This window comes from Aegilops tauschii, chromosome 2 (assembly GCF_002575655.3).
Source record: "Aegilops tauschii subsp. strangulata cultivar AL8/78 chromosome 2, Aet v6.0, whole genome shotgun sequence".
In the NCBI taxonomy this organism is placed as follows: Eukaryota; Viridiplantae; Streptophyta; class Magnoliopsida; order Poales; family Poaceae; genus Aegilops; species Aegilops tauschii.
In genome coordinates, this window is record NC_053036.3 from 495,577,606 (window position 1) to 495,640,182 (window position 62,577).

At 48.3% G+C, this 62,577-nt stretch overlaps 1 protein-coding gene and 1 non-coding gene across 2 annotated transcripts; both read right to left on the reverse strand.

The window, feature by feature from the left end:
* Positions 1–1,181: 1,181 nt before the first annotated feature.
* On the reverse strand, positions 1,182–7,023 carry LOC109786220 (uncharacterized). The gene is made up of 3 exons (XR_012203164.1): positions 6,217–7,023; positions 5,833–6,141; positions 1,182–5,038 (listed from the first exon to the last, which is right to left on the reverse strand). It is a non-coding gene; the product is annotated as an uncharacterized protein (transcript).
* A 39,935-nt stretch (positions 7,024–46,958) lies between these two features.
* On the reverse strand, positions 46,959–49,105 carry LOC109786225 (uncharacterized membrane protein At1g16860). The gene is made up of 4 exons (XM_020344809.4): positions 48,660–49,105; positions 47,916–48,071; positions 47,319–47,530; positions 46,959–47,223 (listed from the first exon to the last, which is right to left on the reverse strand). The coding sequence occupies exons 1-4, from the start codon at positions 49,041–49,043 to the stop codon at positions 47,025–47,027; spliced, it is 951 nt and encodes a 316-aa protein (XP_020200398.1). The 5' UTR covers positions 49,044–49,105; the 3' UTR covers positions 46,959–47,024.
* Positions 49,106–62,577: the final 13,472 nt, after the last annotated feature.

Consider the following 62,577-nt stretch of genomic DNA (forward strand, 5'->3'; position numbering starts at 1 on the left):
AAGCTTCATTAATTTCACAAGATTCAGCATCGGTAATAGGAGAAATCAGAGTGCTAATATAATCATTGTTGTTGGTATTGGAAAAGTCACACAATTTAGTATTATCTTGAGCCATCGTGACAAACAATCAATCCATTACACAAGCACACAAGAAGCAAGCGAAAAGAGGTGAACGGAAGAGAGGCAAAGAAAAAGGCAAAGGTTTTTGAAAATCGTTTAGAAGTGGAGGAGAGGAAAACGAGAGGCGAATGGCAAATAATGTAATGCGAGGGAGAAGAGTTTGTGATGGGTACTTGGTATGTCTTGACTTGAGCATAGATCTCCCCGGCAACGGCGCCAGAAATCCTTCTTGCTACCCCTTGAGCATGTGTTGGTTTTCCCTTGAAGAGGAAAGGGTGATGCAGCAAAGTAGCGTAAGTATTTCCCTCAGTTTTTGAGAACCAAGGTATCAATCCAGTAGGAGATAACACGCAAGTCACCTAGTACCTGCAAAAACAATCAAGAACCTTGCAACCAACGCGATAAAGGGGTTGTCAATCCCTTCACGGTCACTCGCAAAAGTGAGATCTAATAAAGATAGTAAGATAAATATTTTTGGTATTTTGTTGTATAGATTGGAAAGTAAAGATTGCAAAATAAAATAAATAGGAAACTAGAATTATAGATCGGAAACTTATATGATGTAAAGTAGACCCGGGGGCCATAGGTTTCACTAGTGGCTTCTCTCAAGATAGCATGTATTACGGTGGGTGAACAAATTACTGCCGAGCAATTGATAGAAAAGCGCATAATTATGAGAATATCTAGGCAATGATCATGAATATAGGCATCACGTCAGTGTCAAGTAGACCGAAACAATTCTGCATCTACTACTATTACTCGACCGCTATCCAGCATGCATCTAGAGTGTTAAGTTCATAAGAACAGAGTAACGCATTAAGCAATATGACATGATGTAGAGGGATAAACTCAAGCAATATGATATAAACCCCATCTTTTTATCCTCGATGGCAACAATACAATACATGCCTTGCTGCCCCTACTGTCACTGGAAAAGGACACCGCAAGATTGAACCCAAAGCTAAGCACTTCTCCCATTGCAAGAAAGATCAATCTAGTAGGCTAAACTAAACCGATAATTCGAAGAGACTTGCAAAGATATCAAATCATGCATATAAGAATTCAGAGAAGAACCAAATATTATTCATAGATAATCTTGATAATAAATCCACAATTCATCGGATCTCGGCAAACACACCGCAAAAGAGTATTACATCGAATAGATCTCCAAGAACATCGAGGAGAACTTTGTATTGAGAACCAAAGAGAGAGAAAGCCATCTAGCTAATAACTATGGACCCGAAGGTCTGTGGTAAACTACTCACACTTCATCGGAGAGGCTATGGTGTTGATGTAGAAGCCCTCCATGATCGATTCCCCCTCCAACAGAGTGCCGGAAAAGGCCCCAAGATGGGATCTCACAGGTACTGAAGGTTGCGGCAGTGGAAAAGTGGTTTCGTGGCTCCCTCTGATGTTTCTAGGTTATAAGAGTATATATAGGCAAAAGAAATATGTTGGTGGAGCTCCGAGGGGCCCACGAGGGTGGGGGCGCGCCCTCCTGCCTCGTGGCCGCCTCGCGGAGTTCCAGACTTCAACTCCAACTCTTCTGGATTGCTTTCATTCCAAGAAAGATCATCGCGAAGGTTTCATTCCATTTGGATTCCGTTTGGTATTCCTTTTTTGCAAAACACTGAAATAGGCAAAAAATATAAACTAGCACTCGGCCTTCGGTTAATAGGTTAGTCCCAAAAATAATATAAAAGAGCATATTAAAGCCCATTAAACATCCAAAACAGATAATATAATAGCATGGAACAATAAAAATTGTAGATACGTTGGAGACGTATCATACGTCACCCACGGCAGGCAGCGGGTGAGGCAGCGAGCGAGATGGTGCAGGAGACTCTCTGGCGGCGCTGACGAGCTCGGCGATGCGGTCCAGCCAGTCCTCGTAGAGGTCGTCGGTGGGCGGTAGGGCAGGAGCTCGCGCGCCATGAGCAACGCAGCATGCACGTTCGCCAGACCTCGACGAGCATGGGAAGATGAAGCGGCCGGAGTCAGCGACGGGGTGGCGGTGCGGCCGTCCCGCCGCACAGAAGGATGCAGCAACGAAGCCTGCTGCTCATGGCCCGCAGAGCCGATGGTGGCGTTCGCCACTGGTGATGGGGGACGGCGAGGGCAGTCGTCGCCCGCCGGTGCCGTCTGAGCAACGCGGGCGCCAAGGGCGGCCCGGCGCTCAGCACGAGCTCGATGAGCGTCAGCCATGGGGACGGCGAAACGGTGGCGAATCGACTAGAGGAAGAAAGGCTCCGATGCACCCCTACCTAGCATGCCAAATGTTAGATTTCGGGTTCCGTAGACCCTTGAGAGGTTCGAACTCTGGGGTGTGTGCGAAGAACTCAACCTCCCCAGTCTGCCTACTTCCCAATCTCACGGCCTAGCTCGACGAACTCAAAGGAAAGGGGACACAGCAGTTTACCCAGGTTCGGGCCACCTTGCGGTGTAAAACCCTACTCTTGCTTTGTGGTGGATTGGCCTCGACAGGCTGAGGATGAACTAGTACAATGGGAGAACAACCTCAGGAGGAGGCGTGTTCTTGTGATCCGGTGAGTTGGTGAGTGTGAGGATGGAATGGATTCGATCCGCCCCTCTCTACGGTGGTGGCTAAGCCCTATTTATAGCGGCCTTTTTCCTCTTCCCAAATGAAGGCGGGAAGGGATCCACAACGGCCAAATTTGAAGGGAGACAACTAGTACAAGTTATCTTGACAAAAGTAGTCTTCGCCTACAAAAGCCTCTGGTCGTGACGCCGTGGTGGGCTCGGCGATGACCTCTGTCCTGCCATCCTGGCAGTCTTGGTCTTGTTGCACCGGAATGGAAACCTTTGGCTGATGCCTCGGGACTCCGTGCCTGCGCTTGCCTCTTTAGCACCAAAGAGGAAACTGCTGCACTACGCCCGCCGGCGCCCGTCTGGCCTTGGTCGTCATGGCTCACGTCATCCAAAGCCTCGCGAGGTGAGGCTTGCATAGAAATCTCTGCTCCTCGGGAGCCAGCCTGAGGAGGCCGCTCCTCGTGGAGGTCTTGGTGTTGTCCGCCTCGCGAGGGTCTTGAGTTGTTGATGCTGAAGCTGGGCCGTACCAGGCCGTCGATGAAGCCACGCCGTGGACCGCAGGCAGGCAAGTCTGGGTACCCGTGTTCCTAGAACACAGGCATCATCGTCTTCCTATGGGTTGATGTCGACGCCATCCTCTTCTCCAGGGAGCCTCCTCCTATAACGCCCACGATGCGGCTATATCTCCCACGTGTCGAGGCACGACTTAGAGGCATAACCGCATTGTGGTTTTGTCGCAAGAAGGGTCATCTTCACACAATCCCATGTAATGAACAAGAATGGGATAAAGAGTTGGCTTACAATCGCCACTTCACACAATACATAAATAAATCATACATCAATCAGAGAACACACATAGGTCCGACTACGTAACCAAAATAAAAGAAGACAACCCCAAATGCTAGATCCCTGATCGTCCCAACTGGGCTCCAGTACTGATCATCAGGAAACGAAACATAGTAATGACCAAGTTCCTCGTCGAACTCCCGTTAGAGCTCGGTTGCATCGCCTGCACTGGTATCATCGGCACCTGCAACTGGTTGGAAGTATCTGGTGAGTCACGAGGACTCAGCAATCTCACACCCGCGAGATCAAGACTATTTAAGCTTAAGGGTAGGAAAGGGGTAGTGAGGTGGAGCTGCAGCAAGCACTAAGCATATATGGTGGCTAACATACGCAAATAAGAGCGAGAAGAGGAGCAACGGAATGGTCGTCAACTAGTAATGATCAAGAAGTGATCATGAACTCCTACTTACGTCAAACATAACCCAAAACCGTGTTCACTTCGCGGACTGCGCCGAAAAGAGACCATCACGGCTACACATGCGGTTGATGCGTTTTAATTAAGTCAAGTGTCAAGTTCTCTACAACCGGATATTAACAAATTCCCATCTGCCACATAACCGCGGGCACGGCTCTCGAAAGTTTATACCCTGCAGGGGTGTCCCAACTTAGCCCATTATAAGCTCTCACGGTCAACGAAGGATATTCCTTCTCCCGGGAAGACCCGATCAGTCTCGGAATCCCGGTTTACAAGACATTTTGACAATGGTAAAACAAGACCAGCAAAGCCGCCCGATGTGCCGACAAATCCTGATAGGAGCTGCACATATCTCGTTCTCAGGGCAACACTGGATGAGACATCCTCCGAGTAAAACCAGACCTCGAGTTTCCACGAGGGGGCCCCGCAGTCTACTCAGTTCGGACCAGCACTTAGAGAAGCACTGGCCCGGGGGGGTTAAAATAAAGATGACCCTTGAGTCTGCAGAACCCAAGGGAAAAGGGGATAGGTGGTAGCAAATGGTAAAACCAAGGTTGGGCCTTGCTGGAGGAGTTTTATTCAAAGCGAACTGTCAAGGGGGTCCCATAAATCACCCAACCGCATAAGGAACGCAAAATCAAGGAACATAACACCGGTATGACGGAAACTAGGGCGGCAAGAGTGGAACAAAACACCAGGCATAAGGCCGAGCCTTCCACCCTTTACCAAGTATATAGATGCATTAATTAAATAAGAGATATTGTGATATCCCAACAATATCCATGTCCCAACATGGAACAAACTTCATCTTCACCTGCAACTAGCAATGCTATAAGAAGGGCTGAGCAAAAGCGGTAACTTAGCCAAACAACGGTTTGCTAGGAAAGGATGGTTAGAGGCTTGACATGGCAACATGGGAGGCATGATATAGCAAGTGGTAGGTAGCGCAGCATAGCAATAGAGCGAACAACTAACAAGCAAAGATAGAAGTGATTTCGAGGGTATGGTCATCTTGCCTGAGATCCCGCAAGGAAGAAGAACGAGTCCATGAAGAAGACAAACGGATGTAGTCGAACGAATCCTCACAACTCCGGAAGGAAACCGAAGCTAACGAGAGAAGCAACCCGGAAAGAAACAATCAACATGGTAAACAACCAAGCATAATCATGGCATGATGCACAATCAAGTATGATGCATGTCCGATTTAATGAGGCATGGCATGGCAAAATGCAACAAACAATACTACAAATTAAGTGGAGCTCAATATGCAACGAGTTGAATATTGACGAAACACCACATCAAATATTTAGTTCTCTCTCGTTTGTGTACCCAACAATATTAAATGTTGATTAACATGGCAAGAGGGTGAAGCATAAATAAACTAACTATTTAGGCAAGTTTAAATGAGGCCGGAACAACAAACAACAATTCCGGAAAATCCTCATGTCCAGATTTTAGATTAGGTACTGTTCTGCCCTAAACACAATTTTAATGTTGTTAAACAGAAAAATAAAGTACACCATGTTAAACTAGGCATTTTTCTACCCCATTTACATATAAAGTTTATTCAATTTGGAGCTACGGTTAATTAGTTAGGAAATAAATCATTTTGGCATGGCATTTGAGAAAATTTAACCAAACAGCAATTTAAACATTTTAAACATGGATGAAAGCAGCATATTATGAAACTAGATGAAATTCTAGACATTTTACATATATACTTTGTTTAATTCTGATGCATGGTTCTTGAGTTATTAAATGCATGAACAAGAGGGTTTTTCTGTAAAACAGCGTTCTCTGGATAATTAGGAAATTCACTGATAGGAAAAAAAAATAGCAGCGGGCTGAATCTGGAGCACTGCTGGGCTGAACAAAGAGAAGGGGCTGGGGGTGCTGCTCACCATGGGCCTCAGCCCAGAACTGTGGAGAGGTAGCAGCAGGCCGACAGGATGCAGCTGCTGGGTCGGCTCGCGGGACGCGGCCCAGGTGCTGGCGTGGCGCGGTCAACGCGCGGGACAAGCGAACTGCTGCTGCTCTCGTTACTGAAGAACAGAGGAGGGAGCAGGTTCAAGCGCCGGCGGCTGGGCATGATGGACTTTGGCGTTGTGGGCGCAAGGAACGAATGGAGGAGCATGCTCCCGTCCAGATCCAGCCGGATCGACGGCGAGGCGGGACGCAACGATGGCGGCCATGGCGCCGTGGAGAAGTTCCTGGAGAGGGAGAGAGAGGTTACGGTGAGGAGAGAATAGAGCAGAAGGGAGAGGTGAAGGGCAGGGCGTTGTGACCTGGTCCTGCTGCAGGGGTCGACGGGGTACGGTCCAGGTGGCTGGGCTCGCCGGAGCTCGGACGAGTGACACGGCGGTGAGATACAGGCGCGGGGGCTCCTGTGCAGCACGGGTGCCCGCCTCCTGGTGGCTTGCACGGGCTGCAGAAGGGAGGCGCGGGGTCGCGAGGCCAAGGCAGGGGAACGGCAAGGTGGTGGCTGCCCCTGGGATCGAGCCGAGAAGGGAGAGGAGGCACGGCCTCGGGCGTCTGGAAAACTGCGAGGACGACCGGAGCAGAGGAGGAGGAGACGGGCTGGCGTGGGGAGGCTCGCGGTTGGGCTGTTGCTGCGGGCTCGAGGAGAAGCAGAGGAGGCCGCGAGACGAGGTGGCTCTGGTCGCCGGTGGAGCTGGGCGAGGGGACGAGGTGATGGCGACTCCGGCAGCGCAGCTGCTACGGGTTGGAGCTGGGGCCTCCACGGCGGCGCTACGAGGCCAACAGAGAGAGAGAGCAGCGTGAGAGAGAGAAAAAGAGAGAGCAGATGGGGAAGGAAGGGAGCAGGACACGGCGGGGATCTCATCTCTGGCGAGGTTGTTGCTGATGTTGCTAGGACGGCAGGGACACAAGGCCATGGGCGCTCGTGTTCGTGGAGGCAGGGAAGCTTGGAGCCTCGGGCAAGAGACAGAGGGAGCTGGTGATTGGAGCGACGGGGAATCGAGGGAAGAGGGTGGAGGCAGTTGCTGGTTGGATCGGGAGGAGATCCCGAGGAAGGTGGAGGCTGGTCGGGGAAGGATCCCGAGGGAGTGGGTGGCGGCGCAAATGAGGGGAATAGGGTTAGGCTAGGGTTGGACTGATATTTATATCAGATGAGTTTAGGTTAGGGGATATCACGACCCTACGATCGGAATCGGACGGCTGAGAAAAAATAGGTTAGTAAGTCCAATCAAGAAAACGGAGATGTTTTATAGATGTTAGGAGATGATCTGAACCCAACGGTAACGATAGTCATGTTCGGGTTCGAGAGTTTTCGGACGCGCGCGAGGGGTTGATGCACTGTGCAAAGAGGGGTTAGGCGGACGAGGTCAAGTGTGTGGTTGGACTGACATTGGTCAAAGAAGACAAACAAGCTGACGACATGCCACGGAGATAAGGAGAGAGGCGGCAACTACGAACGGTTACGAGTTTTATGAAAACATGCGGATGCAATGCGGATGATACGATGATGAATGCAACAAACAAATAAATCACACGATGAAACTCGAAAAACATGGAAGGCGTCTGGAGCGTCGGTCTCTGGGCGTTACACCTCCCCTCCTCCACCCGAGCACACTTGTCCACCAAAGTGTAAAGATCTTTCACAGTCTTGGGCAATCGGATGTTCGTCTTGGAATGAATCTGACGATTGCGCACGTTGGACTGGAATGCAGCTATCACAGCTGCCGGGTGAATGTCTGGAATATTTCTGCGGAATCGGTTGAACCTTTGCATGTACTTCCGCAGAGTCTCTCCTTCCTTCTGCAGGAGAAGCTGCAAATCGCTAGGCCGCCCTGGTTCTTGATGGCCGCCTGTGAAGGCGCGAATGAACTCATGGCACAGGTCAGCCCAGGTCGAAATGGAGTTCTCCGGCAAGTGCATCAGTGAAGACCTCACATTTGGCTTGAGCGCCAAAGGGAAGTAGTTGGCGAAAACCTTCTCATCTCTTCCCTTGGAAACTTGAACAACGATGGTGTAGATGCTCAAGAACTCTACCGGGTTTATCCTTCGATCATACTTCTCTTGTATCTCTGGCTTGAACGTATGAGCAGACGGCCAACGGACTTGCCGCAGCTCTCGGGTGAAGGCAGGGCACCTAGCCTCAAAAGGTAGTCACCCACCTTCACTGAGCGCAGGCTCATCGATGTTGTGGCTGTCGTGCCTGTCGGACTGGTGGTGGTTGTCGCGGCGCCGCTCGACAGCGATGCGCGCGCCTTCCCTCTGCCTGTCCTCCAGGGCTCGCCATTGGCCTTGGCGCGCGCGAGGGTCAGATGAGGCCATCGAGACGTCATCGAGCTCTTGGTTGCATGGCTCCCGCGCTGGATGCCGTGGAGGGGACTGCACCATAGGTGTGGCCCCTTCCGCACGGCCAGCACCATGGGCCATCGTCGTTGCCTGGGGAGGCCGTGGTAGGCTAGCTCGCTGTGATCCTCCCGCCTCAGCGAAACCAATCAGGCTCTGAATGGTGGCCCTCCACTCATCCATTTGATTGGCTGCCAGCGGAAATCTCAACAGCAGATGGGCCCGCACCATGGCCTCCGAAGCGGTGCTTGGCATGGATGTCGATGAAGATCGTAATGTCGTCAGGCTCTTGATGGTGCCGGTAATGGTCGCGTCGTGTTCTCGTTGCCGTGAGCCAGCTGCTTGGATGGTGTGGTGATGAGGTGGAGGCGCCTGAGGACCAGTGACTCTGTTCGGCGCATTGGCTGGGTCAGCTCGATCGATCTGGAAGTGGCGCGTGTCCTGCGGCCGTGCCCGCGATGGGGGCGGCTAGAGGATTGCGATTCGCCCCAGAGCGAGTGCCACCGCTGCGGTTGTGTCCTTCGGCGGGGCGGAGAGGTGAAGAAGGAATAATATCTCTACGTGTACCTCGCGGAGCGTGGTCGCCAGGATGTTATCGGTGTCCTGGGAACGGGGGTACCCAGACTTGCCTGCCTGCGGCCCGTGCCGTGGCTCCATCAACGGCCTGGTACGGCCCAACTTCAGTAGCAACAACTCAGGACCCTCGCGAGGGGCCAAGCCTCGCGAGGAGGACGACACCAAGACCTCCCTGGGGGCAGCCTCACTAGGCTGGCTCCCGAGGAGCACAGATATCAATGCAAGGTGAACCTCGCGAGGTTCACATGACGTGAGCCATGATGACCAAGGCTAGGCAGGCGCCAGCGGGCGCAGTGTACCAGTTTCCTCTTTGGTGCTAAGGAGGCAAGCGCAGGCGCGGAGTCCCAAGGAATCAAGCAAAGGTTTCCATTCCGGTGCAACGAGACCAAGACCGCCAAGACGGCAGGACGGAGGTCATCGCGGAGCCCACTGCAGCATCACCACCAGAGCCTTTTGCAGGCGAAGACTACTTTTGTCAGGATAGCTTGTACTAGTTGTCTCCCTTCAAATTTGGCCGTTGTGGGATCCCTTCCCGCCTACATTTGGGAAGAGGACCAAGGCCGCTATAAATAGGACTTAGCCACCACCATAGTGAGGCATCTTGCATTGGTGCCATTCTACCCTGACCTCCTCAACAGCTCATCGAGCCCAAGAACACCTCACCTCCTGAGGCTGTTCCACCACTGTACTAGTTCATCCTTAGCCCCTCGAGCCAATCCACCACAAAGCTGGAGTAGGGTATTACACCGCAAGGTGGCCCGAACCAGGATAAACCCACGTGTCTCTTGTTCTTTGGGTTCGTCAAGCTAGGCCGTGGGATCGTTTAGCGGGCATACTGGGAAGAGAGTGTTCTTCGTACGCACCCCAGAGTTCGAACCTCTCAAGGGTCTGCGGAACCCTGAATCCGACATTTGGCACGCCAGGTAGGGGTGCGCCGAAGCCTCTTTTCCGTCGGTCGACGCCCCGCCACTCCACCACTTCCATGGCTGATGCTCGTCGAGCCCGTGCTGAGCGCCGAGCCGCTCTCGCCGCTCGCATCACCCAGACGGCGCCCGTCGGCAGGCCTCCCCGTCATTCTCCGTCACCCGCCGCCAACGCCGGCACCGGCCCAATGGGAAACGAGCAGCAAGCTTCATCGCTGCACCCCTCTGTGCGGATGGACGGACGCACCGCCACCCCGTCGCTAACTCCGGCCGGCTTGTCGTCTCATGCTCGTCGCGGGCCCGTGGACGCGCAGGCTGTGCTGCTCATGGCGCGCGAGCTCCTACGCTATCGCCCCGTCGACGACCTCTACGAGGACTGACTGGACCGCATCACCGAGCTTGTCAGCGCCACTGGGGGCTCTCCTGCACCGTCCCTCTCGCTACCTCGCCCGCCTCCCGCCGCGGGCGACGTAGCCCATGGAGCGCCTCCACCACCTCCTCGTCAAGACGTCGTCCTCGGGCTGAGACGCGCAGCCCCGCAGCATGACCCACCGCGCAGGGCACGCGCGTGAAGAAGAGAGCTGCTAGGAGGTCCAGCGGCCACGAGAGGATGCTCCCGCACTCCCGGCGCCAACATGTCAAGACCGCGCGCCACCTGCGGCGGCGGCGGATGGGTACCAAGACTAGGCTCCACCTCCACGACGAGCTCCAGTGACCACCGCGGGCTGCTGCGCCTTCATCCCTGAGCTGCGCAGCGTCGTGTGGCCCGGCAAGTTCAAGCCTGACCTGCCTCTACGCTACGACGGCACCCCCGACCCTGCTGAGTTCCTGCAGCTCTATGAGCTAAGCATCAAGGCGGCCAACAGCGACGAAAAGGTCATGGCAAACTGGTTTCCCATGGCTCTCAAGGACGGCGCGCACTCGTGGCTCCTGAACTTGCCCGCAGGATCGATCTCCTCCTGGGGCGAGATGCGCGAACGTTTCGTCGCCAACTTCCAGGGTACTCGCGACCGCCCGCCTACCGCGGGTGACCTGCGGCGCATCAAGGAGCAGCCAGGGGAAACCTTACAGAAGTACATCCAGCGCTTCAACAGCGTCCGCCTCAAGATTCCCAAGGTGACGGACGAGGCCATCATCTCAGCATTCTCTGATAGCGTCCGCGATGTCAAGATGAAGGAGGAGCTCGCCATACATGAGGACCTGTGCACGGCCGTGGAGATGTTCAACATGGTGACCAAGTGCGCGAGAGCTGAGGAAGGACGCCTCTCCCTTCTCGAGCTTCTAGTTGCCGACCCAGAAGATAAGAAGGCCAAGACCAAGGACGTGAAGCGCAAGGGGGCGGCCGTGCTCGTGGCTGAGCCAGAGATGAAGCGCGGCTGCGACCACCCAGAGTCATCCAAGGGCAGCCGCCCGTTCTGCGCCTTCCACAATGTACACAGCCACAACACCAATGAGTGTCAAGAGCTCAGGGCCATCAGCGATGGGCTCTTCAGTCGACGCCCCGAGCGTAACGATTGAGGCTACGGCCGTGGAGGAGGCAGAAGTGGAGGGCGCTGGGACGACCGCGGCCCCCGCCAGGAGTGGCGCGGCCAGCCTTGTGAGGACCGCTGGCAGGGCCAACCTCGTGAGGGCGCCTGGAGGGACCAACCTCGCGAGGACCGTCCTTAGGGCAATGCTGGCCTTCCCCCGCTGCCTCCACCACCAAGAAGGAATGATGACCATCACCAGGACGAGGGGGCTGGGGGTTTCCATGAGCCTCGTGTCGTCGATTGCATCCTAGGCGGCGCTCAAGCCCCAGCCTCCCATCGTATCTTCAAGCAGTTCGCGCGTGAGGTGAACGCGGCCCTCCCCAGGCTTGAGGCGACGCATTCTCTCAGGTGGTCCAAGTACGCCATCACCTTCGACTCCTCCGACCAGCTCAAGTGCGCGGCCACAGCCAGCGCCCTCCCGCTGCTCTGCTCGCCCGTCATCAGCAACGTGCTCATCACCAAGACACTCATCGATGGCAGTGCGGGACTCAATGTCCTCTCCGTCGAGACGTTCGACCGACTCCAGGTGCCCTATGACTAGCTGCAGCCTACCAAGCCCTTCTCAGGAGTGATCGACGGCTCCACCACCCCGATAGGGCAGATCCGCCTCTCTGTCACCTTCGGCCAGCGCGACAACTACCGCACCGAGATCATCAACTTCGACGTCGCCCACATCCGCCTGCCGTACAATGCCATCCTTGGGTATCCGGCCCTAGCCAAGTTCATGGTGGTGACCCACCACGGCTACAACGTCCTCAAAATGCCAGGGAATCGCGACATCATCACGATCGCTTGCGAGGAGAAGGACGCGGTGTGCTCCCTCGAGCGCGCCTACCAGGCTACGGCGATTGAAGACCCAGACAACGAAGGCGCCATCTACCCTCCTGACCCAGTCTCCAAGAAGAAGAAGTTGTTGCTCCGCCAAGAGCCTCAGGAGAGCGGTGTCTCCAGCCACACCACCTCAGGACCTGCGCCCATGGATGGGGCGCTTCCCTCCCTTGCATAGGAAGGCGCGCCCGGTGCCCTCCTCAGGCTGGGCTCGGAGGCTCTCTTCTGGAGGGCCTCTGACTTAGCCAACGTCACGAGGGAGGCGCTCGGGCACCACATGGAGGCATGCTTCATCGCACGCTTCCCTCATGAGGGCACAAGGCATGGGGTGCCTAGTGCCTAGGAGTTCATCACCAAGACGACCGAGGAGCTTAAAGAGGCAAGAGCCATGCACGGAAACCACCGCCCACCACCTGGCGCAGCTCCTTGTCCTGGCGAGGACGACGAGCTGCACGTCTGCGTCAACATCCCAGGGCTCAACAGGGTCGCATCCCAGGAGCGCTTCTGGCCTTCGCGCGTTGGTTGGTGCGAGGGTCCACCTCACAGCTATGTTCGCATGCCATTCGGCTTGCCGAACGCGGCTGTTACCTTCCAGCGTCGCTTGCAGAGTGTTTTGACGGCTCAGGAGGCCAGGCACCAGACGGGCCTGGCGGAGATGGCGATGGTTCCTCGCGAGCCCCGAGACCTCCAGAGCCTCCCAAGGTTCAGGACCCAGGCGGCTCGTGAGGAGCAACTCCTCCAGCGTGCGTCTTCGGCTACTTCAACATTCCCTCAGCAACGGTGCCAGGTGACATTTTCCGGTTCATTCAGTTGGGGGCACCCCTCGGGCTGCATTATCCCCAAGTCGCATGGGCCTGTCCTTGCGACGTGTATCTTTTGCATCTTTAATTTACCCTGTTGGGGGCGCCCCACAGGCTGCATCATCCCCAGGCCGCATGGGTCCGTCCCTGCGGCATGTATCGTTCTTGCATTTACCTGAACTAGTGTTACCTCCTTCTCCAAGATGATTTATGATTATCGGCTACTTGCCTACTGCCCCTCGCGGCCTCCCGCGTTGCTGACCGGCCTCCTGCTCATCCCGCAACGGGAGCTACACATGTTGGCACGGCGCTTGTGCTCGGGTCCGTCCCTGCAACGGTGACAAATCTGAGAGGTCGAGCTCTGGCTCGCGGCCCGCCCCGCGTACGTCACCTCACCAGATCCTCAGTGCCTTCATCTTCTTGCGGATAGTTCAGTGTCAGGGCAGCAAACGCGATTATAATCTACAGTCTCCTCTCGAACTAACCCGCAGGCATCTCCGGAGCTTAGCTACGGGTGGCCCCACCGGCTGCCCCCTTTTCATGCGATTCGCTTGCGCGTTAAGGGGGGCTCCTGAGCATCGCACCTCAGGAGCTCCTATTGACTCTCCAGCCCTCACCCCCTAGCCTTGACCACGGCATCGCAACCTGGCATACCAGCGGCGGCTGAGCCTCGCTCGAGGGTCGACACCCGAGGATGCAGAGCATTTAGATGAGCGAGGAAGGGGGAAGCCAGCATGAGTCTTACCTAGTAACACCATTGCGGAAGCGCAAATCGGGCGCTGCACAGGGAATCACCTCGGGCTCGATAACATAAGTCACATATTCATGTTAGCGCGACGCCGCAGTTTGGAATTTTTGACTCTCGCAGCCTTGCTCCGGCAATGTCGCCTTCCTTTTCTGCCTTCGGGAAGCTGCTTGCACACCAAAGGGGACCTCTTGAGCATAGCACCTCGGGAGCTCTTACCGGACCTTGGGCTGCTCACCTCCTGGCCTTGACCACGGCATCGCGACCTGGCATACCAGCGACAGATGAAGCTTGCCTGGGGACTGGGACCTGCCGGCGTAGAGCGCTAAGCTACCGCGAGGATGAAAAGGGGGGACAATGCCTAAGCAAGATACGCAACCACAACCTTATAGTAGGAATAATAAGCATTGGAGCAAAAGCATTACAGGTTCTTTACACACCCCCACGGGGTTCGTCCCGATTCCTCGCAGGGAACAAAAGAAGAAAACCTCAAGAAGCCCTGACTACAGACGTCGCCGCCGACGCCATCATCAACAGAGGGCCACGAGGGGCTGACCCCAACCCCATCCAGGTCATCGACGCCGATGGGCGGATGCCGCTACCGCGCTCCGGGTGCGGCGAAAGCTCGGTGGCGCGTAGCTGTCATCGCTCATCTTCGGAGACTCGCTAGGCTCGGGAGAGTCGCTAGACTCCCAGGAGTCATCGCTGTTGCTGGAGGAGCTACCGGCAGGACCGGGGGGAAGGTTCGACGCCTGCTGCCGCGCCATCCCGGCGGCTTCCTCCAGGGCAGCACTCCAGGAGGCGACCTTCCTCATCGAAGACCTTGAAGAACAGCGTGGAGGCGTCGTCGTACTCGAAGTGGATGGCGAGGGCCCCCTCCGCACGGCAAGCACGGGTGACCTCGCCCCATCCTCGGGTCATGAAGATCTTGCCTTGGGGGACGACCTCGACTTCCGCCCCTGTGGCCAGGCTGCAGCACCAGGCATGCTGCAGTGCAACCTCTTGAGCACTGCGTTGGTTTTTCCCTTGAAGAGGAAAGGGTGATGCAGTAAAGTAGCGTAAGTATTTCCCTCAGTTTTTGAGAACCAAGGTATCAATCCAGTAGGAGACCACGCTCAAGTCCCTCGCACCTACACAAACAAATAAGAACCTCGCACCTAACGCAATAAAGGGGTTGTCAATCCCTTCACGGTCACTTACGAGAGTGAGATCTGATAGATATGATAAGATGATATTTTTGGTATTTTTATGATAAAGAGAAATAAAGATGCAAAGTAAAATAAAAGGCAATAGAAATAGCTAAGTGTTGGAAGATTAATATGATGGAGAATAGACCCGGGGGCCATAGATTTCACTAGTGGCTTCTCTCAAGAGCATAAGTATTACGGTGGGTGAACAAATTACTGTCGAGCAATTGATAGAATTGAGCATAGTTATGAGAATATCTAGGTATGATCATGTATATAGGCATCACGTCCGTGACAAGTAGACCGACTCCTGCCTGCATCTACTACTATTAATCCACACATCGACCGCTATCCATCATGCATCTAGAGTATTAAGTTCATAAGAACAGAGTAACGCTTTAAGCAAGATGACATGATGTAGAGGGATAAACTCATGCAATATGATATAAACCCCATCTTGTTATCCTCGATGGTAACAATACAATACGTGCCTTGCTGCCCCTGCTGTCACTGGGAAAGGACACCGCAAGATTGAACCCAAAGCTAAGCACTTCTCCCATTGCAAGAAAGATCAATCTAGTATGCCAAACTAAACTGATAGTTCGAAGAGACTTGCCAACATAACCAATCATACATAAAAGAATTCAGAGAAGATTCAAATATTGTTCATAGATAAACTTGATCATAAACCCACAATTCATCGGTCCCGACAAACACACCGCAAAAGAAGATTACATCGAATAGATCTCCACAAGAATCGTGGAGAACTTTGTATTGAGATCCAAAGAGAGAGAAGAAGCCATCTAGCTAATAACTATGGACCCAAAGGTCTGAGGTAAACTACTCACACATCATCAGAGAGGCTATGGTGTTGATGTAGAAGCCCTCCATGATCAATGCCCCCTCCGACAGGACGCCGGAAAAGGCCCCAAGATGGGATCTCACGGGTACAGAAGGTTGCGGCGGTGGAATTAGGTTTTCATGGATGCCTCTGATGGTTTGGGGGTGCGTAGGTATATATAGGAGGAAGAAGTACGTCGGTGGAGCAACGTGGGCCCCACGAGGGTGGAGGGCGCGCCTGGGGGGGTAGGCGCGCCCCCTGCCTCGTGCTCTCCTCGTTGCTTTCTTGACATGGACTCCAAGTCCTCTGGATCACGTTTGTTCTGAAAATCACGTTCCCGAAGGTTTCATTCCGTTTGGACTCCGTTTGATATTCTTTTTGTGTGAAACACTGAAATACGCAAAAAAAACAGCAATTTGGGCTGGGCCTCCGGTTAATAGGTTAGTCCCAAAAGTAATATAAATGTGTATAATAAAGCCCATTAAACATCCAAAACAGAATATAATATAGCATGGAACAATCAAAAATTATGGATATGTTGGAGACGTATCAAGCATCCCCAAGCTTAATTCCTGCTCGTCCTCGAGTAGGTAAATGATAAAAACAGAATTTTTGATGTGGAATGCTACTTGGCATAATTTTCAATGTAATTCTCTTAATTGTGGTATGAATGTTCAGATCCGAAAGATTCAAGACAAAAGTTTAATATTGACATAAAAATAATAATACTTCAAGCATACTAACTAAGCAATTATGTCTTCTCAAAATAACATGGCCAAAGAAAGTTATCCCTACAAAATCATATAGTCTGGCTATGGTCTATCTTCATCACACAAAATATTTAAATCATGCACAATCCCGATGACAAGCCAAGCAATTGTTTCATACTTTTGATGTTCTCAAACTTTTTCAATCTTCACGCAATACATGAGCGTGAGCCATGGACATAGCACTATATGTGTAATAGAATGGTGGTTATGGAGAAGACAAAAAGGGAGAAGATAGTCTCACATCAACTAGGCGTATCAACGGGCTATGGAGATGCCCATCAATAGATATCAATGTGAGTGAGTAGGGATTGCCATGCAATGGATGCACTAGAGCCATAAGTATATGAAAGCTCAACAAAAGAAACTAAGTGGGTGTGCATCCAACTCGCTTGCTCACGAAGACCTAGGGCATTTTGAGGAAGCCCATCATTGGAATATACAAGCCAAGTTCTATAATGAAAATTTCCCACTAGTATATGAAAGTGACAACATAAGAGACTCTCTATCATGAAGATCATGGTGCTACTTTGAAGCACAAGTGTGGTAAAAAGGATAGTAGCATTGTCCCTTCTCTCTTTTTCTCTCATTTTTTATGGCCTTTCTTTTTATTATGGCCTTTCTCTCTCTCTTTTTCTGTTTGGTCCAGAGTCTCATCCCGACTTATGGGGGAATCATAGTCTCGATCATCCTTTCCTCACTTGGGACAATGCTCTAATAATGATGATCATCACACTTTTATTTTCTTACAACTCAAGAATTACAACTCAATACTTAGAACAACAATATGACTCTATGTGAATGCCTCCGGCGGAATACCGGGATATGCAATGAATCAAGAGTGACATGTATGAAAGAATTATGAACGATGGCTTTGCCACAAATACGATGTCAACTACATGATCATGCAAATCAATATGACAATGATGGAGCGTGTCATAATAAACAGAACGGTGGTAGGTTGCACGGCAATATATCTCGGAATGGCCATGGAAATGCCATGATAGGTAGGTATGGTGGCTGTTTTGAGGAAGGTATATGGTGGGTTTATGATACCGGCGAAAGGTGCGCTGTATTAGAGAGGCTAGCAATGGTGGAAGGATGAGAGTGTGTATAATCCATGGACTCAACATTAGTCATAAAGAACTCATATACTTGTTGCAAAAATCTACAAGTTATCGAAACAAAGTATTACGCGCATGCTCCTAGGGCGATAGATTGGTAGGAAAAGACCATCGCTCGTCCCCGACCGCCACTCATAAGGAAGACGATCAATAAATAAATCATGCTCCGACTTCATCACATAACGGTTCACCATACGTGCATGCTACGGGAATCACAAACTTTAACACAAGTATTTCTCAAATTCACAACTACTCAACTAGCATGACTCTAATATTACCATCTCCATATCTCAAAACAATTATCAAGCATCAAACTTCTCATAGTATTCAACACACTCATAAGAAAAAAAAAATACTAATCTTGAATGCCTATCATAGTTAAAGCAAATTACCACGCTGTTTTGTAGGACTCTCAAAATAATCGAAGTGAAGCATGAGAGAACAATAGTTTATATAAAACAAATCCACCACCGTGCTCTAAAAGATATAAGTGAATCACTAGAGCAAAAACTATATAGCTCAAAAGATATAAGTGAAGCACATAGAGTATTCTATCAAATTCCGAATCAAGTGTGTCTCTCTCAAAATGTGTGTACAGAAAGGATGATTGTGGAAAACTAACAAATAAAGACTCAAATAATACAAGATGCTCCAAGCAAAACACATATCATGTGGTGAATAAAAATATAGCTCCAAGTAGATTTACCGATGGATGAGGACGAAAGAGGGGATGCCTTCCGGGGCATCCCCAAGCTTTGGCTTTTAGGTGTCCTTAGATTATCTTGGGGTGCCATGGGAATCCCCAAGCTTAGGCTCTTGCCACTCCTTGTTCCATACTCCATCAAATCTTTACCCAAAACTTGAAAACTTCACAACACAAAACTTAACAGAAAATCTTGTGAGCTCCGTTAGCGAAAGAAAACAAAACACCACTTCAAGGTACTGTAATGAACTCATTAATTATTTATATTTGTGTTAAACCTACTGTATTCCAACTTCTCTATGGTTTATAAACTATTTTACTAGCCATAGATTCATCAAAATAAGCAAACAACACACGAAAAACAGAATCTGTCAGAAACAGAACAGTCTGTAGTAATCTGTAACTAACGCAAACTTCTGGAACTCAAAAATTCAGCCAAAATAGGACGACCTAATTAATTTGTTTATTGATCTTCTGCAATTGGAATCAATATTTTATCACTTTCTGGTAATTTTTAACAATTTTTTTCGTGAACAGAAAGTTTCTGGAATTTTCAGCAAGATCAAATAACTATCATCCAAGAAGATCCTATAGGTTTAACTTGGCACAAACACTAATTAAAACATAAAAACAAATCAAACCAGAGGATGGATCAAATATTTATTCCTAAACAGAAGCAAAAAGCAAAAAACTAAAAATAAAATTGGGTTGCCTCCCAACAAGCGCTATCGTTTAACGCCCCTAGCTAGGCATAAAAGCAAGGATAGATCTAGGTATTGCCATCTTTGGTAGGCAATCCATAAGTGGCTCTCATAATAGATTCATAAGGTAATTTAATTTTTTTTCTAGGGAAATGTTCCATGCCTTTCCTTAACGGAAATTGGAATCTAATATTCTCTTCCTTTATATCAATGATTGCACCAATCGTTCTAAGGAAAGGTCTACCAAGAATAATAGGACATGAAGGATTGCAATCTATATCAAGAACAATAGAATCTACGGGCACATAATTCCTATTTGCAACAATAAGAACATCATTAATTCTTCCCATAGGTTTTTTAATAGTGGAATCCGCAAGGTGTAAGTTTAAAGAGCAATCATCAAATTCGCGGAAACCTAGCAAATCACACAAAGTTTTTGGAATCGTGGAAACACTAGCACCCAAATCACACAAAGCATAGCATTCATGATCTTTAATTTTAATTTTAATAGTAGGTTCCCACTCATCATAAAGTTTTCTAGGGATAGAAACTTCCAACTCAAGTTTTTCTTCATAAGATTGCATCAAAGCATCAACTATATGTTTGGTAAAAGCTTTATGTTGACTATAAGCATGCGGAGAATTTAGCATGGATTGCAACAAGGAAATACAATCTATCAAAGAGCAATTATCATAATTAAATTCCTTGAAATCCAAAATAGTGGGTTCATTGCTATCTAAAGTTTTAACTTCTTCAATCCCACATTTATCAATTTTTGCATCAAGATCTAAAAACTCTGAATTTTTGGAACGCCTTCTAGGTAAAGGTGGATCATATTCAGTCCCATCATTATCAAGATTCATATTGTGAAACAAAGATTTAATAGGGGACACATCAATAACTTTTAGATCTTCATCTTTATTCTCATAAAAACTAGAAGAACACGCTTTCACAAAGCAATCTTTCTTCTTTTGCATATCACACAAATCAACGAAGCTATTTAGATGGGTAGCGGCATCTTCACTAGGAAGGCCGGCGAATTGATCTTTCATGACAAGATTCAACAAAGCAGCATTAATTTCACAAGATTCAGTATCGGTAAGAGGAGCAACCGGAGTGCTAAGAAAATCATTGTTGTTGGTATTGGTAAAGTCACACAATTTAGTATTGTCTTGAGCCATAGTGACAAGCAAGCAATCCAACACACGAGCAAACAGGAAGCAAGCGAAAAAGAGGCGAACGGAAAAGAGAGGGCGAATAAAACAGCAAGGGTGAAGTGGGGGAGAGGAAAACGAGAGGCAAATGGCAAATAATGTAATGCGAGGGATAAGGGTTTGTGATGGGTACTTGGTATGTCCTGACTTGACTTGACTTGGCGTGAATCGCCCCGGCAACGGCGCCAGAAATCCTTCTTGCTACCTCTTGAGCACTGCGTTGGTTTTTCACTTGAAGAGGAAAGGGTGATGCAGTAAAGTAGCGTAAGTATTTCCCTCAGTTTTTGAGAACCAAGGTATCAATCCAGTAGGAGACCACGCTCAAGTCCCTCGCACCTACACAAACAAATAAGAACCTCGCAACCAACGCAATAAAGGGGTTGTCAATCCCTTCACGGTCACTTACGAGAGTGAGATCTGATAGATATGATAAGATGGTATTTTTGGTATTTTTATGATAAAGAGAAATAAATATGCAAAGTAAAATAAAAGGCAATAGAAATAGCTAAGTGTTGGAAGATTAATATGATGGAGAATAGACCCGGGGGCCATAGATTTCACTAGTGGCTTCTCTCAAGAGCATAAGTATTACGGTGGGTGAACAAATTACTGTCGAGCAATTGATAGAATTGAGCATAGTTATGAGAATATCTAGGTATGATCATGTATATAGGCATCACGTCCGTGACAAGTAGACCGACTCCTGCCTGCATCTACTACTATTACTCCACACATCGACCGCTATCCATCATGCATCTAGAGTATTAAGTTCATAAGAACAGAGTAACGCTTTAAGCAAGATGACATGATGTAGAGGGATAAACTCATGCAATATGATATAAACCCCATCTTGTTATCCTCGATGGCAACAATACAATACGTGCCTTGCTGCCCCTGCTGTCACTGGGAAAGGACACCGCAAGATTGAACCCAAAGCTAAGCACTTCTCCCATTGCAAGAAAGATCAATCTAGTAGGCCAAACCAAACTGATAGTTCGAAGAGACTTGCAAAGATAACCAATCATACATAAAAGAATTCAGAGAAGATTCAAATATTGTTCATAGATAAACTTGATCATAAACCCATAATTCATCGATCCCGACAAACACACCGCAAAAGAAGATTACATCAAATAGATCTCCACAAGAATCGTGGAGAACTTTGTATTGAGATCCAAAGAGAGAGAAGAAGCCATCTAGCTAATAATTATGGACCCGAAGGTCTGAGGTAAACTACTCACACATCATCGGAGAGGCTATGGTGTTGATGCAGAAGCCCTCCATGATCAATGCCCCCTTCGGCAGGACGCCGGAAAAGGCCCCAAGATGGGATCTCACGGGTACAGAAGGTTGCGGCGGTGGAATTAGGTTTTCGTGGATGCCTCTGATGGTTTGGGGGTACGTAGGTATATATAGGAGGAAGAAGTACGTCGGTGGAGCAACATGGGCCCCACGAGGGTGGAGGGCGTGCCTGGGGGGGTTGGCGCGCCCCCTGCCTCGTGCTCTCCTCGTTGCTTTCTTGACGTGGACTCCAAGTCCTCTGGATCACGTTTGTTCCAAAAATCACGTTCTCGAAGGTTTCATTCCGTTTGGACTCCGTTTGATATTCTTTTTCTGTGAAACTCTGAAATAGGCAAAAAACAGCAATTTGGGCTGGGCCTCCGGTTAATAGGTTAGTCCCAAAAATAATATAAAAGTGTATAATAAAGCCCATTAAACATCCAAAACAGAATATAATATAGCATGGAACAATCAAAAATTATAGATACGTTGGAGACGTATCATGCAGCCACAACTCGAGTGGCCCCCTCGGCGGCATCTCCTCGGCGAAGAACCACGGGAGCTGGATCCACGTGCGCGGCGGCATCGCCGCCCACACCACGAACTCCCTTGAGGAGCCCTCGGTGTGGGTTCGTGGGTCGGCGGCTCGTGCAGCCTCAGCCTGGCCATCACGGTCGTGGCTTGCGCGGCATGGGGAGCTCCAGCCTTCTCCAGAGCCTTGCGCTTGGACATACAAAGGGAGCGGAAAGCCAGGCGGAGGCCGCTCATACCAAGGCCGCGTCACCTCTAGCCTCACGCCAACGTCGCGGGAACGGCCGAACCTCTTCTTCGGCGGAAGTGGCCCCTGCTCCTCGCGAGGGGTTTTCCCTTTCTCTGCAGCGGGGAACCTCCTAATCGGCGCCATGAGTGTCGTGGCAAGACGACAAGGCGAGGAGGAAGAAGAATGAGCAAAGGGGGCTCCGCCCTCTCCTCAATTATAGCCGGAAGGAGGCCAACCGCCAACCTCCACGATCGCACCTAATGATGATTTTCCTCTGCATGCAGCAGAGTCTCGTCAAGTCAAACGGTTGCCAAGGCGGCGTGGGGAAGCAGAGGCACCCACATCCCATCAATCGCCATGCGTCGACCGAGGCCGCGGGCGGTTGGGGCCCGCGGCGCTCCGCACTTACCCTTTGGCTTCGCCTTGAAGCCAAGTTCGAGCGTGCCTTGGGCCCGGGGGCTACTGTCGATGTCCTTGGAATGGGGGTACCCAGACTTGCCTGCCTGCGGCCCGTGGCATGGCTCCATCAACAGCCCGGTACGGCCCAGATTTAGCAGCAACAACTCAAGACCCTCGCGAGGGGCCAAGCCTCGCGAGGCGGACGACACCAAGACCTCCCTGGGGGCAGCCTCACTAGGCTGGCTCCCGAGGAGCGGAGATATCAATGCAAGGTGCACCTCGCGAGGTTCACATGACGTGAGCCATGAAGACCAAGGCCAGGCGGGCGCCAGCAGGCGCAGTGTACCAGTTTCCTCTTTGGTGCTAAGGAGGCAAGCGCAGACGCGGAGTCCCGAGGAATCAAGCAAAGGTTTCCATTCTGGTGCAACGAGACCAAGACCACCAGGACGGCAGGACGGAGGTCATCGTGGAGCCCACTGCAGCGTCACCACCAGAGTCTTTTGCAGGCGAAGACTACTTTTGTCAGGATATCTTGTACTAGTTGTCTCCCTTCAAATTTGGCCGTTGTGGGATCCCTTCCCGCCTACATTTGGGAAGAGGACCAAGGCCGCTATAAATAGGACTTAGCCACCACCATAGCGAGGCATCTTGCATCGGTGCCATTCCACCCTGACCACCTCACCTCCTGAGGCTGTTCCAGCACTATACTAGTTCATCCTCAGCCCCTCGAGGCAATCCACCACAAAGCTGGAGTAGGGTATTACTCCACAAGGCGGCCTGAACCAGGATAAACCCCCGTGTCTCTTGTTCTTTGGGTTCGTCGAGCTAGGCCGTGGGATCGTTTAGCGGGAAGACCGGGAAGAGAGTGTTCTTCGTACGCACCCCAGAGTTCGAACCTCTCAAGGGTCTTCGAAACCCTGAATCCGACAGATGTTGTTGGTGTTGTCCTTCTCCGATGTCTCCTGCTCCTGTTTCGGCTGTAGGGGCGGTCGTAACAACGCCACCTGCGTCGACCATGTCCCCCGCAGCGATCACGTCCCCATGCATCCTCGGTGGTGACGGGCGGCGGGGCCTTTGAGGTGGAAGGGTGAGCTGCGGCACCGGGCTTCTTCTTGGGCGCCATGGTCGATGGAGCCGTTGACGAAGAAAGTGGCGATGAAGATGACGTGCTGCTTATGCTCTCGGGTTCGCGCAAGTGATCCCCCTACCTGGCGCGCCGAAGATGTCGTGGGAAACCACGGCCACCTATGGGGCCATGAGCCCCTTTTGGTTCGGCGGAGGAATGGGCACGTTGCAAAAGAGCGGAGAAGCGTAGCGTAGCACGGCAGAGATCACACGAGCAGTTTTACCGGTTCGGGCCGCCGCGAGGCGTAAAACCCTACTCCTCCTTTGGTGGATTGATGGTGGATAATAGTGGAAGACGCAGTGCCCTTGCCCGACAGGGTTGCCTCGGGGCGAGAGCGTCTACGCTCGTAAGAGTATGTGAGGGTCCGAATCCTTTCTATGGTTGCCATGGGCCTCCTTTTATAGATCAAGGGGTCACCACAGTGGCAAATCAGTCATTGTGTACTGATTAGATAGCAAACAGTGCTATCATACCTAACTCTGCAGGCGGGACAGAGCGCATTAAATGCGCTACTTAGTGTCACATCACGGAGCGCCCAGCAAGCCTTGCCGGGCTGTTTTGCCAGCTTCGCGCCTGCCTATTTGACACGTCTCTGGATGGGTATCATTTGGAGATGATTTCTGTAGGAAGTGGCTGCCATGTGGCAAAAACAGCCACTTAGTCACTCTGGGGCTTGACAGCGCACCGATCGGTGACTTGCGTCGCTGTGAGGTGGAGCGGTGAAGCCTTGGCTGGGTATTTTGCCTTCGATGTGCCCGGCGGGCCTGCTGGGGCAGTCTTCGGGGCGAACTCGACCTCGCCAGGCTCGCCTGCCTGGCAAGGGAGGTTTTCTCTTGGTGATATCTTACGATTTCTGGTTTAACTTGGTCTTCTTGATGCGTCACCTGGTTCTCCCAGCAGCTGATCTTCCTTGCTTGGTTTGTTCTTGGACATGGCCATCTCGTACTTAGGCTTGTGCACAGTCTGGGCAACGGACCTAGGGTTTGTTGCACCGACCGAGGTGGGTAGCATCGACCCATCACATGAGTGTGGGATTGAGGAGGTGGTGTGTGGAGGAACTGCCAGTGAGTCCTATTGGCTACACAGATGGTCAAGCCATGGATGCTCAGCGGAGCTTGTGGTGGAAGATGGTGAACATGGCAGTGCAGTGGAGGCTCATGTTGTAGACATACACTTGCGTTGGAGATGTGGAATCGCCGGAGTATCTCCAATATTAGGTTTTGACGTCATCATCCTCTCTCGCCAGTTTGATCTGTGATCTGCATCACACATGCACCAATGGATGTTCTTGTCTCCGCAGAAGACTCTTGGCGGCTAGGCTTTTTGCCTGGTGTGTCTACGCCCAGATCATCATGTTGGAAATATGCCCTAGAGGCAATAATAAATTGGTTATTATCATATTTCCTTGTGCATGATAAATGTTTATTCTTCATGCTAGAATTGTATTGACCGGAAACTTAAACACATGTGTGAATACATAGAAAACACAGTGTCCCTAGTGAGCCTCTACTAGACTAGCACGTTAATCAAAGATGGTTAAGGTTTCCTAACCATAGACATGAGTTGTCGTTTGATAACGGGATCACATCATTAGGAGAATGATGTGATAGACAAGACCCAACTGTAGGCTTGGCATAGGATCATTTAGTTTATTTGCTATAGCTTTGTTCATGTCAAGTATCTGTTCCTTAAACCATGAGATCATGTAACTCCCTGACACCGGAGGAATACTTAGTGTGTATCCAAACGTCACTTCGTAACTAGGTGATCATAAAGGTGCTCTACAAGTATCTCCGAAGATATATGTTGGGTTGGCATGGATCAAGACTGGGATTTGTCACTCCGTATGACGGAGAGATAGCTCTGGGCCCTCTCGGTGATACAACATCTTAAAGATCTTGCAAGAAATGTGACTAATGAGTTAGTCACGGATCTTGTATTACGAAACGAGTAAAGAGACTTGCTAGTAACGAGATTGAATTGGGATATTTGATGATTGGTAACCGAATGTTGTTCGGAGTCCCGGATGAGATCCCAGACATCACGAGGAGTCTCGTAATGGTCGAGAGGTAAAGATTTATATATGGGAAGTCATATTTTGGGTTCCGAAAAAAGGTGTAGCTTTTTCGGTATTGTACTGTGAAGCTTCTAGAAGGTTCCAGAGGATTCCGGAGGGGTCCGGAAGTCCACGAGTGGGTCTACAATGACCCAAGGGCTGGCATGGGCTGAGGGGAGGCGCCCTGGTCTTATTGGGCTAGGCGCACCAAGTCCTCAAAAGCCCATGTGGCTAGGGAAGAAAAAAAAGGGAGTCCTAGTAGGAATAGGATTGGACTTGGAGTCCAAGTCCTCTCCCCCTTGGTTGCGCCCTAGAGCTTGGGGGCTTTTCCCCACGCCCCTCCACCTATATATACAGGGGAGGGGCACCCCAAGAGGATAGACCAAGCCCTTGGCGCCCCTCTCTCTCTCGTTACTCCGTAGTTCCTCCGTCCTCGTTCTAGTAGCGCTTGGTGAAGCCCTGCTGAACTAGCTCCACCACCACCATCAACACCACGTCGTCATGCAGGTTGTGATCCCATCTACTTCTTTGCCTTCTCTTGCTGGATCAAGGAGGAGGAGACGTCATCGAGCCGCACGTGTGCTAAACTCAGAGGTGTCGTCCGTTCGGCACTAGATCGGTTGGATCGTGATCGGATGCAAAGAGTACAACTACATCAACCGTGTTATATACGCTTCCTCTTTCTGTCTACGAGGGTACGTATACACACTCTCCCTCTCGTTGTTATGCTTCTCCTAGATAGATCTTGGGTGTTCATAGGAATTTTTTTGATTTTCATGCTTCGTTCCCCATCACATGAGCGCTTGCATCAACGTGGATCATCGTTATTCTTCCTTTTTCTTTGTATTTCCACCCACCTAGGCATGAGTTTGGTTTTATATGAATTTGCTCTTTATCAGCATGATCTTTTGTTTGTGCGCGGTAGTGTTACCGGTGTGTCATAGTCGTGCGAGGTCGGGTACGTGCTCATTGTGCTTGTATCCCCCTTGTTATGAGCCAATAAAAAGAGCCGTTTATGAAAAAAAGGATGAAAATTAACTTCTAATTGCAAAAAAAACATGTTGCTTCGCGTAATATGACTGTTGGAAATATGCCCTAGAGGCAATAATAAATGGTTATTATTATATTTCTTTGTTCATGATAATTTTCTATTGTTCATGCTATAATTGTGTTATCCGGAAATCGTAATACATGTGTGAATATATAGACCACAACGTGTCCCTAGTAAGCCTCTAGTTGACTAGCTCGTTGATCAACAGATAGTCATGGTTTCCAGACTATGGACATTGGATGTCATTGATAACGGGATCACATCATTAGGAGAATGATGTGATGGACAAGACCCAATCCTAAGCATAGCATAAAAGATCGTGTAGTTCGTTTGCTAGAGCTTTTCCAATGTCAAGTATCTTTTCCTTAGACCATGAGATCGTGTAACTCCCGGATGCCGTAGGAGTGCTTTGGGTGTACCCAACGTCACAACGTAACTGGGTGACTATAAAGGTACACTACGGGTATCTCTGAAAGTGTCTGTTGGGTTGACACGGATCGAGACTGGGATTTGTCACTCCGTATGACGGAGAGGTATCTCTGGGCCCACTCGGTAATGCATCATCATAATGAGCTCAATGTGACTAAGGAGTTAGCCACGGGATCATGCATTACGGTACGAGTAAAGTGACTTGCCGGTAACGAGATTGAACAAGGTATTGGGATACCGACGATCGAATCTCGGGCAAGTAACGTACCGATTGACAAAGGGAATTGTATACGGGATTGATTGAATCCTCGACATCGTGGTTCATCCGATGAGATCATCATGGAACATGTGGGAGCCAACATGGGTATCCAGATCCCGCTGTTGGTTATTGACCGGAGAGGCGTCTCGGTCATGTCTGCATGTCTCCCGAACCCGTAGAGTCTGCACACTTAAGGTTCGGTGACGCTAGGGTTGTAGAGATATTAGTATGCGGAAACCCGAAAGTTGTTCGGAGTCCCGGATGAGATCCCGGACGTCACGAGGAGTTCCGGAATGGTCCGGAGGTGAAGAATTATGTATAGGAAGTCCAGTTTCGGCCACCGGGAAAGTTTCGGGGGTTATCGGTATTGTACCGGGACCACCGGAAGGGTCCCGGGGGTCCACCGGGTGGGGCCACCTATCCCGGAGGGCCCCATGGGCTGAAGTGGGAAGGGAACTAGCCCTTAGTGGGCTGGGGCACCCCCCCTTGGGCCTCCCCCTGCGCCTAGGGTTGGAAACCCTAGGGGTGGGGGCGCCCCACTTGGCTTGGGGGGGAAGCCACCCCCCCTTCCCCCTTGGCCGCCGCCCCCCTTGGAGATCTGATCTCCCAGGGCCAGCGCCCCCCCAGGGGTCCCTATATATAGTGGGGGGAGGGAGGGCAGCAACACAACAGCCCCTGGCGCCTCCCTCTCCCCCTGCAACACCTCTCCCTCTCGCAGAAGCTTGGCGAAGCCCTGCCGAGATCCCCGCTACTTCCACCACCACGCCGTCGTGCTGCTGGATCTCCATCAACCTCTCCTTCCCCCTTGCTGGATCAAGAAGGAGGAGACGTCGCTGCTCCGTACATGTGTTGAACGCGGAGGTGCCGTCCGTTCGGCACTCGGTCATCGGTGATTTGGATCACGGCGAGTACGACTCCATCAACCCCGTTCATTAGAACGCTTCCGCTCGCGATCTACAAGGGTATGTAGATGCACTCCTTTCCCCTCGTTGCTAGTATACTCCATAGATGGATCTTGGTGATGCGTAGGAAATTTTAAAATTCTGCTACGATCCCCAACAGTGGCATCATGAGCCAGGCCTATGCGTAGTTACTATGCATGAGTAGAACACAAAGCAGTTGTGGGCGTAGATGTTGTCAATTTTTCTTGCCACTACTAGTCTTATCTTGTTTCGGCGGTATTGTGGGATGAAGCGGCCCGAACCGACCTTACACGTACGCTTACGTGAGACAGGTTCCACCGACTGACATGCACTAGTTGCATAAGGTGGCTAGCGGGTGTCTGTCTCTCCCACTTTAGTCGGAACGGATTCGATGAAAAGGGTCCTTATGAAGGGTAAATAGAAATTGGCATATCACGTTGTGGTTTTACGTAGGTAAGAAACGTTCTTGCTAGAAACCTATATAAGCCACGTAAAAACTTGCAACAACAATTAGAGGACGTCTAACTTGTTTTTGCAGCATGTGCTATGTGATGTGATATGGCCAGAAGATGTGATGAATGATATATGTGATGTATGAGATTGATCATATTCTTGTAATAGGAATCACGACTTGCATGTCGATGAGTATGACAACCGGCAGGAGCCATAGGAGTTGTCTTTATTTTTTGTATGACCTGCGTGTCATTGAATAACGCCATGTAAATTACTTTACTTTATTGCTAAACGCGTTAGCCATAGAAGTAGAAGTAACCGTTGGCGTGACAACTTCATGAAGACACGATGATGGAGATCATGATGATGGAGATCATGGTGTCATGCCGGTGACGAAGATGATCATGGCGCCCCGAAGATGGAGATCAAAGGAGCAAAATGATATTGGCCATATCATGTCACTATTTGATTGCATGTGATGTTTATCATGTTTTGCATCTTATTTGCTTAGAACGACGGTAGTAAGTAAGATGATCCCTTATAATGATTTCAAGAAAGTGTTCCCCCTAACTGTGCACCGTTGCGAAGGTTCGTTGTTTCGAAGCACCACGTGATGATCGGGTGTGATAGATTCTAACGTTCGCATACAACGGGTGTTGACGAGCCTAGCATGTACAGACATGGCCTCGAAACACACGCAATACACTTAGGTTGACTTGACGAGCCTAGCATGTACAGACATGGCCTCGGAACACGGAGGACCGAAAGGTCGAGCATGAGTCGTATAGAAGATACGATCAACATGGAGATGTTCACCGATCTTGACTAGTCCGTCTCACGTGATGATCGGACATGGCCTAGTTAACTCGGATCATGTTTCACTTAGATGACTGGAGGGATGTCTATCTGAGTGGGAGTTCATTGAGTAATTTGATTAGATGAACTTAATTATCATGAACTTAGTCTAAAATCTTTACAATATGCCTTGTAGATCAAATGGCCCACGTTGTCCTCAACTTCAACGCGTTCCTAGAGAAAACCAAGCTGAAAGATGATGGCAGCAACTATACGGACTGGGTCCGGAACCTGAGGATCATCCTCATAGCTGCCAAGAAAGATTATGTCCTAGAAGCACCGCTAGGTGAAGCACCAATCCCAGAGAACCAAGACGTTATGAACGCTTGGCAATCACGTGCTGATGATTACTCCCTCGTTCAGTGCGGCATGCTTTATAGCTTAGAACCGGGTCTCCAAAAGCGTTTTGAGAAACATGGAGCATATGAGATGTTCGAAGAGCTGAAAATGGTTTTCCAAGCTCATGCCCGGGTCGAGAGATATGAAGTCTCCGACAAGTTCTTCAGCTGTAAAATGGAGGAAAATAGTTCTGTTAATGAGCACATACTCAGAATGTCTGGGTTACACAACCGCTTGTCTCAGCTGGGAGTTAATCTCCCGGATGACGCGGTCATTGACAGAATCCTTCAGTCGCTTCCACCGAGCTACAAGAGCTTTGTGATGAACTTCAATATGCAGGGGATGGAAAAGACCATTCCTGAGGTATATTCAATGCTGAAATCAGCGGAGGTGGAGATCAGAAAGGAACATCAAGTGTTGATGGTGAATAAAACCACTAAGTTCAAGAAAGGCAAGGGTAAGAAGAATTTCAAGAAGGACGGCAAGGGAGTTGCCGGGAAGAAGTCGAAGAATGGACCCAAGCCTGAGACTGAGTGCTTTTCTTGCAAGGGAAGTGGTCACTGGAAGCGGAACTGCCCCAAATACTTAGCGGACAAGAAGGCCGGCAACACCAAAGGTATATGTGATATACATGTAATTGATGTGTACCTTACCAGTACTCGTAGTAGCTCCTGGGTATTTGATACCGGTGTGGTTGCTCATATTTGTAACTCAAAACAGGAACTGCGGAATAAGCGGAGACTGGCAAAGGACGAGGTGACGATGCGCGTCGGGAATGGTTCCAAGGTCGATGTGATCGCCGTCGGCACGCTGCCTCTACATTTACCTACGGGATTAGTTTTAAACCTCAATAATTGTTATTTAGTGCCAGCTTTGAGCATGAACATTGTATCTGGATCTCGTTTAATTCGAGATGGCTACTATTTTAAATCCGAGAATAATGGTTGTTCTATTTATATGAGAGATATGTTTTATGGTCATGCCCCGCTGGTCAATGGTTTATTCTTGATGAATCTCGAACGTGATGTTACACATATTCATAGTGTGAATACCAAAAGATGTAAAGTTGATAACGGTAGTCCCACATACTTGTGGCACTGCCGCCTTGGTCACATTGGTGTCAACCGCATGAAGAAGCTCCATGCAGATGGACTTTTGGAGTCTCTTGATTACGAATCATTTGACACGTGCGAACCATGCCTCATGGGTAAGATGACCAAGACTCCGTTCTCCGGAACAATGGAGCGAGCAACCAACTTATTGGAAATCATACATACCGATGTGTGCGGTCCAATGAGTGTTGAGGCTCGCGGAGGATATCGTTATGTTCTCACTCTCACTGATGACTTAAGTAGATATGGGTATGTCTACCTAATGAAACACAAGTCTGAAACCTTTGAAAAGTTCAAGGAATTTCAGAGTGAGGTTGAGAATCAACGTGATAGGAAAATAAAGTTCTTACGATCAGATCGTGGTGGAGAATATTTAAGTCACGAATTTGGTACGCACTTAAGGAAATGTGGAATCGTTTCACAACTCACGCAGCCTGGAACACCTCAGCGAAACGGTGTGTCCGAACGTCGTAATCGCACTCTATTGGATATGATGCGATCTATGATGTCTCTTACCGATCTGCCGCTCTCATTTTGGGGCTATGCTTTAGAGACTGCCTCATTCACTTTAAATAGGGCTCCGTCGAAATCCGTTGAGATGACACCGTATGAATTATGGTTTGGGAAGAAACCTAAGCTGTCGTTTCTAAAAGTTTGGGGATGCGATGCTTATGTCAAGAAACTTCAACCTGAAAAGCTCGAACCCAAGTCGGAAAAATGCGTCTTCATAGGATACCCTAAGGAAACCATTGGGTATATCTTCTACCTCAGATCCGAAGGCAAGATCTTTGTTGCCAAGAATGGGTCCTTTCTGGAGAAAGAGTTTCTCTCGAAAGAATTGAGTGGGAGGAAAGTGGAACTTGATGAGGTGATAGTCACTCCTTCCGAACCGGAAAGTAGCGCAGCGCGGGAAGATGTTCCTGTGGTGCCTACACCGACTGGGGAGGAAGTTAATGATGATGATCATGAAGCTTCGGATCAAGTTACTGCTGAACTTCGTAGGTCCACAAGGACACGTTCCGCACCAGAGTGGTACGGCAACCCTGTCCTGGAAATCATGTTGTTAGACAACGGTGAACCTTCGAACTATGAAGAAGCGATGGCGGGCCCGGATTCCGACAAATGGCTAGAAGCCATGAAATCCGAGATAGGATCCATGTATGAAAACGAAGTATGGACTTTGACTGACTTGCCCGATGATCGGCGAGCCATAGAAAATAAATGGATCTTTAAGAAGAAGACAGACGCGGATGGTAATGTGACCATCTATAAGGCTCGACTTGTCGCTAAGGGTTATCGACAAGTTCAAGGGGTTGACTACGATGAGACTTTCTCACCCGTAGCGAAGCTGAAGTCCGTCCGAATCATGTTAGCAATTGCCGCATTCTATGATTATGAGATATGGCAAATGGACGTCAAAACGGCATTCCTTAACGGCTTTCTTAAGGAAGAATTGTATATGATGCAGCCGGAAGGTTTTGTCGATCCTAAGAATGCTAACAAAGTATGCAAGCTCCAGCGCTCAATCTATGGGCTGGTGCAAGCATCTCGGAGTTGGAACATTCGCTTTGATGAGATGATCAAAGCGTTTGGGTTTACACAGACTTATGGAGAAGCCTGTGTTTACAAGAAAGTGAGTGGGAGCTCTGTAGCATTTCTCATATTATATGTGGATGACATACTATTGATGGGAAATGATATAGAATTCTTGGAAAATATAAAGGCCTATTTGAATAAGTGTTTTTCAATGAAGGACCTTGGAGAAGCTGCTTATATATTAGGCATCAAGATTTATAGAGATAGATCAAGACGCCTCATTGGTCTTTCACAGAGTACATACCTTGACAAGATATTGAAGAAGTTCAATATGGACCAGTCCAAGAAGGGGTTCTTGCCTGTATTGCAAGGTGTGCAATTGAGCACGGCTCAATGCCCGACCACGACAGAAGATAGAGAAAAGATGAGTGTCATCCCCTATGCCTCGGCCATAGGGTCTATTATGTATGCCATGCTGTGCACCAGACCTGATGTAAACCTTGCCGTAAGTTTGGTAGGAAGGTACCAAAGTAATCCCGGCATGGAACACTGGACAGCGGTCAAGAATATCCTGAAGTACCTGAAGAGGACTAAGGATATGTTTCTCGTTTATGGAGGTGACGAAGAGCTCATCGTAAAGGGTTACGTCGACGCTAGCTTCGACACAGATCTGGATGACTCGAAGTCGCAAACCGGATACGTGTATATTTTGAATGGAGGGGCAGTAAGCTGGTGCAATTGCAAGCAAAGCGTCGTGGCGGGATCTACATGTGAAGCGGAGTACATGGCAGCCTCAGAGGCAGCGCAAGAAGCAATCTGGATGAAGGAGTTCATTACCGACCTAGGGGTGATTCCCAATGCGTCGGGCCCGATGACTCTCTTCTGTGACAACACTGGAGCTATTGCCCTTGCCAAGGAGCCCAGGTTTCACAGGAAGACCAGGCATATCAAGCGTCGCTTCAACTCCATTCGTGAAAGTGTTCAAAATGGAGACATAGATATTTGTAAAGTACATATGGACCTGAATGTAGCAGATTCGTTGACTAAACCTCTCCCTAGAGCAAAACATGATCAACACCAAAACGCTATGGGTGTTCGATTCATCACAATGTAACTAGATTATTGACTCTAGTGCAAGTGGGAGACTGTTGGAAATATGCCCTAGAGGCAATAATAAATGGTTATTATTATATTTCTTTGTTCATGATAATTGTCTATTGTTCATGCTATAATTGTGTTATCCGGAAATCATAATACATGTGTGAATATATAGACCACAACGTGTCCCTAGTAAGCCTCTAGTTGACTAGCTCGTTGATCAACAGATAGTCATGGTTTCCTGACTATGGACATTGGATGTCATTGATAACGGGATCACATCATTAGGAGAATGATGTGATGGACAAGACCCAATCCTAAGCATAGCATAAAAGATCGTGTAGTTCGTTTGCTAGAGCTTTTCCAATGTCAAGTATCTTTTCCTTAGACCATGAGATCGTGTAACTCCCGGATGCCGTAGGAGTGCTTTGGGTGTACCCAACGTCACAACGTAACTGGGTGACTATAAAGGTACACTACGGGTATCTCTGAAAGTGTCTGTTGGGTTGACACAGATCGAGACTGGGATTTGTCACTCCGTATGACGGAGAGGTATCTCTGGGCCCACTCGGTAATGCATCATCATAATGAGCTCAATGTGACTAAGGAGTTAGCCATGGGATCATGCATTACGGTACGAGTAAAGTGACTTGCCGGTAACGAGATTGAACAAGGTATTGGGATACCGACGATCGAATCTCGGGCAAGTAACGTACCGATTGACAAAGGGAATTGTATACGGGATTGATTGAATCCTCGACATCGTGGTTCATCCGATGAGATCATCGTGGAACATGTGGGAGCCAACATGGGTATCCAGATCCTGCTGTTGGTTATTGACCGGAGAGGCGTCTCGGTCATGTCTGCATGTCTCCCGAACCCGTAGAGTCTGCACACTTAAGGTTCGGTGACGCTAGGGTTGTAGAGATATTAGTATGCGGAAACCCGAAAGTTGTTCGGAGTCCCGGATGAGATCCCGGACGTCACGAGGAGTTCCGGAATGGTCCGGAGGTGAAGAATTATATATAGGAAGTCCAGTTTCGGCCACCGGGAAAGTTTCGGGGGTTATCGGTATTGTACCGGGACCACCGGAAGGGTCCCGGGGGTCCACCGGGTGGGGCCACCTATCCCGGAGGGCCCCATGGGCTGAAGTGGGAAGGGAACCAGCCCTTAGTGGGCTGGGGTGCCCCCCCTTGGGCCTCCCCCTGCGCCTAGGGTTGGAAACCCTAGGGGTGGGGGGCGCCCCACTTGGCTTGGGGGGAAGCCACCCCCCCCTTCCCCCTTGGCCGCCGTCCCCCCCCCTTGGAGATCTGATCTCCCAGGGCCAGCGCCCCCCCCAGGGGTCCCTATATATAGTGGGGGGGGCAGCAACACAACAGCCCCTGGCGCCTCCCTCTCCCCCTGCAACACCTCTCCCTCTCGCAGAAGCTTGGCAAAGCCGTGCCGAGATCCCCGCTACTTCCACCACCACGCCGTCGTGTTGCTGGATCTCCATCAACCTCTCCTTCCCCCTTGCTGGATCAAGAAGGAGGAGACGTCGCTGCTCCGTACGTGTGTTGAACACGGAGGTGCCGTCCGTTCGGCACTCGGTCATCGGTGATTTGGATCACGGCGAGTACGACTCCATCAACCCCGTTCATTAGAACGCTTCCACTCGCGATCTACAAGGGTATGTAGATGCACTCCTTTCCCCTCGTTGCTAGTATACTCCATAGATGGATCTTGGTGATGCTTAGGAAATTTTAAAATTCTGCTACGATCCCCAACAACGACATCATACCGTAAGGGGCATCTCAGAGGCGATGAGGCTTTACTGGCAGTCACCAATGAGTTAGCTTAGTGTAGGATTGAAAGTAGGTCTAGAGGGGGTGATTAGACTACTTGACAAAATAAAAATTTAACATTTTCCCAATTTTAGTTGTGGGCAGATTTTAGCAATTAGCACAAGTCAAGCAGTCAACCTACACATGCAATTCTAAGAGTGTAGCAACGGAAAGTAAAACAATGCATATGAAGGTAAGGGGAAGGGTTTGGAGAGTGCAAACGCAATGATGACACGGAGATTTTTTGCGTGGTTCCGATAGGTGGTGCTATCGTACATCCACATTGATGGAGACTTCAACCCACGAAGGGTAACGGTTTCGCGAGTCCACGGAGGGCTCCACCTACGAAGGGTCCCCGAAGAAGCAACCTTGTCTATCCCACCATGGCCATCGCCCGTGAAGGACTTGCTTCACTTGGGTAGATCTTTTTGAAGTAGGCAATCTCCTTGCCCTTACAAACTTCTTGGTTCAATTCCACAATCTTGTCGGAAGCTCCCAAGCGACACCTAACCAATCTAGGAGACACCACTCTCCAAAAGGTAATAGATGTTGTGTTGATGATGAACTCCTTGCTCTTGTGCTTCAAATGATAGTCTCCCCAACACTCAACTCTCTCTCTCTCTCTCAAAGATTTGGATATGGTGGAAAGATGATTTGAGTGGAAAGCAACTTGGGAAAGGCTAGAAATCAAGATTATTGTGGTTGGATTGGAATATCTTGATCTCAACACATGAGTAGGTCGTTCTGTCTCAGAAAATGTTGGCTGGAAGTGTAGGCACATTCTGATGGCTCTCTCACATATGGAGAAGGGGATGGAGGAGTATATATAGCCTCCACACAAAATCTAACTGTTACACACATTTGACCCAACTCGGTCAGACCGAATAGAAGAACTCAGCGAGACCGATTTAGTACAAAATGTGAACGTTAGGAATCTCGGTGGGACCGACTAGAACAACTCGATGGGACCGATGTGCTAGGTCTAGGGCAAAACCTCATCCCGGTGAAGCCGATTGCTTGAACTCGGTGAGACCGATTTCAACAAAGAGCAAACAGAGAGTTGGTCAAGCAAACTCGGTGGGACCGATTGCACATTTTGGTGAGACCGAAACAATTGCAACATGCAACAGAGAGTTTGCAAGGGCATCTCGGTGAGACCGAGAGCCGTATCAGTGTGACCGAAGTGTTAGGGTTTCTGGCAGTGGCTAGGTCAAATGAACTCGGTGGAGCCGGATAGAACACTTCGATGGGGCCGAGTTTGACTTTGAGTTTTGGACATATTTGGAATGAGAAAGTGGTTGAGGGATTTGGAGCAATATCGCTAAGCACTTTGAGCAAGTAGACCATTAAGCAACACCTCATCCCCTTTTAATAGTATTGGCTTTCCTATGGACTCAATGTGATCTTGGATCACTAAAATATAAATGAGGAGTCTTGAGCTTTTGCCAATATGTGTCCTTATTATTTTGAGGGGTCCACATCTCTAGTCCATGCCATGCCATTCATTGAACTATCTGAAATATTTAACTTGAATGGATATTAGTTCAATGAGCTATATGTTGTTATGAATTACCAAAACCACCCCGGGATTAATTGCACTTTCACTTAGGGCATCTCCAAAGCTGATCCCCAAACCAGACACCACATCCGTTCACGGACCGGAGGGCGGGGGGAGTCCATGAGTACGGATGCAAGAGCCAGCCATCCAACGTAGACCCATACATTTCAAATCGGATTTCAATAAACCAAATGAATTTCATCAAACATGATGAAATCAGCAAAGTTCAGATAGAAAATTCCACAAATCATCCATAAATAGCATGCAAATATCTCTAGTGCAAAAATAATTCAAATTTAAGGAGATAACCAGATATTCAACAAGTTTTTCATGGATATATCAAATTCAATGATATGAGTATAATTAGATCCGACACATGTCGTCCCACAAATATTGCCCCTTGAGTTTCATCCAACAATGGATGTGTGTGAATGATCTGCCCTCTGACCTATAGTACATCACGACGACACGTGTAGGCTACACAACGTGTAGAGCAACATTAAGTGAATAAATGAATTAATCGACATGTAGATCAAGAAGCAAAACTTACGATCTCCGCGCACACTGGCCACATTGCTTCCAGCCGTTCAATCGCACCACAAAACTTCGTGACAGAGTTCTGAATGGTGTACCATCAATGCGCTAACGACTTCACATTGCATTCATGGAAGATGTGCATTGTGGTAGGGCGCAATGTGCTTCCTCTCATGAAACGAACCATGCACACTCTGCCAAAACACCCCGCTCCTTCCGCTCCTGCCTACGAAGTCCGCAGATACTACCAACCACGCATCGCACAACAACTCAACAACTCATCCTCCTTCATCGAGTACCCCGCCATCTCGCTTACTCTAAAGAAACAATATGAAGTTAGAAAAACAGCTCTGGCATTTGATCGAACACCTGTCGGGCATGGTGTCCACCATGGACAGTGTCGAGATGGAGGCGGAAGGTAACTGGCTGCGTAGGGATCCTGGGTGGATGGCATTGTAGTACAAGGCGAGCGGGCGTGTGGGCTGCGAACATCAAGCAATGCATGGGTGGAGGCGTGAGAGGTGCAACGGAGGTGGTGGATGAGGAAGGTGCATACGCAAAGCAAAGGTGGCAAGGGCGGAGTGGAAGAAAATGGAAATGGGAGGGTTTTTTAGTGGGCCAGGGGTGTTAGAGTCCTACGTGCCGATAGCCCGAACTCCCGTAAAGCCCCCTCCCCCCCCCCAAAGTTTGCTTCTGATTGCGGGAAAACTAGCGTCCAAACCGCCGAGCATACGGATATGGTACCACATTGGATGGCAGAATAGGTCCGAACAAATTGGCCCGGATGGATGCGGGTGCTTTGAGGGTTGGCATTGGAGATGGTCCTAAAGCATCTACAGCCAAACTTGGCAAATCCGGCCCCCTATACGCCCGCGGACGCGTCCGGGTGCATCCGCGGAAGCTCATTTGGCCTGCCACACATCCACACACCTCAAATGCGGATCCTCAAATCCATGCACATCAATCAAAAGAAAAATCTTCCCAATTCAACAGTTTGAAACAAATACTTCAAAGAAAAACAAATCATAGTTCAACAATCCGGACATGCCCAAATGAAATCAATGTCCGAGCGTGATGGATCACTCGCTGGCTGGCCAGATCACTCGTCAGATGCCATCCATGCCGCCTGCTCCGAGGCTATCCTTGCGTCCTGCTTCGCTTGCATCTGGGCGGCATGCTCTGCCTCTGCATGCTCCGTTGTTGTCGTAGCTGCCCTCACTGCCTTGTACTCCCTACGGTCATTGATCTCCTTCTTGTTCTCTACAAGCCACTCTTTTGCATGCTCATCAAAGAGGTTGTCGTCCATCAACATTATCTTCCATCATCCGTGACCCGTGCGATTTGCAGCCTCTCCTTCTCAAGCTCAACCTCTCAAAATGTCTTGGCATTCTCAAGCTCCCATTTCATCGCCACCTCTTGCTTCTCCAACTCGATCTTCTCCCTCTCAATTTCCGGCTTCTTCTCCGCCCTTTTCTGGTCCCGATCCTTCCTCTCCTTTTGTGCATCCAACATGAGCTTGTACCTCCATTGTTTCTTGTTCTCCCTCATCAGAAAAATGTTCGTCCATGTGGAGGACATTTTTTTGTAGCCGCGGCGTCACAACAGACCCTTTCTTTCTCCCACTTCTTTCCCATGACTTGTCAGTTATCCTTTGGCACAGTGGTGTCACGAATATGCAACTTGTATCACTAGGAGGCCAAAGCCACCATATATAGATGTACATGAGAATGCCAAAAGGCAAGAATACAAAAGGCCAAAGGCCATCATCAATATAACTCTAACGCCCCCCCCCCCCAAACTCATGGTGGATCCACAACACTGAGTTTGGAGAGGTGAAATCTATGTTGCACTCTAGTTTGTGCCTTCATGAAGAAGTCCGCTAGCTGTAACTCGGAAGGCACATACTGAAGAGTAATAACATGATCCTGCACAGCAGCGCGCACATAATAAGCATCAACACCAATATGTTTGGTAAGCTCATGCTTCACGAGGTCCCGCGCAATACTGATAGCACATGTACTATCGGACAAGAGGGTGGTAGGTGTAGTAACAGAAACACCAAAATCCTCCAGTAGCCATCGTAACCAAGTCACCTCTGACGTCAGAAGAGCCATAGCTCTCAACTCGGCCTCTGCACTCGAACGAGAAACTGCAATCTACTTCTTCGTCTTCCAAGCAATGAGAGAACCACCAAGAAAAACACAGTAAGCAGAAAGTGAACGGCGATCCGAAGGATCACTGGCCCACGTAGCATCCGAATAGGCCTGGAGCTGTAATGAGGAAAAAAGAGACGATGAGAGATCGTGCCATGAAGATATCATAGAACACGAAGAAGGTGACTATAGTGAACTGAAGTGGGAGCAGAAACAAACTGACTTAGAATATGGACAGGATAGGAGATATCCGGACGAGTCACAGCAAGATAGACAAGACTCCCAACAAGATGACGGTAACGCGTCGGATCAGACAAGAGCTCACCATCAGAAGCGCGAAGGTTAACATTGAGCTCCATAGGAGTCTCAGCAGTGCGCTCATCACTAAGAGCCGCATGAGCAAGAAGATCCAGGATATACTTTTCTTGAGAAATAGAAAAGCCATCAGAGGTGGAGGAAACCTCAATCCCAGAAAGTAACGAAGGGGACCAAGACCAGACATAAGAAACTGCTCACTAAGACGGGCCTTGACAAAGGCAATGTACTCAGAATCGTCGCCAGTGATGATCATGTCATCAACATATAGAAGGAGAAGAGTCCGGCCATGAGCATAAAGGTGGACAAACAATGCTGGATCATGAGCACTGGGCAAAAAAATAGCTGTTGTGACGACAGAGCCAAAACGCTCAAACCAAGCGCAGGGGGCTTGCTTAAGGCCATATAGAGAGCGACGAAGACGGCAAACCATGCCGTTAGGAACTAAATACCCAGGTGGTGGCTGCATATATACTTCCTCACGCAACTCACCATTAAGAAAGGCATTCTTAACATCAAGCCGAGACACGGACCAGTGGCGAACATTGGCCATAGCGAGAAGTGTGCGGACTGTTGTCATATGGGCCATGGGAGCAAAAGTCTCATCGTAATCACGACCATCCTCCTGCTGAAAGCCACAAGACGAGCTTTATAACCCTCAAGAGAACCATCATCGCGAGTCTTAATCTTATAGAACCACTTACAAGTGATGGGACGAACATGGGTGGAATGAACAATAGCATCGGCTCAAGAAGGTCGAAAGACCATAGCGAGAAGGAGAAACTAGTTAGGGGGCGGACAAGGCCGAGAGGGAAGACCATAAGTCGGTTGAGAGGAGGAAGACAACACACTAGAAGAAGAGGGCGCATCGGTAGACTCATCCACAACACGTGAAAGATGAGTGTAATGGAAAGGAAAGGAGGGAAGAGGTGGAATCACTGGAGGTGGAGACAGGAAATCTATCGGTGATGAAGGTGGGGAAGGGGAATGTATCAGTGATGAAGGTGGAGAGTCATGCGATGAGGGAGGAGAGGATGGCGTTAGATCAGCAACAGCGGGACGAGGAGTAGGAATATGGGGCACAAAGGGAGGTGTATTCGGTAACGTAAGAAAAGAGATGTCTTCCATGGAAAAGGCCGAGGAGGATGGACACGGGTAGAAGGGACGAGATTCATCAAAGGTCACATCCCGGGAAATACGCATCTGGTGACCGACATGGTCTCAACACCTATAGCCCTTATGCTCATCACTGTATCCGAGAAAGACACGCTCAACAGACTGAGGGGCCAGTTTGGTGCGTTCTCGAGGGGCAATCAAAACATAGCAAACGCAACCAAACAAACGGAGGGCAGAATAATCAGGAGAACGACCAGAAAGACGTTCAAGAGGAATACCACCCTTTAGAGCAACAGATGGCTGAATGTTGATGAGATGGGTGGAAGGTAACAGCCTCAGCCCAGAAGTGAGGCGGCGATCATCATCGCACGTGCCGTCTCAAGAAGGTGACGATGCTTGCGCTCAGCCACACCATTCTGAGCATGAGCACCAGGGCAAGAGAACTGAGCAAGAGTACCCTCGTTAGCAAGGAATCCTGTCAGCGCATGGGAGATATACTCACCAGCTAAATCTGCACGAAATACATGAATAGGAGTGGAAAACTAGGTATGAACCATGGCAGCAAATTTTTTCTATATAGATAAGACCTCGCTACGAGAAGACATGAAATAGATCCAAGTGTACCGAGAAAAATCGTCTATAGAAGGGAGCCGGACCCCAAACATCAGAGTGAACGAGATCAAAAGGACGCTCAGACACTGACTCACTGTGAGGATAGGGTAGCTGAATCTTCTTACCAAGCCTACAACTTAGACAATCCAACGAAGCGTTGTCGGAGACAGACCCCAGAACACCACGATGAACTAAAGATGGGGGACAAGAACCACATAAACGGCCAAGACGATGATGCCACTGCTGAAAAGAGCTGGTAGATGCAGCAACAGGAGTTGCGAGACTAGCGGCGATGTCAGCGAAGGGAAGATGAAGCCAGTCAAGCTCCCAGAGACCGTCAGAGCGTCGAGGGTCGGCACCAAGCAGAGCGCCCGTGCAACGGTCCTAAACAGAACACAAATCAAAGTCGAGAATGACCCTACAACTAGAGTCAACTATCTGACCACCAGATATGAGCTGCATGGTAAGTCGAGGAACATGAGCGACAGAGGGAACATTAAATGAAGAAGTGCTAAGAGTGTCTCGACTAGCTACAGGGAGGGGAGTGCCATCAGCTGTAAGAACACGAACTTGAGACTCGGCAGGTCGAACGGAGGTCAAAGTGGAAGAATCATAAGTCATATGAAAAGACGCTCCAGAAATACCTAAAGCATGATATCATGTCACGAATATGCAACTTGTATTACTAGGAGGCCAAAGCCACCATATATAGATGTACATGAGAATGCCAAACCGCAAGAATACAAAAGGCCAAAGGCCATCATCAATATAACTCTAACAAGTGGCTCATACATTGTCCACTACAACATCTTCGTCTTCTTCGTCCAATTGATTGCTGGGAGCTTGAGCCATCATTTTCTCTTCTTGTCGGCCTTGAGATCGGCCACAAGTTGTGTCCACTTTGGTCAGCCATTCAATATCACCCCAACAATGGCTAAAACCAAATGGCTTCTTCTCTGTTATGTGATACATAGTGACCGCCACCGCCGTCTATCAAACAAAATATGTATGAGCATGAGAATGCAACAAAAACAAGCATATGCAAATGATGACAAGATGAAGTCATTGAGCTTACGTGAGTTGCCAATCCCATCCCACTTTGAGGGTGGCCAATCACTTGTGAGTAGTAGCATACTTACTTGTTCACTTCCCTTTGAATGATCCCCCATCGATGTTGGAGAGATGCCACATTGCAGTTGATGATGATAGGATGCGGCTCCACATATTGCTTTTGTTCATGATATTCCTTCCAAATCTTCTCCCAATAATTGTACCCCTTTTGCTCTGTACCGCATATTGGATCCATTGTTGTGGCCAGTCAAGCTTTGACCAACAAGATATCCCAAAACTTAAGAATGTCGGACCTCTTGCCTTTGTCGTCTTTTCCTTCTTATTCTTGCTCGGATTGGGATTTGATGTTGTCCCAACTACAAATGAAGGGCAGGTTGGATCCCCCAATTCATAGTCCATTTGGGTCGGATCTTGATTATCATTGATCGTGTCCGTCATGATCAACTCCTAAATCATGTCTGAAATGAACTAGCGATATATGCAAAACATATAACATGCCATATACAAAATTGATCGGACAGGAGCAACAAGAACATACCAAGTCTTGTTGTGTCATTCCGTCGAACAGCTCGTGGGCAGCTTTGGTGCCGCCGGTGCCCGTACTTGTCCGCGCCCGAACCAGCTACGGCAAGTGACAGACGTCCACCGTCGGCATCTGCGTGGGCAGAAAGCTCTCCAAAATGCCCCAACCGGTCTTCGGATCCTCCTCTGTCCCAACCTGGTCCGACGGCTCGATCCTTGTCGGCAGCTGGATGGATATAGGTCCGGGGGCCTGGGCGCGACCGGGAGGGGCAGTTGCTCGTCCATGTCCGCATCTGCTCCCTGCGACGCCAACGCTTCCCTCTCTCATTGCCTCCGTCACCGGTCCCTTCGGGCGATGTTCTTCGCCTTGCGGGATGAAGCCGTGGACGGGTCGCCGATGAACAAGGCAGATGCAACCTCTGTCGCGGCGGTCGGGGACGAGCTGGACAACATCTATGGCGGCAGATCGGGACCGGCGGCGAGGATGGGGAGCAAGGGTGGTGGACGGCGAGGCTTCGGGCGCGGGAAAGGTTGGAGGAAGACGGGAAGAGGAGGAGGGTTTGGTGGATTTGGTGCAATTTATGGTGGGATATGCGCTCGCTCACACCCGGGCCTTTCCATATCCGCCTCATATTTAGACCGGGCATGAGGATGCCGGTCAAGCCGGGCGTTTGAGGCGTCCATCTGGGTTGGTTTTTTTTACCTGTCAGTGACAAGCCCATCCGCCCGGATGTTTGTGGCGGGTTTGGGGTGCCGGCTGTAGATGTGTCGTTCCTAGGAATTTCTGCTCGGGGCTCGTTAGTTCCATTTCATTTTATCCAGAGAAAAGACCACACAGCCATGATGATGTCTTGGTACTACATCTGCGAGGGCGGCCCTTGTACGTTGCCGGCGAAGGGGGTCGCCAGCGGCACACATAACCCGGTGCCGGCCTCTGGTTGACGGTGTGGCAATCACCGTGCCCGTGGTAACAACACGGCCCGTGGTACTGTTGCGGCTGTCCCTTCTGTTGGAATATTAGGCAAGTTCATGATTAATTTTAGTAAATAATTCATGACTAGAAGAGATACTAGCATGCAATAATCTAGCAAACTAGAAGAACAGCAAGACATGCATAACAGCAGCAAACACGTAACAATAGCTGTAGAAACAGACATGAACAGAGGATGTTGAACGTACTGATCGTTAGCTATTATGGGTGCGACAGTGTTGATGACGATGTTGGCGACGATCTGCTGCTGACGGCGATGAATACGACGATGAGTAGCACCGCCCGACTTGGACGGAAGACGACCCGTGATGACGAATTTGAGCAGTCGCGCACAGCGCTTCCCAAAAACCTAATTCGTCCTCTCCCGGTGCAGGATCGCAAAGACGAACGGTTCCGGAGACCTGCTCTCCCACGCGCCGATGCACGCCGGCGTTTGGGATGGAGTAGACTACGATGGCGGCGCAAGTTGTGAGATGAGGCAAAACCCTAGGTGTTTTTCGGTGTGTCTCTGGCCGCAGCCGGTAGCTGTATATATATTAGGACCAGAGGCGGTATTGTGTCGCGACCACAATCCCAAACCGACTCGGTTTCTAATTCGTATACTTACCGGACAAGAAATCAAAAACTTGTCTGCCAAGACATAAAAATAAAACGGCAAAAGGAAGCTGCGCTCCTGCAAGGAGACGGACCGGATTTCGGCGGACCATTCTCGCCTCGCCTCGCCACGCCACGGCACGGCCCGACCAGGCGAGCGAGCGCGCGTGTGGCTTTCCCTTTCTCTTCTCACACACCACTTAGAGTGGTGGAGAGAACCCACTATATAAAGAGGTCCAACTCTTCTTTAACTTCCGGGGTGGGACTAAACTTAACACCACCACTTGCCATTTTACACATGGGCTTTGAGATTTCAAAAATTGCTATGAGCCTAGCCCATTAATTCTAACACCTTCGCGATTCAAAAGCCCGGCATGGCGAAAAGCGAGTACTAGAATCACTGTAGATTCAGTTATGTGCTCTCACATGTGTGCTTCAAGCTAATAATTGCCAGTTGGTACCATCAAGATGAGTGATGCAACTGCAGGGCTTGTTTATTTCATAGCACTATTAATTTGTTTGGTTCAAAGGAATGAGGGAAATGTAAAGTGGAGTAGAATTTCCTTTAATCTCGCTTTCAAGGAAAAACGAAGAAATTTCACATGTTTCTGAGGGAACATTCACATGGTATAGATTTTTGGAGAAAGATAAGACAGAAGTTCCCAATATCTTGTTCTAGCCAGATACTGGATCCCCTGGACCTCTTTTTAGAACCCCTGCCCACGAAATATGAGAACCTACATTCCTATCATATATTGGATTGGATTCCTGCGGGTTTTTTTTTTCTATCCGCGTTTTCAGAATCCTGCGAACTAAGCAGGCCCAAATTGTAGCAGCAACACTGCCAGACTGCACTACTACTGTACTTCCATTTCAGTTCCGGAGGAAAGCGCATTACTGCCGCAAACAGCAAGTAGCATGGTAGTACTACAGTACAGTACCGTCCTTCTACAGTACTACAGTACACTGTAAACGTCCTCATCTGTGATCCACAGCTTTTAAGTTCTGGTTGAATTGTGGCTGGGGTTCGTTCAGTTAGAACTGAAGTGTCCTGAAGGTGGCTTGTGTTGATTTACTAAAGCCATTGAGGGCGCTTGAAAGCTATGCAGAATGACAACAGCCCAGCAAAGGAAGGAAGATTTAATCATCCAATAAAATGTGTTATATGGTTGACAATGCTGGCTTCCAGAAACAAATGTTTCGGAAAGCCTGAAAATATGATTGGATCCTAGATGGGGACTGCATGATCTTTGCACAGGTTCTGAGCTCATAATGCCCGATCTGAAAATAAAATATGAAATTCTAATTCTTCTACAACAAAAGCAACATACAAATTCTGTTATAAAGAGCATCACATCTTCAAACTTTAATTAGTTAAGACGGGTAAAGTACAGGCACAGGTATTTTCTCCAGTGGTCCGACAGCCAAACTATGAAGGTTTCTGTGAGGCACACTGCAAATAATTTTACAGTATTGGCCAAACTACCAAGGGACAAACAAAACAAAATGGTGATAGTACAGCACACTGCATATAAATTTACAGTTTTGGCCACACTACCAAGGGAGAAACAAAACAAAATGGTGACACTATAGCAACAGGCCGATAAGGCGGGAACCACTGAAACAGCGAATGAAATAAGACAACATGATCTGTTGCCGGATAGGAGACGTCACATTGTCACAACGAGTAGTGTCAAAAATGATCTTATATTTTGGGACGGAGGGAGCACATTCTAATGTATAGGGTTACCTAAAACGAGCCGTGTGAGCCCTCAAGCAAAGTTTGTGGTACAGTACAGAAGACAATTTCAGGGGAAAAGGGTATTGGATTAAAAATGTTAGCTGTTACATCTCATGAATTGTCATAATATTTCATGAAATTCCAGAATGTGGCATAAAATAACTCTTGTCTACTAGTCTCAGAACTATTCCATCAAAGTAAGCTGGAAGGAGAAATGACAGCAACACACAACCTGTAGATATAGGTTCACGGGGAGGAAATATCATGAAATCTCCATTCTTCTTGCTCAAAATTCCGATCACACTCAACTTCATTCCTTCCGTGATATATCTACAAGTTTGTGCAATCATGTAAGTTTTCGATGGCTCGATCTACAAAGATACAAACAAACAAAAGGTGTGGATATTCAGGACAAATTTGATTACCCTTCCTCAAGACGGATAAGCTGAGCTTCTTCAGAAGAAAGATTTCTTTCTTGTAGCCAACATTTCAAGGTTGAAGATAGATCGGTACTTCTGCTTGTTGTAACCAAAACATTTTCATCGATCAATGGAACAACTTTCGTGTGGTACCCAGCTTTCACCAAGGCTCTTTTACCTGATTTTGCATCTGTTATGTAGAAATCAGCAGCAAACCTCTGCCGAACTCCACAAAATGTTCAAATGAGAAAAAATAGCATATGTCTGTAGTATCTCACTAGGTACTACAAACCGACAATAACGGCAGAAGCACTATAAAGTTACAAAGGTTGACCCTTGGTGCATTTTGTTGCTTACCAATTATTCTGGAAAAGGAGCTAAAATAATAGGGAATACCCTTGGTGCATAGACTGATAGTATGTTTGTAACACAGTTGTGGTGCGTAGACTAGCTTAAGGCACGATAAGCAGAATACATAATCATTACAGAAAAGAAGCAAAATTGCGATGAGATAGGTGCAAGATGAATGAAGTATGTGTGTGGTACATACAAGGATAAATAATCTCTGCAAATTAGATGTAGATAACCGCAGAGCATTCTTACCTCAGCATGTGTCAATTTCCACCTGGAGCAATTATTTTTAGGATTTGCCACCTCAGAACCCCATCTACCACATTTTCTTAGCAGCGTAGATGTGTATACACAGTTCTCCACCTTCTCATATGAAGAAATCAACGAAATATCACCACATGAAACCAGCTGCACAAAAGAAGGAACATTACAACATATATGAGATTAGCACACCATTCTACTCACATGGTAAATGCACAAGGAAAACAATGCTTGTACCACAGCAATGAATCGGCAAGCCGAGAAACCAAAAGGAACGATCATTAGCCTTTAGTCTTTACATAGAAGTTACTTATGTAAGCTTGGCAAATAAAGTAGGCAGCTCTTTTCCCCTTGCAAGATTATAATATCCAGCCAGCGAAGCTTCTATTCACAGCAATCTAATCTGAGAGAACTAACTTTCAAGATAAGGTCAACGAGCATACACCCATCCAAAAGATTGATGCACCTATACTACACGGCACATGAGTGGGATTGCCACAAGATGCGGAAAGGCTACACGTCGCGCGCATTATACTTCACATATCTTATCTTAGAAATCGATACACTTAGTATACTCCATACAAAATGCGACTGAATTTACTGCCCCACCAAATGGCGGCTCAATTTCGGCAGGCACGAGACTTGAGAACAGAACACTTGTTGGACTTGTTAGATCAATTTCATTGCAATTGCGATCGAGAACAGGTAAAATGCATAAGCAATCGCAAAACGTACGCCGGTAATCTTGACGAGCTGGCCGTCGGCGGCGGCGCGGAGGCTGGAGGCCGGGAGCCCGTCGACGAACCGCCGCAGCACGCGGCCGGAAGCCGCGGCCGCGGCATTCCACAGGAGGAACGCGGACACGGCCGCCGAGAGCACCAGCGCGAGCACGAGCAGCACGGGGCTGCGCACGACGGCGAGGACGAGGACGCCGAGCCCGATCCCCACCGCGAGCAGCGCCGCGACCGCCAAGGCCGCCGGCCTCGGGAACGGCGCGGGCACGGGGCGCCCCGCGTCCCCGGCGGTGGCGCAGAGGTCGTTCAGGGCGGCCGCGTTCGCGCCGGCCTCGGCGTCGGCGGTGGCGCCGCGCCGCTTGCCGTCTTCCCCTCCCGGAAGCATATCTGTCAGCCGCTCGGCTCCCTCCGTTGGCTGCGTGCTCCTACTGTGGTCACTGTTTTGCTCCCTGCCTTTTGACCTTTCCGTCCCCTGCTCTTTCCCCGGTGGTGGGCTTGGCCCTGGTTCTGGCGTGCGGTTTAAGGAAAAGAGGAACCAGCGCGGCGCGCATCTTTACGATGACAGGTGGGGACACGCACACCTCAGTCCCACCTACCAGTCATCGGTACATGCGGTACATTAGAGACGGGCCATGGGGTGATGGTATAGGACTAGAAGATGACGTGTGGGCCCGAATATTGCTCGGCCGCTATGTCAGCGAAGGGTGTAGTGCGGTGCAGTGTGGCTACAGAACTGAGACCACGCTATCAGACTTGGCGTGCTCACTAGTCACATGAGTGTGCTCACTGGACTGAGTGACTGACAGTGAAGCAGTTGGCACCGTACGCTGCCACAATGCGATGATACAGGCATATCAGCTCTCTGACGCGTGGGCCCAGAAGCAGAAGCCTTTTTTATTTTTGCGAAATCCAGAAGCAGAAGCCTGTGGTCACGTATACATATATCTAGGATAATCGCTCTCAGCATATATGGTATTGTACTAATTGCCAGCGGTTGATGACGTGGGAGGGGCTAAGCAGAGGAATTAAGGAACTGTCACAGCTTTTCGTGAGCTCATTATTTAACTCCGTCCAACTCCGACCGATGGGCCCTTGAAGTCACAGGTCTAATCTTTCTGATTCTTTCGAGTTTTTAATTCACGCTTGTCCCTAGGCAGACGGCGACAGAAGAGACACACACCGCAGCAACATGCAGCAGCCGTAGGCGTATTGCTACGGTGATCTGCTCTGCTGCATATTCTGAATCTCTGATCTATTGTACCAGTACACTATACGCCGTACCAGCGGTCAACGCTACAGTAGAGTAGTATACTCCTGTACTCTCACAGACCGTACTTTACAGTATACGATATGCTTTTTTATTATAAAATGGACGGAATCACGCGAGCCTTGGAAAGACCTGGAGATGGGTTGTATTCCTTTCGTCCAGATTTATTGGCCCCTTCTATTTTAATTGTATAAATTTTAGCTATAAATATGAATTGTACTCTTTCCATCCAGAATTATTTGTCGCAGAAACTCCTGCGACAAGCAATTCTGGACGGAGGCAGTATGTCACAAAAGTTATATCCTCGAATGACTCTTTTGAATACAAATCCAATGTCATACTTTCTGTAACATATCCCATATTTTGTTAGCTATGTTGATAGTTTGGCCAAAAATATGAAGGATCCCAATAAATCTGAACGTAGTCAATACTTCTTTCGTCCGGAAATACTTGTCGAATAAATTATTTCTCCGACTAGTATTTGCGGACGGAGGGAGTACAAAATTTGATAAGGTTTACATGCAGGGATGGAGCCAAGGAAGACTGTATGACAAGGAGGTGTGGCAAATTATCGTTGCACCAATGTTTGGGAGGGCCTAAACCATTAAAACACAATTTGTTTTCTGTTCTTAAAACGTCATATTAGTATCTCTAAAAATGCTTTTGTATATGTGCATACGCTTTCTCTTTCCTCCTCCACAAGAAAAGATCTTCCTCCTCCTCCCGTCGGTGCCGCCATCGGTCCACCACATATTCGATGGCCTTTGGGTCATGTAGGTGCGGAGGACCTCGGCCCCCGCCGGCGGGAGGGACCCGTTCTCGTTATTGTTAGGTTTGGCGTCTTGGTTGGGGTTGTGTCGCAGCGCGTGTCCCTTAGTAGGAATAATGTCTCCCACATTTTATCTCCGTTCCGATGGTGTGTTTAGCTTCGTCGGAGGGCGTGTGGAGGTGTGTCTCCGCCGGATCTCGTGGGATTCAGTCGGTGCTGGTCTTCGCTGGATCCATTTGGATCCGGTCTTCGTTCGTCTTTGTTTGGGTGTTTTCAGGTTTGATCCTTCCGATCTGCAGCTTGCTGGTTTGTTGCTTTATTTATAAAGCGGGGCGAAAGCCTATTTCGAGAATGGTTGTTGCTCTAGTGCGCTAGTCCTATGGGGCCTTAGCACGACGACTTCCCGACTGTCTACTACAGAAGGTTTGTTTGGCTTCGACGAGGGAGGGCGATGACGGCGGCGCGCTTTCAGCTCGCTCTAGTGCTTGTAGTCGTCGCTACATGGTCCATGGACCTCGTTGTAATTTTTCTTATTTCTGATATTCTTTGTGCTGCCATGATTGAATATGAACAGATTGGAAGTTTCTCGCAAAAAAATTATTGTATAAATATTGGCCTGGCCAGGATCCAGATCGCCTCCCCAAGTGTGCCACACTTTGTCAGGCCACAAGTTAGACAAGTTTAACTGAGTTTGCCTTTGCAGCCACACTTATGGCAAGATTTCTTTCATACAAATCGGACCCTAAATGTCATTGAATCGAAAAATTATGATAAGATCATCTCGGGTGTTGCAAAGAGTGACACCAATTTTGATTGTCTCACCTTAGACATATGTGGCAAATAATTATGGCAGATGCTAACAAATTCCGTATATGAACCAAACATGCCCTTGCATTGTAACCATGCGCCCAACATGGCCAAGTGTAACCAAAACCTAGGGGTGGAAAAGTAGGTGGTTTATTTTCTAAAATTCAAACATGTCTATCTTATTAGGTTCTTTTTGACTAGCCTCGAGGATGGATAGAAGAGATATGGATTTTTCTAAAATCTAATTTTGTTTGTCTTAATTTCATGTGAATGAATTATCATCTTAAATTAAAGGAAGTAACATTTCACCTACATACCGTCGATTAGAGTAGGCCTTTAGACTTTTTTTCTTTCATTTAGATTTCATTTTATTTTGCAAGAAAAAAATAAAATGGGAAAGTGGCACAATAAGTATTCACAAAGATATATGGTAAAAAAACTAACAATCTTAATTTGGGTCATGAAGGTTATAGCCGGATTGTGCGATTGTTCCTCAAAAGCTAGAATCAAGTGAGTGTATGTGAGCGACTTCGACTGTACTGTGTTAAAAAAAGCTAGAATCAATAAATTTTCTAATTTTCCATTTTTTCTCTTTTATTTTCTATCTTTTCTTTTTCCTATTTTTTTATTCATATTCTTTTCTAGTCTTCATACATGATTCATTTACTTCTTTGTATTATATATTTCTTTTCTTTCCATTTTCATTTTATCCTATTTTATTTTCCTCACCTCTTTTTAATGTTTGTTGCCCTTCTTATGAAATGTGTTTGTGGTATTTCTTTTCAATGAATCTATGTATTTTTTCTAGATAGATAAATTTTATATGAATGGTGTATTTCTCATCTTTGTTCACATCACATATGTTTACTACTTTATTTGACAAATATGTTTAGTAAGTTAAGTGAACATTTTTGTTGCACATGTTTTTTAGAAACACTTTCTAATTTCATTCATACTCGTAGCCATTACATGTACACTATTTTGGATTAAAGATCAAATAAAATACAAAGTAACTCCTTCAACTAAGAGTTATAGTGATATCTCTTAGAAATATCTTCTACGTGGTATCAATCTTTGTAAGACAAAATACTCCCAAGACTTTGGTAAAGAGGATGCAATTAGACAGGAGTAATGATTTTAACCATCACTCTTTCACCTACATGAGCTTGATTGCCAACAAAAGTTTTTGATAGTCCCTTGAGTCACCCATTCAAAAAGACAAGAAGCCTTGAATGATGAACATACTTGGATCTGGGATGACCCCTCCCCCTAGAACTCGTTGAATCACAAGATCGTCACCATGGTGTCGAGGAAAGATGTCAGTTCCACATATAATCAAACCAACAAAAAACAGTTTGACACAATAACATAAACTCATCATATCTGAATAATCGATCGGCAAGGACACATACCCTTCTTGCTTCATGCCAACGCTAAAAAGAACGAGAGCATTTTATTCACACAAAACTACGATCCACTACATGTTGATGAAAAATACAAAACTTTTGAAGATCCGACACCTCCCCTCCCCCCCCCCCCCAATCTCTTAGTGCCAACATGACATCCAAAGGCAAGGGGACTAAGTTTATCTCTCGTGGCAGCGAAAAAGAGCCCATATATGAGGCATAAGTCATTTGCTCGGCAGTTCGTCGCATAAGTTTTTTTAGACAAAGTTGCATGAGTCATTGGATACAAAGAGGGAGAATGCTTCATGTGGACTGGCCCAATTTGGTGTTGTGCTAGGTATTGCTCAACCACCGCCATTCAGTTGACATTTATTATTTTATTTTTTCATTTTTCTTGTTTTCAATTATCTTTTCTTTTTCTTTGATTTTTTTTATTTTGAATTTTCTGGGCCTTTATTTCATTTTTAGTTGCCTTTTATTTTTATGTTCTTATGTTTAACTGATTTTTGGGGGGTTTTGCGGTTTTCCTCCTATTTTTCATTTGTTTTTTCCTTTTTATATAAACTATGTAAAAAATATTAAATATAGATGAACACATTCCCGATTCATGCTGAACATTTATACATTTAATATTTTTAATATATTATGAATATTTCATTTTACAAAAGCATACTCCCTCCGTTTGCAATTACTTATCGCGGAAATGGATAAAAATGAATGTATTCAGAACTAAAATACGTCTAGATACATCCATTACTCTGATAAGTATTTCCTAGCAGAGGTGTATTGAACATTTTTATTTTTTTGCATTTTCCATAATACTTCTCAAAATATCTAAAATCGCTCTAACGATATTTTAAAACATCTCTTCAGATTTTTTCTAGAAAATCTAAAATAGAAAAAGGAGACGTAAATGGCCACCCCACTTCCAACCCATATAGGTTGGCGTGGGCGTTTAGTTGCAGAATATAGGAATATTATTAATGTGGTTGCCACTTATGATTATAGGCTCATGGGCTTACCATATTAAAAAGACATCACGCCTACCAACCAGGCCCAATTACTTACTAGTAGATGGGCTTGCCCAGTTATTCAGATTTTCTTGTTTTTTAAATCACTACTAGTGTTTCCTTTCCCATGTTATTTTATTTATATACTTATTTACCTATTTCTTTTAAAATTACTCTTTTTATATTTTATGTTTTGTTTCAAGTTTTAGCACTTTGTGTATGAAATTTTGTTTTTCATTGTTATTACTTTCATGGAAAATATATGAACATTTTCTTAAAGTAAGCGGACCTTTATTTCCATATATATGAAGATTTTGTTTTAAACTACATGGATGTCTATTATGAGATACGTGATTTCTTATTACATGAACATTTGCTTTGAAATGCACGGGAATTTAAAGTCAATATTAAACAAGTTTTACATATAACACGATGTATTTTTACACAATTCTTTTTTTTTGTAAGGATTGTTGTTTTACATAAAATTTAGTATGCACAAACAAAATCTCACAAATTGTGTGAAGAATACTCAAAATGAAATGATTTTCATTTATCTGTTAATAAAATCATTTTATGTACAATTTATTAAAGTGAATACTGTTTTGTTATTGTTCTTCTTTAAAGGTATAGAAAAATTACGCGCGGGGGGGGGGGGGGGGGGGGGGGTGTGGCATATTGTATATGCTAATGGGCATCGCTATTGGTTGGCCCATTTAGCTTTGTCTTTGCCTTCACTCTTGCGGCTTACTTTCACCCGGGCACACCTCAGAGCATGTCAAGAAATACTACAGGTTTTATATCATTTATATTTTGTTTGTGTGTGTGTTGGGGGGGGGGGGCAGGAGGAGGAATCTCCACTTGTATATTGATCTCAATTCAAAAGAATGAGTCGGTTTATGTGGGAAACCGGGTCAAAAGCCATGATTTACTTTATGTGGGAAACTAGGTCGAAAACCATACAACACTAGTGGCAAAATATCTTGCCGAAGCAAGCAACCCCAAAAAACACAAAAAAAGCTCCAAGTATAAGTTACAACACAATGCAAAGAATTCAACCATGTAGGGATTGGGTAATACAGCACTGGTTATGTCATGAGCACATGCATGCCTTGTTCGGTTGACAGAGATTTTGAAGAGGATTGGCAGGGATTGATGGGGATCAAATCCCTTGTGAGTCAAAATCCTTCTCAAACCTCCCCAATCCCCTTCAATCCCTGTGGCAAGGGGATTAACCGAACATGGCCGTAAGGAGACACCAACAATGGGGAGTCTGTTGAGGCCAAAAGACATCAGAGAAGCAAACTCAAGGGACACCAAACGAGAGGTCCTGCACCAGCAACACCGAAGACACCGAATTGGATTACCACCGGGAGTTTGTGAAGGGATTAGACGTGGGAAATGAATTTTTACTCACACTCTATTTAACAAGCGTCCCATGGAAAAAATTGGTGGGAGCTGGCTCCCTTAACCCCAGTTGCACTTCCCACTTTAAACTCTCGTTTCTTTTAAGTAGTCAGGGGACCTTTTAATCACTCATCCTTCAACTCCCATTCCAGATCTCTAATTACCAAGGACCAAAATTTGATGAAACATGGTTATCCCGAGCAGTAGAGCCGTGTAAACACTTTTTAATTCCTATTTTGGACCCTAGCTCCATGGAACAAGGCCAGTTTTTTGGCGATCGCTCTCGTCCTGCTCACTGAGCAGCATCGGGGCGCACAGATCCCATAGCTAGTGCCCCCCACTGCCCTTCCCTCATCGCTGTCGCCGGAGGGCGTCGCCAGGCAAAACCCTTGCGGCGTCAGCGCCAGCGGGCCGCTTCATGGCGCGTAATCTGGGCTTTGGCCCGCGACGGTCTTCCTCGGCGTGGCGGCGCCTCCGACAGCGAGGTGGCGCTCGTCGACACGCCCGCCCTATGCCGTCCAAAGGCTAGCTTTAACCGGCCATGGATTCCGAGGCGTCTTCCGGCAAGCCTGCCCCCTACGGGTTTCAGATCTATCGCAAGCGGCCCTGTAGGGACAATGGGCCTGGGTGGGCCTCGTCTGTTCATTAATGTTGGCGGCTGGGGTCGTGGCGAGAAGCTAGATGGTGGTCTGGGCAGCTCCTTGCCTGTTGCTGGGGAGGTTAGTGGTGGCCCCTGTGCATCGAATTAGTTATTGCACTGGAGGTGAGCAGTTTCAGTGGATTGCAGTGCGTGGAGTTGTTGTTGGAGATGCTCCGAGTGAAGGCATGTCCGGTTGTTGCCGGACGGCGGCGGCGGCGCTCGCGGACGTCGTCTCCCGCCTTGGAGGCGCCGCCATGGAGATCTACATGCTCTCCTACACCTGCTTCAAGATCTTTGGGCCAAAGCCTAAGACCCGACATCGGGTTGGGCATGACGTTTTCCTTGTCACATCGCCCTTTGGGGCGTCGTCTGGAAGAGCTTTGATCCCGATCGCGCATTCCATAGGCTGGACGCTCACCTTGCACGGGCTGTTCTGGGGGAAACCCTAGATCTGGGTCTCCTGGACCGGATGACTACGGTGTCTTCTGTGTCATTCTCCCTCCTAGGGCCATGGTTTTGGAGCAGCAGCTGGCTGGAGGGGTTATGAGGTGGAGCGGTGTTGCATCTACCGCAGCGACGGCGGCGGGCGACGTGGCGGAGCGGAGCTTCGGCGACGGACACGTGTTGTTGGACGCGCGCAGCTGGTGGTGTTGTCTGGCGTTGTGGTGGCGTCGACGATAGTATGGCCTGACAAGGTGAATGTGTTGATCGCTCTTGAAGGTGGGATGGTGGAAGATAGCGGTGGCTGGTTCTAGAGCGTGTGCATGCGGTGCTCGTAGAGTGTCTGTTGGACCTGTTGGTGCTCTCGCCTCTCGGTTTGCTGGCGGGCGGCTTGGTGAGGTCACCGGAGTAGATGGTGTGTGTTGATGCGAGGTCGGGGCACATCATCAAGCTTGTAGGTGTAGGGACTATTGCCTCGAAGAAGGTGACTTTGAATTGATCCATGTACTAGTTTTGTTAGGTTATGTTGAACAAGGGGTGTATGCATCGCTTAATGCAGAGGCCAGTGGTTATCCTCCTTTTCAAAAAAAAAAAAACTCCATGTAACAATGTGCTACTGCACAACACATGAAAAATTGCAACCTTAGATGAAAACACTATAGATGGATCCGTAATATGAACTGCCTAAATAAGAATTCTTGAGCATCGATCAACCTGAGTAAACAAGCTGTTAGTCCTTTTTGTCTTGTTTCTAAGCTGCAGACGATTCCATCTTACCGATCAGAGATAGGTGTTTCAAGAACATTCCTTGATTTTGCTTACTATACCATGCTTACACTTGCACGTCTTGCTTAGTTTATCTTCTTTTCATTTTGCGACGTTGCTGAAGTTTCTTCGACTCCACCATGTTTCGGTCAATAAACCAGACTAGATAACGACCTCCCCGAGGCTATCCAAGCCACCGTTCGCCTGAAAAGACAACGCTTTGGCCGGCACGTCTGTTCCCGCGCGCACTGAAAATTGACACTTACCAACCAATCTCCTTTTTTTTTCGTTCGCATCGCCCAAGCCAAGTAAAAAAAAAGTTCTCTCCTTCCAAAGGTGACCCGGGACATGCACATGCACATCGAACAGCAACGGGGATCGGCCGGGGAAAGCCTAGTGGCCGCCGAAGTGCGCCGGCGACCGGGATGTCTTGTTTTGCGCACGGCCGGTGATCGGGCGAGGTGCGGTCGACGGGATGGCACGCGGCGCGGGAAAAGGAGAGGAATCTCCCTTTGCCGGAGAGGCGACGCCGATGGGACGATCGACGCGTCCGAGGTCGACCGGGCCGCGGCAGGCGCGGGTGGCGCCACAGCGGCGCTACCTCGCCATCGGGACGGCGACGCCTGGTCGATCGTGCCCGGCGGGCGCTTCGGCGCAGCTCATCGCTGCCTTTGCCTCGTCTCCGTCAGGCGACGGGCCAGCTCGCTGCTTGATCGGCGCGTGCATGCACATGCTTCCTCCTCGCCGGCTGGCTGCTCTGTTGCCGCTACAGCGGCACCGCTGATCAAGCGAGTGTCTCCCGCTGAACCTGAAGCTTTTTCTCAGAGTGACTAGTTGGATTTCAGTAGTTGTTTGACACGCAGCAGTCAGCGCAATCCAAAGTGCGAGCACTCGTGGGAAAAAAACTAAATACTACTCCGTACGTGCTTAATAATAAGATAACATATCGAATCAGCACTGTGATCAGATTCGGGCATGGACCTGAAAGCGGTGCCATAATCAAATCGTTTGTCGCTCAAGGCCACGAGGGTTTGGGCGGTTAGCCACAGTGGGAGGCACTCGGCTTTTCGCCGCACCTTTCCGGCGTTCTAGAAGATTCCAGCAGCAGTAGAAGGGTTTAAGTTAGAGGCGGTTTCAGCTTTCGATCCGGAGCTTTCACTGGTAGACTCTTTTGCCTTCTTTGAACAAGTCGCGATCAAGTGGAAAAGCACTTGGAGATCACTGAATCACTGATCAAAGGATAAAGTCTTACCATAGCATCAGACCGGCGTCCACGATTTGTCTCGTTCGAATTGGCTGAGCAGGGTTTTTTTTTTAAAACTACTCCAGTAGCTTAGAGTGTGGGAGCATCCATGCTTCTTTTACAAATCTGAAAGCACTTATAACGACCGTATCAGAACACTAATAATAGAACAACGGATCAAAAGATTGCAGTATCCCTATCGCTATACGTGGACCTGTTTTTTCCTCGCAGAAGAGGCGTAGACATCACAGGCATTGAGATTCTTCTACCAGCTCCAATAGCATGAAATGGAAGTGCTTGTTATCTTGAGTTCTTTTATTTTTATTTTTTGAAGGGTTTTATCTTGAGTTCTTGACCAACGTACACAATCGATTTAAATACTGCCACTAAGTAGAGCAACAAATTGTCAAGAGACCAGCATTCTAACACACTGATGGCCATGTTGCTTGATTGCAGAACAATAACAACCAAGCCAGCCCGGGATTCTTCAGAAATACATATATGGCTTGACTAGTACGTAGTCCCTATCCCAAATTCATTTCCAACACAAAATCAGCACGACTTGTCCCGATCGGAGCTAGTCAGTTCTCACCATAAACAAAGGCATGCACAGACCATACGATACGCACTGGCCCGTATTTCTTCGCCGGGGATATTAAACCAACCTGTGCTATCCTCATCCTGCACGTCCACGGACGAACTGATCCGCTCGCGGAGACCTGACCCGCCGGAGAGTTCTCACGAACACGCTCTCCGCCCACATATCATTTCACGTTCCTGTCTTTTCTCACGAACACGCTCTCCGCCCACATATCACTTCACGTTCCTGTCTTGACACAGTCCATGAGGACCCGTATCCACCACCCGTTCCCGGACCATCAGCCCAGAACGTTCTCGCTCCTGCCCCCCCCCCCCCCCCCCCCCCCCCCTTAGGTCCTCTAGGCAGCTAGGCCCCTCTATCTGGCCCCGTTTTCTCCAGAAAAGAGAACCCCGTCTAGCCCCGTATATACGGTGACACGATGTTTTGCAGCGGACAGAAGGAGAAGATCGAAGGTCGACGACGTGCGTGTCGAGTCGAATGTTTTCGTGCTACTAGGCTCCAAAGACAAAAGTTTTGGCGCGTATTCAGCTCCTGTGGATGGATGGAATCGCGACGTACGAGGCGACAACGACCTGCCGACCGCTACTCGTTGGCGTCTCTTTCCTCGACGTGTACTCCGCCCCAAGCGCTCCCGCCAGATCATCCTGCCCTGCGCCTGGCCTGGTCATCATAGGCGAGAGACCCAGGGTTCAGGGGCGTTCATACTTTGATAACTCAACGATCAGGGGCGGTTAGTTATCTAATGATAATGAACGATGTCTAAGTTCCCCAAATTTAAAGGGATGTGAGACTCAGGGCGTGGAATTTTGCAGGAACCGGAAAACGATGTGATTTGCGAGCATGAAAGATGGCGCCAATACACGTGTGTTCACCCGGATATTATTTTTCAGAAATCATATGGAACTGACGGTTTTGGAATGTATTTTGAACGAACGCTCTCAGATGCGTTGGATCCCCACGCGAATCTAAAAACGTTCGCCCCCACCGCCCTCTAGGAGCGAACGGTGGAATGGTCCTACAGACCCCCTTCAAAGCGAACAACACGAATTTTTTATGTTTTTATTCATTCGAACTAGTGGTTACCTAGAGCATGGCAAATGGCAACTGTGTCAACTATAGCATAGAAAATATCTATATTTTTAGGTTTTTACACATTGCCCGTGCTATAGCATGGCAAATTTTGTGCGTTTTAGACTATTTACGCATGACAATTACATACTTCCCAGGACTAGCGGAGTATATGCTATAGCATGACACCTCTTTCTTCTTTCAAAACTTGACATTGCAACTTTTCACACTGTACCACGGCAATTCTCTTGCTGCTACACGGCAATTTCTATCTTGCAACATGACAATTCTTTAAACTGTAGTATGGTAATTTTCTGGACATGTGTGACAATTTTCTTTGTTGTATCATGACAATCCTCTTTTCTAGCATGGCAATTTTCCCCTGCTCAGCATTTGCCATGTCCTCATACCTATAGCATCTCTTTACACAATATGGCAAAAATCTGAACATATGGCAAGTTTCTCTGGTTGCATCTGTTGGGGAACGCAGTAATTTCAAAAAAAATCCTACGCACACGCAAGATCCATCTAGGTGATGCATAGCAACGAGCGGGAGAGTGTGTCCACGCACCCTCGTAGACCAAAAGCGGAAGCGTTATGACAACGCGGTTGATGTAGTCGTATGTCTTCACGATCCGACCGATCCTAGCACCGAACGTACGGCACCTCCGCGATCTGCACACGTTCTGCTCGGTGACGTCCCACGAACTCTAGATCCAGCTGAGGCCGAGGCAGAGTTTCGTCAGCACGACGGCGTGATGACGGTGATGATGAAGTTACCGACGCAGGGCTTCGCCTAAGCACTGCAACGATATGACCGAGGTAGAAATCTGTGGAGGGGGCACCGCGGCTAAGGCAACTGTCAACTTATGTGTTCTAGGGGTGCCCCCCTCCCCCGTATATAAAGAAGCAAGGGGAGGGGGCCGGCGGCCTCATAGGGTGTGCCCCAAGGGGGGAATCCTACTCCTACTAGGAGTAGGTTCCCCCTTTCCTAGTCCAACTAGGAGGGGAAGGAAAGAGGAGGAGGAGAGTAGGAAAGAGGGGGCCGGCCCCCCAAGCCCTAAACCAATTCGGTTTGGGCCTAGGGGGGCGCGCCCCACAGTTCCCTTGCTGCCCTCTATTTCCACTAAGGCCCACGAAGGCCCATTGACCCCCCCGGGGTGTTCCGGTAACTCCCAGGTATTCCGGTATTTATCCGGTGACCCCAGGAACCTTTCCGGTGTCCGAATATTACCTTCCAATATATCAATCTTTATGTCTCGACCATTTCGAGACTCCTCGTCATGTCCGTGAACTTATCCGGTACTCCGAACAACCTTCAGTACATCAAAACACATAAACTCATAATACCGATCGTCATCGAACGTTAAGCGTGTGGACCCTACGGGTTCGAGAACTATGTAGACATGACTGATACACATCTCCGGTCAATAACCAACAGCGGAACCTGGATGCTCATATTGGCTCCTACATATTCTACGAAGATCTTTACCGGTCAAACCGCATAACAACATACGTTGTTCCCTTTGTCATCGGTATGTTACTTGCCCGAGATTCGATCGTCGGTATCATCATACCTAGTTCAATCTCGTTACCGGCAAGTCTCTTTACTCGTTCCGTAATGCATCATCCCGCAACTAACTCATTAGTCACATTGCTTGCAAGGCTTATAGTGATGTGCATTACCGAGAGGGCCCAGAGATACCTCTCCGATACACGGAGTGACAAATCCTAATCTTGATCTATGCCAACCCAACAAACACCTTCAGAGACACCTGTAGATCATCTTTATAATCACCCAGTTACGTTGTGACGTTTGATAGCACACAAGGTGTTCCTCCGGTATTCGGGAGTTGCATAATCTCATAGTCAGGGGAACATGTATAAGTCATGAAGAAAGCAATAGCAATAAAACTTAACGATCATTATGTTAAGCTAACGGATGGGTCTTGTCCATCACATCATTCTCCTAATGATGTGATCCCGTTCATCAAATGACAACACATGTCTATGGTCAGGAAACTTAACCATCTTTGATTAACGAGCTAGTCTAGTAGAGGCATACTAGGGACACTTTGTTTTGTCTATGTATTCACACATGTATCAAGTTTCCGGTTAATACAATTCTAGCATGAATAATAAACATTTATCATGATATAAGGAAATAAATAATAACTTTATTATTGCCTCTAGGGCATATTTCCTTCAGCCTCCCACTTGCACTAGAGTCAATAATCTAGTTCACATCACCATGTGATTTAACACTAATAGTTCACATCACCATGTGATTAACACCCATAGTTCACATCGCCATGTGACCAACACTCAAAGGGTTTACTAGAGTCAATAATCTAGTTCACATTGCTATGTGGATAATACCCAAGAGCACTAAGGTGTGATCATGTTTTGCTTGTGAGAGAAATTTTTAGTCTACGGGTCTGCAACATTCAGACACGTATGTATTTTGCAAATTTCCATGTCTACAATACTCTGCACGG

Excerpts from the sequence above, each read along its gene's own strand:
- LOC109786225 (XM_020344809.4), bottom strand. The coding sequence starts at position 49,043 with ATGCTTCCGGGAGGGGAAGACGGCAAGCGGCGCGGCGCCACCGCCGAC. Across the intron at positions 47,531-47,915 it reads GGAAATTGACACATGCTGAG|AGGTTTGCTGCTGATTTCTA; the intron begins GTAAGAATGCTC and ends GGAGTTCGGCAG. Across the intron at positions 47,224-47,318 it reads CTTATCCGTCTTGAGGAAGG|ATATATCACGGAAGGAATGA; the intron begins GTAATCAAATTT and ends ACAAACTTGTAG.